Genomic DNA, 72,089 nt, shown 5'->3' on the forward strand with positions numbered 1-72,089 from the left:
TAAAAATAAAAACCCTAAACCTAAACCATAACAAACCCTAAACCCTAACAAACCCTAAACCCTAAACCCTAAACCCTAAACCCTTAAAAAAAAAAAAAAAAAAAAAAACCTAAAACCCTAAACCCTAACCCTAGACCCTAACAAACCCTAACCCTAACCCTAAACACTTTACCCAAAAAAAAAAATAACAATCATACACTTTCTAAAAATAAAAACCCTAACCCTAAACCATAACAAACCCTAAACCCTTTAAAAAAAAAAAAAAAAACCTAAAACCCTAAACCCTAAACCCTAATCGCTTAAAAAAAAAAAAACCTAAAACCCTAAACCCTAACCCTAGACCCTAACAAACCCTAACCCTAAACCCTAAACCCTAATCGCTTAAAAAAAAAAACCTAAAACCCTAAACCCTAACCCTAGACCCTAACAAACTCTAAACCCTAAACCCTTAAAAAAAAAAAAAAAAAAAAAAAAAAAAAAAAAAAAAAAAAAAAAAAAAAAAAAAAACTAAAACCATAAACGCTAACCCCAAACCATTAAAAAAAATTAAAACCCTACACTTTCTAAAAAAAACTTACCCTAACCCTAACCCTAAACACTTTACCCCAAAAAAGAAAAAAAAATCCTACACTTCCTAAAAATAAAAACCCTAACCCTAACCTTAAACACTTTACCTAAAAAAAAAAAAAAAAATCCTACACTTTCTAAAAAAAAATACCCTAACCCTAACCCTAAACACTTTACCCCAAAAAAATTAAAATCATACACTTTCTAAAAATAAAAACCCTAACCCTAAACCATAACAAACCCTAAACCCTAACAAACCCTAAACCCTAAACCCTAAACCCTTAAAAAAAAAAAAAAAAAAACCTAAAACCCTAAACCCTAAACCCTAATCGCTTAAAAAAAAAAAAAACCTAAAACCCTAAACCCTAACCCTAGACCCTAACAAACCCTAACCCTAAACCCTAAACCCTAACAAACCCTAAACCCTTAACTCTTAAAAAAAAAAAAAAAAAACCTAAAACCCTAAACTCTAAACCCTAAACCCTTAAATAAATAAATAAAAAAAAACAACCTAAAACCCTAAACCCTAAACCCTAATCGCTTAAAAAAAAAAACCTAAAACCCTAAACCCTAACCCTAGACCCTAACAAACCCTAACCCTAAACCCTAAACCCTTAACTCTTAAAAAAAAAAAAAAAAAAAAAAAAAAACCTAAAACCCTAATCGCTTAAAAAAAAAACCCTAAAACCCTAAACCCTAACACTAGACCCTAACAAACCCTAACCCTAAACCCTAACAAACCCTAAACCCTAAACTCTTAACCCTAAACCCTAAAAATCAATCCTACACTTTCTAAAAAAAAAACCCTAACACTAAAAACAAAAATCCTAACCTTAAACCCTTAACCCTAAAAAAAAAAAAACCCTAAGCCTAAACCATAACAAAAATCATAACCTTAAACCCTAAACCCTAAACCCTAATCCTAATCATAACCCTAAAAACCTAAAACCCTAAACCCTAAACCCTAATCCTAGATCCTTTAAAAAAAAAAAAAAAAAATTCCTACACTAAAAAAAAAAATACCCTAACTGTAAACTCTAACCCCTAAACCCTAAACCCTAAACCCTTAAAAATACAAAATCCTACACTTTCTAAACCCTAAAATACCCTAACACAAAAAACTAAAACCCCAACCTTAAACCCTAAACCCTTAAGAGAAAAAAAAAAAAAAAAAAAAAAAAAAAAAAAAAAAAAAAAAAAAAATTCTTACACTTTCTAAAAAAAACCTAAAACCCTAAACCCTAACCCTAATCCCTAAACCCCCTAAATAAAAAAAAAAAAAAAACAAATTCTGACACTTTCTAAAAAAAAACTAAAACCCTAACCCCTAACCCTAAACCCTTTAAAAGGGAAAAAAAAAGTCGTACACCCCATTTTGCCTGACATGCACAATTTTTTTACAAGTTTATACTGTAAGACGTATGATTTGTCTCGGTCTCTTAACCCTATACAGAGACATATGGACAAGTCTTGGATGTCAGCACCTAGGGGTACGACACGGTATAACGACGGGTGTAGGGCGTTTGTGGCATTTGCCATTAGTAACTGTACGGCGGTCGATGGCAAAATTTACTGTCCATGCAAGTATTGTCGAAATAACCAGCGTCACACTCCAGATTACGTTCTTGCCCACCTGACTGGAGGTAGGGGGATGAATCCGGGATACAATTTGTGGTATATGCACGGTGAGACTACGACTGGGTCCGCTATTCCTGGTCAGTGTTCGAGTTATCACAGTGGAACAGAGACCGTTGCTTGTAGCACTGAACATGGTGAAGTCACAGAACAGGAGGGTGTCGCCGGGGAACAGGATGATAACATGCACGCCATGTTGCATGACGCCTTCGGCGTGCACGATGTTCCTGAAGCCGTCAGTACTCTTCCGCAACTAGTTGACGAAGATACCTCTTGCGGAGACGCATTGAAGTACCAAGAGCTGTTAAAGACCGCCGAGAAGCCCCTTCACCCTGGTACAAAGCATAGTAAATTGAGTGCTACTGTACACATGTACAATTTGAAGTGCGTTGGAGGTATTAGTAACAAGATTTTTTCAGACATTCTCGAATTTATCAATCAGTTGTTGCCTCCTTGCGATGAGGCATTGCCAGATAACACGTATGAGGCCAAAAAGTTCCTAAGTTGCATGGGTCTGGGGTATGAGAAGATTCCAGCGTGCCGTAATGACTGTATGTTATTCTGGAAAGACAATAAAGAATTAGATTCATGTACCGTATGTGGAGGGTCTAAGTGGAGGGCTGATACACATGTAAATGATGATGGTGAGATCATATCAGCGAGAAAAAAACGCCCGGTGAAGATCTTGAGGTGGTTTCCACTCATCCCACGGTTGCAGAGGTTATTCATGTCTGAGCATACTGCGCCCTATATGAGATGGCATGCAGAAGGCCGCACTAGGGATGGCGTATTGAGGCACCCGGCCGACGGTGAGGCATGGAGATCGTTTGACATTTTACATCCAGATTTTATGGCAGAGAGTAGGAACGTTCGGCTTGGTTTGACAGCAGATGGATTTAATCCATTTGGGAACATGAGCACATCCCACAGCACATGGCCCGTAATGCTTGTGCCGTACAATTTGCCACCTTGGATGTGCATGAAGTAGTCGTCCTTCATCCTTTCCCTGGTTATCCCTGGACCGAGCTCACCAGGTATGGATATTGATGTTTACCTTCAGCCATTGATTGATGAGTTGCTGGAACTGTGGAATGTAGGGGTACGAACATTCGATGCTTCAAAGAAGGAAAATTTTATTATGCGATCCCAGTTGATGTGGACGATAAACGACTTGCCAGCGTATGCAGATTTATCTGGTTGGCCTAACAGGGGTGCGAAGGCATGCCCTTGCTGTATGCAATCGACGCGTTCTATACGCTTAAAGAACGGATGCAAATTTTGCTATATGGGGCACAGGAGATACCTACCGCCAGAACATCTGTGGCGGCTGAACAGGCGGACATTTGACAGTACTGAAGAATTTGACAGCGCGCCGATTGTGCCATGCGGAGACGAGGTTCTCCAACAGATGGACGGAGTTGCGTTTGGGGATGAAACCGCGGGTAAGAAGAAGAAACGGAAGAAGCGGAAGAAGGGTGCAGGGAGTTCCGATGTTATATGGAAGAAGAAAAGTATATTTTTCAGATTGCCGTATTGGAAAGACAATTTGCTTCGGCACAATCTTGATGTTATGCACATAGAGAAAAATGTCATGGACAATATACTTGGCACTATTTTGGATATAAAAGGGAAAACGAATGACAACTTGGCAGCTAGGCTGGACTTGCAGGAAATGGGGTTGAGACCTAAGTTGCATCCGTTCACGGCCGCCAATGGTAAAACGTATATTCCCGCTGCTTGTCACACCATGTCTAGAGAGGACAAAGAAAATTTTCTGAAGGTTCTTCGAAATGTGAGGGTCCCGGACGGATACGCCTCGAACATTTCACGATGTGTTTGGCTGAAGGACCGTACAATTTCCGGCTTGAAGAGCCATGATAGCCACATACTGATGCAACAGCTTCTCCCAATTGCACTGCGTAAGTCATTGCCTGATAAAGTTGAGGTCTTCATGTCCTCCATGGTAGCATCAGCACCATGTCTTGGTACTACGTCTTCACCTGCACACGTAGGTAGTACGCCGTCTGTTAGTAGTGCATCTGCAGGTATGATTTATATTGTGTGTAGGACAAAATTAATTTCAATTTGTTTTAATTACCCCTTTAATTTTGTAAGTAATATTATATACTTTAATTGTCTATATTATTTGCAGGTAATTCGACAACGGTTGGTACGTTGTCGCCTGTTGGACGACGGATGAGCCAGCACTCCATTGTCGCTACACCTTCGCCCACTACACCATTCCTTGCGCAGCAATCGCCGGTTGGCGAGAACACGCCTGGGACGATACCTCGTGATTTGCAGGGACGCCCTTCAGATTTGTAGATATTTTGTGTAATTAATTTTTATGTGTAAATATTTCCGTAGTTAACGAATACGTTATTAACTTATGATTTGTGTAATGTGATTTTGTGCTGTTTTTCGGTAAAATCAATATTACGTTATTTGTGGTCGGAAATAATAAAATTTGACATAACGAAAATTTATTAAACCAAATAATTTTAAATAACCAATAACAAAACTAAATTGAAAAAAAAATTCCAAATTGGATTTTTTATTTAATTATTTAATCGTATTTTTAATTTAATTTAAAAATATAATTAAATAATTAAATTAAAAATTTATTTAAATGAAAAATTCAATTTGGAATTTTTTTTTTAAAAAAAATAACCAATTTGACACGTGTATGTGATACACGTGTCAAATTGGTTTGACACGAATATTTAAAATACTCGTGTCAAACGGTTTGACACGTATATTTGTGATACACGTGTCAAATTGTGCACTTAATGTCGTGCACATTTGACACGCGTCTTACGAGTGTCAAAGTGCACGTGTCTACATGTTTGACACGTGTACAACACTGTACACGTGTCAAACTGCATGTGTCAAATTGTTTCTATTTTTGTAGTGGTGTTATAAATATATATACGCCCAGTGGCCTTCCTATCACATACCAAACATATCTTCATTTAATTCTCTACCCTTTTTAGCATTCAATTCCTTCACTCACCATCAAAACATGGCAGAAGGTGTTCTCTTCGACATTGCCTAGGGAATCATTGGTGGTTTGGGCCCTTTGGCTATCAAAGAGATCAAACTGCCGTGGGGTGTCAAAGATGAGGTTGAAAAGCTTAAGGACACGGTTTTTATGATCAAAGATGTGCTTCTGGATGCAAAGGAGCAACAGGTTAAGAAACATGCAGTTAGAAATTGGCTGAAAAAGCTAGAGGATGCCATGTATGAAGCAAACAACTTGCTAGATGATTTCTCCACTGAAGCTCTGCTGAGAAAAATGATGACTCATGATAAGATGGAAAAAAAGGCCAGGTACTCTGAGACTCTCAATCCGTTAGAACTAGGTTTTTTTTATCGTGAAAATTTGAACATATATTACTTTTTCTTAGATCTGTATCTCATCATCTCAAGGCAATATGAGAGGGTTTTTGTTCCTCTCTCTCTCTCTCTCTCTCTCTCTCTCTCTCTCTCAAATCTTTCCTTTCTTAGAAACATCATTAATGCACCATATGTTATTCGATCGAGTGACATCAGAGAATTTTCCAAAACCTTAACATCACGATTTGCATATAAAAGAATTACCTCTTAACTAATTAAAATAAGGCCAGACAACATCTAGCTACCTAAACTAGCAAAGTTTATAGACACATTAGCCTTAACTCTATAGTCTAATATAGGGGTGAAAATGCGGGTGGATAATAACTGCCTATATTCGCTACCCGCACCTTACCACTAATCGCTAACCGGATATGTGGACGCGGATGGGGTTAGCAAAAACTAGTATTCGCATATGAGGGTCCACATAACGGTTTTAGGGTCGCATTCCCTTTATATATAATATAAATATTTAATTAAATTCACTACAATGATGTCATTTTGAATTTGGTAAGTTTATGACTTTTATTTTTTTCTTTTCTTTTGGTAAGCCAAATCCCGATTACTCAATGAGTCAATTACCCTCTATGAAGGATAATCGCGAATTGTGTAACAAGTAAAATCTTAATTTATTTCAGCTTGCATATAATGATACCAACATTATCTAATTTTGCTTTTCAAAAAAAAAAATTTATCTAATTTGCATATAGATTTAGATAGTAATATAAAATGCCCATTACTTCATATATACCAAAATAGCAAATAATAACCATAATAACCATTCGGATGTGGATAGTAATCGTATGACACAGATGCAGATACCTAAAAATGATAACTGAATTATACAGATGCGTTATTGCTAATAATCGCATCCGCATTTTCACCACTAGTCTAGTCATACTAACCCTCGTTAGAAGTTGGCCCTAATCATTGACCCTTTCTGACTTTTTAGTTTTTCCCTTTATAAAAAAATATCTCTTTGCTGGAAGAGGAGGCTTAGGGTTAATTGCTAATTAAACCCCTTTTCTTGGGTTTACTCTAAAAATAAACATTTTACTTTAAATAAATATTTGCTCCATGAAAATGCCTTTTGTTTCTATTTAATGATTTGTAAAACCATTTTGACTTAGAAAATTATTTATCTTCCTATGTTTACTTAAGAAGATTGTCAAAAAACATTTAGAACTAATTCTCTGACTTTTAATTTGGAGAATTGCCAAGAATGACCCATGTACTTAGTTGGATCTTCTCCTAACTAGTTTCTCAATTCTAAAGCTATATACAACTTAAACAAACTTTTTAAAATAAAAAAAATAAAAAATAAAAAAATAATGCTAGATTTTTGCCTAATTAGCCTAAAACATCTTTTTAGGCCCATAATCTAATTACAATGGATCAAACACACTTCTCTAAACATGTCTAACAAATTTTCTGAAAGTAAATTCAAATCAGTATCTTTTCGTAGATTTTTTTTTTGGGGGGAAATTTACATTATTTAAAATTGATTTTCCTTTGTACATTATATATAGTTATAATTAAAATCAGTTCTAATTGTTTTTTTTTTTTTAGATATTTATATGAAATTTTCAGCATTGCAAGACTTGGGTGCCATGGCCGATCGTTCTAGTTAAATCATAGGATTTGTAAAATAATTTTTCATAAAAAAATACTTTACAATATCTGGAATAAATTTTGTAATTAAAAAGACGTACATGTCAATTTATTTAAGAACTAAGTATGGTTCGGTCGGGGTAAATTCTACCCTTGGCTGATCCTTACTTTTTTTTTTAGAGCGGAAGAATAAACTTCACATTAAGCTGGAGAAGTACAAAGGTGATTCTAAATAGAATCTAGAGATGCAAGACTTGGGTGCCATGGCCGATCGTTCTAGTTGAATCATAGGATTTGTAAAATAATTTTTCATAAAAAAATACTTTACAATATCTAGAATAAATTTTGTAATTAAAAAGATGTACATGTCAATTTATTTAAGAACTAAGTATGGTTCGGTTGGGGTAAATTCTACCCTTGGCCGATCCTTACTTTTTTTTTTTAGCGGAAGAATAAACTTCACATTAAGCTGGAGAAGTACAAAGGTGATTCTAAATAGAATCTAGAGATGCAAACGTTCTCTAACCAATAAAACTACAATACAAGCCGGTGGCTCAACCATCCAACGAAAAGATAAATTTTGGTCAACTGCCAATTTTGCTAAACAATGAGCAACCACATTTCCTTCCCTTGTAATGTGAACAAATTTGGCAGATGTCAAGTGATAAATGTCATGGGTAATACTTTCAGTAACATGGCCAGATTTAGAAAGATGAGGAAGAGGGGAACAAATCTCATCAATCACCTGAGCCGCATTTCCCTCAAAGATTACCTCACGAAACTCCATCTCCACACAAAATCTAATTGCCCAAAAAGCTGCCAAGGCTTCCGCTGATTTTGCCTCTATATTCTGAGGGTACACAATACATTTGGCAACAAAAAAAACACCATTACAGTTCCTGGTCACCAAACCAAAACCAACACAGCCTCTACTAGAGTTTAAACCGCATCCTAATTGATTTTGATGAAGTTTGGAGGAGTAGCTGACCACACTTGACACTTACAAACTGTAGATGCATTCGGCTCTTGCCCATTAGTGTTGTCACGGCACAAACAATTACGATAGTCTTGCAAGGAAATCATCACTGATTTAAGGACATCCGAAGGATGTTTAGAAAAACCTTCAAAAATGAGAACATTTCTTCTAAGCCAGATCTTACATGCAATATTAACAAAGAGTTCTATATCTTCTTTGGAGAATCTGTACATACATTCCCAAAAAGGCATTTAAAAGAATTACAAAGCATACTGCACTTCTGAAAGCAAGACTTAGAGTCCCCCCATACATCTTGGGCCACAGGGCAAAGCCAAATAGCATGAAATAAAGTCTCCTTCTCCAAGTTACAGCAAGGACAAATGTCTTCCTCAATCATTTTACGCTTCAAAAGATTGGACTTAGTGGGCAGAATGTCATGGCAGGCATGCCAAGTAAAGGTCTCTACTTGATTGGAACCTTTAAACTCCAAAGGAACTTCCAAATTAACTTCTCTTCCAATCCCCTAGAACATTGCCCCTTAAAAAGGTCATTAAGGCACAAAACCAAATGGTAAGCAATCTTGACCGAGAGCTTGCCATCTTTTGAATCCTTCCAAATTAGCCGATCAGGGGGAAGACATGGACTAAGAGGGATATTAAAGATCACATCAGCCTCTTCCTGAAAGAAATTCTCTCTAATAATGTCTTCCTTCCAGACACCTCGATTATGGTCAATGAACTCCCCCACCACGTCAAGCTAGCCCACAAGCCTCTAGGGAGATTGAACTTCATGAGTAATAGGGGTGGGCAACCAGTGATCCTTCCAAATGTTGATAGAAAATCCATTACCATCCCTCTATACTAGGCCTTGTTTCAACAAAGCCTTAGCACTACAAATACTCCTCCAAACAAAAGAAGATCGAGGCTCAGTCCTAAAGTCCAAGAAGCTAGAATGAGGATGATATTTAGCTCTAAGCAGTCTAGAGACAAGAGAATTCGGATTCTGAATGATGTGCCAGCCTTGCTTAGCAAGAAGGGCGGCTTGGTTAAAAATTATCAAGTCCCTAAAACCCAAACCACCAAAGGCCTTAGATATCCCCATATTCCTCCAACTCATCCAATGAATTTCAAAATTTCTAGACATGTGATTCCACCAAAAGTTTTGCATCAAATCATTTAATTCCTTGCATAAAGATGTGGGAATTTTAAAAACTCCCATAGAATAGGAAGGAATAGCCTGAACAATAGCTTTTATCAAAATTTCCTTTCCTGCTTGAGTGAGAAATTGATTCTTCCAATTTGAGAGCCTTTTGATCACCTTATCCTTGATGTAACTGAAAGTTTGAATTTTAGATTTGCCCACAAAAGAAGGAAGGCCAAGATAAACATCAATTCTATGAGCTTCAACTAGTCCCGACTCATGAAGGATCTCTTGCCTCCTTGATAAACATGTATTGCGACTAAAAAAACACCGAGGTTTTATTGACATTTAATTTCTAACCAGAGGCTTGCTCATACCTTTATAGTATTCTCATCAACCTTCTCCATTCAACAACATTTGACTTACAAAAGAGAATGCAGTCATGAGAATGCAGTCATTACCAAAGAAAATGTGGCTAATTTTTGGGCCTTTTGGGGAAGAGGGAACACCCATAACCTTTTCTCTCCGCTTTCCCAATCAAAGAGCTGAGGCCTTCTGCACAAATCAGGAACAAATAAGGGGAGATAGGGTCTCCCAGTCTAAGACCCCTGGAAGGCTAGATGTTACCAACCGGATTATCATTGATTAACACAGAGTATTTGACAAAGGTGACACAATTCATAACAAGATCAACCCATCGAGCATTAAAACCAATTCTAAGCATTACAGCCTTCAGATATCTCCACTTCACCCTATCATATGCTTTACTCATGTCAAGCTTCAACCCCATATACCCTTCCTTACTCCACAATCTGTATTGCATAGTACACAAAGTCTTAAAAGCTATAATGACATTATCAGAAATCTATCTATTAGGTAAAAAAGCACTTTGCACACAAGAAATGATTTGAGACAAAATAGGCTTTAAACGATTGGCTAACACCTTTGAAATCAATTATAAATTACATTGCAAAGATTGATTGGCCTGAAATGTGAGTTGTTTTGATTCCATCACCCAATCTGCCCGAATTGAAAAAAATGCAAGACAGCTTGGCATACCTCAGAATGAACAGCAGCCCAGTTGGCTTGGTAAAAGCAGGCAGAAAAGCCATCTGGGCCTGGGGCCTTTAAAGGAGACATACCCTGCATTGTTGTGGTGATTTTCTCAACTATAGGTTCAGCTAGCAGCCTTGAGTTCATCTCATCAGTCACCTTTTTTCCAACAGCATCCAAACAATCCTCCATGTCTACTACATTTCCAGCTTTGAAAATATTAGAGAAATAGGAAATGAAGGCAAGCTCAATTTGATTTTGAGTAGTGCACCACTGGTCATCCAGATTTTTAATCTTTTTAGCTCTTTGTTTTCTTTGAGATGCACAGGCATGAAAATACCTGGTGTTCCAATCCCCATTCTGCAACCAATTAGCTTTGGCTCTTTGCCTCCATTTAAGATCCTCCAATTCAAGAAACGCATGAAGTTCCTCTTGCATAGTCAATTCAACCTCTTCATTATCCAAGGACTCCGCAAGTTGGAGATGGTGTAACATAGACAGTTTTTCCTTTATAAAAATCTCCTCAGGTTCTTTTTGATTTCTAGCCCAAACCTTGAGGGTTTTTCTACAATTCTACAAGTTGACATCAAGCCTCTACCAACGGCATTCCTCCCTCTTCTTTGGTCTCCAAACTTGCTTTATAATCCCCCCATGATCCTTGTGCTTAGTCCATCCTGCCTAAAAAAGAAAAGCTCAACCTTTCTGGCAGTTTCTAGAATTTGCATTTGAGAAATTAACTTGAACCGGATGATGATTCGAGCAGCATCTAGTTAAAATATCCACTTGCACCACATTGAAAACTGAACTCCATTCCGGATTTGCCAAGGCTCTATCTAGCCATTCCTTGTTTGAATATTGTCCATGTCTACCATTCCACCACGTAAACTTCAAACCAACAAAGCCTAGATCAACTAAATTACAGTCTTCCAGAGCCTTCCTAAAAGAAGCCATTTGAGAAGAAGGCCTGGCTACCTTGCTAGATTTTTCAGAAAGTGAGATGATTTCATTGAAATCACCTACACAAAGCCATGGACATGGCTGGAATTTGGAGAGATATCGAAGGAGCTCCCAGGACTACTCTCTCTTAGTCACATCCGGATTCCTATAAAATCCCTAAAATTTCCACAAAAAATTATCTTGCTGCCTCTGAATCACTGCATTGATATGTGTTTTACTAAAGTTTTGAATATTCACCGAACAAGAATTATTCCACAATAGAATGAAACCACCACTTTTACTAACACAATCAATAGCAAAACAGTAGTCAAACCTTAAAGACAACTAAATCTTCTCTGCACGTTTTGGGTCAGCATGGTTTCCATGAGGAAAACCAAGTCTGGGCGCTTTTCCTTCACCAACCAGCAGAGGAACCGAACTGTCTGGGGGTTCCCAAGCCCCCGACAGTTCCAACTGATCACGATCATGGTGTTCGGCACGGCTGGGAACCAGCCACTGCCTGGGCTTCATCCGGTGAAAAATTATCTTCATAATCCAACTTACCTTTCTTGGAAAAAGCTGACCTACCTCTATCTCCCCCTTCTTCTTTTTTACATTTGTTACAAAACACTTCTAAGCTTTCCTCCTTGGGATGACTCTAGAGGAGAACTAGCCTTCTTCTTCCACGAACCTTTACCTCCCCTGTAGTGAGCAGCTTCTGGAAGCACATTGTTTCTTTTTTTAGAGTTCTCTGGATAGCACGAGCTGGGAGGAGACACTTATGGATAAGAATCCACCAAACCTTCTAAAGATCTGCCACATGTATCCTTATCCCCACATACAAAATTAACACAATAACTTAGGGCTTTTTATAATTGGGCCACCTCACCAGCATTTACTTCCTTCTCCTTAAATATACTGGAGCCCACCAAGTTATGGCCCATAACAAAAGGATCCAGAACACCGAAATTCAAGAGAGAACCCTCCTTGGAATTTGGGTTCTCATAATTACCCAAGTCCAAGTTAATTTCCTCACTTCCTTTTCTATTTATCCGCACTACAGTCTCTTGCCTTGTTTGAGAGTCCAGGCCCAGGCTATCAACCAGTCTTTGACCAACGTAAGCACCCAAAAACTCCTTCGTGTCACTATCTTTCATCCGCTCATCATCCTGTATGATCTGATGATCAGACATCGAATCCACGCGACTTGATTGTTGATTATCCCTACCATTAATGCACGTCTTCAAACCTCGCACTTGACTGGAAAACTCCATCTAAACCTAGGACTCCAGCTAAGATAACCTTTTTCTTCGCTACCAGAACCTTCCTCTAAAGGAAGCCCTTCATCGTCCTTCCGTTGGACATGGCTGAAATTCCTTCCCACCCCACTACCATGGGGCTGTCGCTGGTATGACATATCTCCTTGGTTTCTACAAATAGGATAAGCAACACGTAGCCATTGGCCATAGGCCTCTTGTTTGGTGTTGCTGGTGCTACCTACCCTCGACATCCTTGTTGCCCATGCAAGATTACCCCACACTTATAACAAAACCTTGTTAGTTTCTCACACTTGAACCCTATCCACAAAGATTGACCATTAACATGAAGAATTCTTCCATGTGCCAGAGGCTTCTTGAGGTAGAGCTTGATTTTCACTCGGAGGAATTCCCCTCAACCTGGGTCCTTGTCTACAATATCCACGTCTTCCACCTCCCCTACAGATGCCCCTATTTTATACCCTACATTCTTCCCCATACACACCAAAGGAAGGTTATACATCCGAACCCAGAAGCTTGCATACTTGAAGACCATTTCAAAGGGATGTGTGAAACCATCAAAGTCAGCCAAGATGATAAGAAAACCATCGAAAATTTCAGGGGCAACCTTCCAAGATTCTGAGCTTGTCACAAACTTCCTCAAACTCCATTACAAACAAGTTACCACCTATGATTTGGAAAGATACCTTACCTCCGGGACGCCAAATGCGAAGTAAAGGAGCACGAAGGTGCACCTTCGACATTATTCTATCTGCTAACAGTTTCCCTATCAGGCACTCTTTTCCTTTTTGCACCAAAGGTGCAATGTCCTCGCCATCCAAAGCAACACCCATTCTTTCATCATCATCATGGGTGAACTTACCCCACCTTTCCGACAACTCCTCCACCATGAATCAGACCACTGCAACGAGAGGAAAAACAGGACATGACAAGGATATACTTAAGACCAAAAGGACAGAAAAATCAGCTTCACTTTAGTGGTAATGGAGAGAGGGGGAGACCACGAAGGAAGACTAGAAAGTCTTGGCCGATCCTTACTTGTTTCCTCAACATGTACATAAGATTTTGAAATTTAAATCACAAAACCATTGGCCGGCTACATGATTAAATATGAAAATTAAAGATGACTTCTAATTTACCAAGTGTATACAATAGTGTGCAACAAAATATCGCAATGTGGAAATTAAAGAAACAGATATTTTGTTGACGAAGTGGAAACTCAATTAAGAGAAAAATCACTCCGGGGCAGCCAAACCCAGGATATCCATTATTCAGATGACAAAGCTAGTTACAAAGCAGTAACACTCACATACCTTTATGCAGTGGTTGTACCTTGAACTATGACGTGTAACCCAACACGAACGCCTCCTAACAAAGTCATTTACTTGAAGGGATCTTCAATGGAATCATTTGCCTTAGGGCCAACCCTTAAGATAGACTTCAGTTCAGCATAGCAACAGAACTTCACAATGGCTTGAGAGTGAGCGAATCAGCATAATAACTTTTAAAATAAACTCTCTAAGCATTACGGAATTCACTATAGAATTCTTACAAAATACATGCCTAAGAGTCTTTATTTATAGGCCACAGAAACCTAAATTGCGTCTGATGTGATTTTCCTAGGCGGCGTTCGGACAGTGGCTGAAGGTGTCCTGACGGATAACTGTGCGATCGGCTTTCCAAATTCACTTGAAATTCTTTCTTGAATAGAGCCGTGTCCGGATGGTGTTGCCCTAACGTTCAGATGGCTGCACTTCAAGTGCACGCAATTTCCATATTAAGGCTTGAGCGTCTAGACATGGAGACTGACATCCAGACGATTGGACTTTGTATGCACAACTTGCCTTATCAAGGATAGCGTTCGGATGGGAACACACATCGTTCGGACGATTGCAGTTGTCTTCCCATATCTGTATTTTGGAACGAAATCCTTTTCCTTGCCGAACACTGAAAGGCGTTAGGCCGTGTTGCTAAGACGTTCGAATGGATGCAACCTGGAGCAATTCGAAGCTTCTCAACACAGAGGAAGGTCCAGACGAAAAGTTCTCGTCGTTTGAACGGATGATGCTTTGACAATTGAGCGTTCGGATAGAATATCACGTTGTCTGGACGGATGCAAAGGATCCAATTGCTCTTACTTGGAATCTGCGCAGAATCTTCTAGAAACATAGCTTTGAAATGAAGACTGAAAATAACTGAATCTCTGATAAAATGCATCATCACATAGAAGTGATTTTGTCCAATAGAATGCATCCAATCATAAACTAAAAATTATATATCTAATCAAATTTGAAACTTTAATATTAAAATTATGCCTATCCATTCGGTTAAGGGCCTAATCGAATCACCAAGTGGTTTTTGATGATGTTAATGCCATGTTTTGCATGTAATCAAATCAAAATCTACATGAATCAATATGCCTTTATCCGCTTTAGATACCAAGTTATGATTTTATGTAAATCTATATCATGTGAAATCCAATTAGTGCACGTGGTAAACAACATTGATAATCAGACAACGTTTTGTGTCTCTAATGTTTATTATCATGCATATTAATTATCAACTAATTAAAAAGACAACAATTTCATGCAAAATCACATAATTGATATAAACTTACATAAGCTTAGTAAATAAAACACATAGTTTCATCAAAACTAAAACTAAGAAATTAAACTTTGCATAAAGAGCTCTAAGAAAATTGAAATACTCACACTTGGGAGGTAAGAGATTGAAGAGATTGAAAACTTGTTGCTTGAATTTTCTTGGCCATAAATCTTAGAAGAGAAGTATGAAATTTTCTAGAGAAAATATATAAGGGTTAGTTGAATTGGTGTTTGGGTTTTGATGTTTTTGCTCATTGTAGAATTTTGGAAAGAAATACATTTTAGCTCCCTCAATTACCACTACTTTTGCATTTATGTCCCCAAACTTTAAAAAGTTATATTTGGGCCCTTTTAAACTACCATCCCATCTTAAATGACACAAATTCCCTATAAATTGGTTTGTAAGAAATATTCTACAAACCATTCTCTAAAAGTGACATGTATAATTTAATATGTGAGTATCACATGTTTTAATAGCATGCGCTTCTCACATACTTTTATAATAACTTAATGATATGTATCACTTTTAGAGAATGGTTTGTAAGAGTTTCCTATAAACCAATTTGTTGGGAATTTATATCTCATGTGAAATAAGCCACTCCATTAGTAATTGGCGTCAAAATATATGGAAAAGTAGTCATGTGCGCTGCACGTGACTATTTTTGCATTTAACTTTCCAAAATACCCATAAAATTTTTTTTTTTAAAAAAAAAAAAAAACAAATAATAAGCAAATATTTTTTTTAAAAAAAAAAAAATTATTACAAAAATGAGATAAAAAAGAAAAAAAGAAAAAGAAGAGTTTTACAAAAAAAAAAAAAAAAAAAAAAAAAAAGGAAAGGGGAGGGTGGTTCAACCACGTTCTTTGGATTTTAGGGGTGGAGCTGTGGGTGTAGTTTGACCACCCCTAGTGTTTTGTTGCCCAAATTGTTTTTATTTTTTATTTTGTTTTTTTTTAAAAAGAATCAGTTTAAAAGTTTACTTTTTTTTTTTGTCATTTCATTTATTTTTTATATTTTTGGGGATATTTTGGTTATAAATATTTAAAAAGTAGTCACCTGCAGTGCACGTGTCTGCTTTTCCACCTATTTTAACACCAACTGCTAACGAAGTGACTTGTTTGACATGGAGAGGCTGTTTTAGAGACTCAAATGTCGCTTTTTAAAGTTTGGTAGTATAAATGCTAAAGTAGTAGGAGTAGTTTAGGGGCTAAAGTATATTTTTCCCTAAAATTTTGAAAGAATGAAAAAGTGAGGGGGATTAAAGGGGTTGGTCGAATATAGGGTACTTAAGGTTGGGGTTTTTCTTTTCTAATTGAAAAGTGATTCGGGTTTGAGTCATAGTTTCATTAGGATTTCATTTAGGGCTTAAAATTAAACTTTGGACAAAAACACCACTAGAGGGACGGTTAGGGTAAAATTTCTTTCAAAATAATTTCAAACATTTAATCACATGTAATTGAGAAAATGCTATATAATGCTCAAGTATTGACATTTCATCTATCAAAGCTGATGTGGCGTGGTCCCTCCGATAGCATTTGATGGATGGAAATGCGTTTTTTTCGTTAGAGGGTCATGCCACATCAGCTTGGGTGAATGAAAGGTGGATACTTGGGCAATAATATCTTTTATCCATGAAATTTACTTGGCAAAGTAGGATTGGGATTGAAATAAAATTCAAATCCCATGCAAAAAACCATGCAACATGCGACCGTGGAATCCATTTTCTAGTGTTCTCGAAAATTTTTTAGAATTAAAAAAAAAAATGTCACAATAATGAGTTTGATCCATGTAATGTGTGTGTGTCTATATATATATATATATATTAATAATAGAACTAGTAGTAATAATGTCACATTAATGAGTCTGATCCATGTAATTTTGATTAACCTACTCTTTAGTGTTGAATGTTACAGGTACGCATTTTCTTTTCCAAATCAAACCAGCTTTTATATGCTTTCAAAATGGGTCATAAGATTAAGGCGATAAGAGAGAGGTTAGATTCCATTAATGCAACCGCCAAGGATTTCCACTTAAAGTTGAGCCATGAAGAGATACCAATCTGGAATAAGAAGATGGATGACACTTATTCTTTTGTACGTGCAGAAGAAGTTATTGGTAGAGAGGATGATTAGAAGGAAGTTATAGAACGTCTAATGGAATCCAACGTTGAAGAGAATGTTTCGATCCTTCCAATTGTTGGTATCAGTGGATTAGGAAAGGCTGCACTAGCCCAACTTATATTCAATGATGACAAAATTAAAAAAACATTTTGAGCTAAAAATGTGGGTTTGTGTCTCCAATAACTTTGATGTTGAAATCATTGTTGGAAAAATCTTAGAATCTGCAACAGGCAAGAAAATAGAAAAGGTTGAAATGAATACATTGATCAATGCTCTTCGAAAATAAATTGATGGAAAGAAATAATTGTACTGGATGATGTGTGGAATGAGGATCCTAAAGAGTGGTTTGATTTGAAAGGCTGTAGCATATTAGTAACTACACATAGTGAAAAGGTTGCAAATATTACCTGCACAATTAAACCATATTTACTAAGGGGTTTAGATGAGCACAAATCATGGTCTTTATTTAAGCAGATGGCATTTGAGAAAGGACAAGAGTCGAAAAATTCAAGAATTGTAGCAATTGGGCAGGAGATTGTAAAAAAGTGTGTAGGTGTCCCTCTCGCTATAAGGACAATGGGAAGCTTATTGTACTTTAAAAATTCAGAAACAGAGTGGTTGACTTTTAAGAACAATGAACTCTCAAAAATATCTCAGAGAGAAAATGACATCTTACCAACTTTGAAGTTGAGTTATGATCAACTTCTTTCACATTTGAAGCACTGCTTGGCTTATTGTAGTTTGTTTCCAAAGGATTACGAGATTGATAAATCAACACTGATTAAGCTCTGGATGGCACAAGGGTTTATCAAGTTATCGAATCAAAACTGATACTTGGAAGATGTTGGTCATGAGTATTTTATGGATTTACTCTGGAGATCATTCTTTCAAGAAGTTAAAATGGATAAGTTTGATGACATAATTGGATGCAAAATACACGACCTCATGCATGATCTTGCCATATTAGTGGCATGATCGTTGATCAGCACATTAGATGATATGGAGATAAACATTGATAAGAAAACTCGTCAAGTATCAATTGCTTACCATATAAGCACTTCATATGAAGTTCCAACTTTATTGTGTAAAGCAACTAGGATGTGAACATTTCTTTACCTTGGCGAGAACTTTGAGGCTAATATTGGTTATGATGCAACCTTTTCAAGTTCCAAGTTCTTACGCATGTTGGATTTGCATCAGATTTATAGTTATTCAGAAATTGATAGGTTGCAAAATTTAAGCTCTATTGGGAAGCTGAAGCATTTAAGATATCTTGATCTTTCTGAAAACCAAAGAATGGAGAAACTGCCTGATTCTATAACCAGATTGCAAAATTTGCAAACACTAAAACTCTCCTATTATAGGTCATTAAAAGAATTGCCGAGAGACATTAAAAAATTAGTCAACCTCAGGTATCTTGAGATAAATGGAAGTGGTTTGACTTATATGCCAGTTGGATTGGGGCAACTAACTGACGTCATCCACATTTTTGGTCCACTCGGTTTCTCACTCCAGACATAGTGATAGTAGTGTTTTACAAGAACTACACAGATTATATATGCTAAGAGGAAGGTTAGAGATTGTAAATCTGGGACATGGGAAAGGTGTTGCGTTAGAATGTAAGGGTGCAAATCTAAAGGAGAAACAACATCTTCGTACTTTGTCAATACGATTGAGAAATTGAGATGATGCCAATAATTCTAATGAAGCGTCATTGGAAGGCTTCGAAAACCCAAATTTGAGAAACAGCTTTCCTTAGAATTCTATCAGGTTTCAAGGCTTCCAAGTTGGCTTTTGTTACTCACAAATCTTGTTGAATTTCGATTAGAGTATTCTTGGAACTGCCAGTATCTGCCAACGTTGAGTCAACTGCCTTCTCTCAAGTATCTTTTTCTTTTGTGGTTGGAGTCTCTGGAGTACATATCAGAAGATGGTGATAGCAATGAGTTCTCTTCTTCTTCAACGGCGCCAACACCATTTTTCCCATCGCTCAAGGAAATTAGTCTCTATCGTTGCCCTAATCTCAAAGGATGGCGGAGGAGGAGGAGGGATTCTTCTGTGGAGCTCAATAGTGATAGTGATAATTATGTTGAAATAACGGAGCATCATTTACTCCCTTCCTTTCCTCGTCTCTCACACTTAAGGATTTCACTTTGCCCAAAGTTGACTTCCATGCCAATGTTTCTGCACCTTGAAGAATGTGCCCTAGGCAATACTAGCTGGAAGCCATTACAATAGACAATGATGATGAATATGGAAGCACCGCAAAGCCCAACGTCAACAATAGCGTCCTCTTCATCCACTCCTCTCTCAAAATTGAAGTCTCTACAACTCTATTCCATTGAAGACTTAGAAACTTTGCCACTATAGAACCTCACTTCTCTTGAGTCTTTGCAGATATCTGATTGCTATAGATTAAAGTCTCTCTCCCCAAGCATACAACATCTCACTGCCCTTCGAAACCTAGATCTTGCGTCTTGTCGTGAGCTTGAGGTAGCCAATAATGAGGATGGGACGCAATGGCAAGGCCTTACGAGCCTCCTCTCCCTTTGCTTCTCAAGACTTCCAAAATTGTTGTCTATCCCCTTGGGGCTTCAACATGCTACCACTCTATAAAAGCTCGAGATTTTGGAAAGTGAAAGCTTGACGGCTATACAGAAGTAGATCCACAGCTACAAATCACTTCAAGTGCTTGAAATTCATGAATGCTTGAATTTGGCATCTCTGCCCGAAGGTGTGATGTCCCAAATATTATTTATCATTGTAAGAATAAAATTTAATGGATAAATGACTAAAATTAATTTGACTACTGGAAAATACAATAGGACGCCCAGAGAGTATTTTATGGTCCAAAGAAATAAATTATAAAAGAGGAAGAAATGAGAAAATGAATTGAAAAGTGAATAAATGAAGAAAACAATACAAAATATATAAATATATATAGTGCGTTCCGACCCTATATTGTGGGCGTCCGGACGGTCCTTCTTGGGCGCATGTCCACAAGTGGACGCCCGTCCGGACGAGAGCTAATGCCCGTCCGGACGGTACATGTTCTGCGTGAGGCATACACCTCCTTTTATGCGCATCCAGATGGCTTGTGATGCCAGTCTAGACGGGGTCCATTTTAAAGAGGGCATAACACCCATTTCTCTCTCGGCAGCTCCATTTTTCTTCTTATTTCTATACGGTTTTTCACCTAAAAACTGTGATATCTTGAAATCTAGCCGTCCAATCTTAGATCCGACTTCAGTAAAGTAATCCTCGAAGCCTGATCTACGTTTTGACCGAATGTTTTGAGGTCAATTGCTAAATTTGCATTTTTGGAGATTTTTGATAAATTTTGTAGAAATGAGTTTAACTTGGTATTTTCTCTAGCTTTTTTGTGGTTTGGAGTTGCTAGGAGTTTCCCAAGCATTTGGTCTTGGCTTGGTAAATTTTTTTGGTAAGTTTTTCATAGACCCTAGTTTTTGGGTAATTTGTTAAAGCGCTATTTTATTGTGATTAACCCTAAGTAATGCTCATGGGTTAGCAATATTGGGTTTCATAAAGTGATTAGGAATTATGGATAAATATTTAGGAATTTTAGGATTTTATGGGTAAATTAGCAATGTAGCTTTTAAGCGATTCAAAATGCTACCTAGTGTGATTATTTGGTTAGAATATTAAATAATGCAATGTATTGTTTTTTTAGCGGCACCTTACGGTTGAGCTTAGAATTGTTTGGAATTGGGATTACAAGCGATCTGAGGTGAGTATTCTACTCACTGAAAAAATATATATTTTTATATATATTATGGATTTGTAAAGTGTATATTGTTTTATGAATTCGAACCAACTATATGATGAATTATATGTTTTGGATAATTTGAATAGTTTGATTATGTTCAATTATATCAATGATGTTTAAAAATTGATGCATGAGTGAAGTGTGTTGAATTGATTTAAAGTGTTTGTGTGTGTGCTGCAGTTGAGATTTAAATTATGCAAATTGTTTGAGAACATGTCATGTTGAAACTGTTTATGTTTTATGGAGAAACTATGATTTTAATGATTTCAAAGTGTGTGATGAAATGTTGGATTTGTTTAGTTTTAAGAGAACATGATTTAGTAATAGCATGATTTTACAGCATGATACAGTAGTGAAACATATACTGGTCAAGCATACAGCATAGAGCATACATACAACAACAATACAACAATAATAGAATGCAGTAAACACAGTTAAATAGCAGTTATCAACATCGTGGGGGACCTAAGCCCTAATAAACCCAGTTTCATGCATATCATATATAGCATTGTTTTATGAGTGCGATGTTTATGCTATGAGTAGTTTTTACTAGACGTATTAGTATGCATTAGTGTCTTAAATGAAAAGAGCTTATGTATATTTCTATCAGATGGTTGCATGTGTTTAAGAAACATTGAACTTGAATGTACAAGGATTCATAATTACCCAGGTACGAGGAATGACATGTCTATGAGTAAGAAGGTTGACTGTTATTGTTCTTCAAGAAAGATGTGTTAGCATAATAGAGTTTACTTTAGTGTTCACATGATCTACTGATGTTCAAGGCATGAAATTGAAATACGATTAGAGATGGTGTTGTGAGTATTATGTTGAAGGATGATATCCTAGTATGGAAGAGTAAGATGCCATGTTTTCTTGCTTAAGACTTATGTGTAGATGTCATATCTGTAATGGAGTGATTGTATGCACATATGTCTGAGCCATCATTCAAAAATATTATTATAGAGGGGTCTATATGTAAAAAGTTTCAAGGAGGAATGACTGGAACTTCTGCATATTTTCATAGTTATATAGTATGTTTTAAATGTTTTATGGATAGTCAAGTAAAGATTGGGCCAAGATCGCTCACATTCGAGAGTTAGATTTACGGTAACTTCCTCAAGAGTGAGAAAATTCAAGCACCCATGCATGCATTTCGACTTATTCGGGTACATTACTCGTTATTTTATCTTAATCCTTTATAGAACTTGAAATACCCATCTTCTTCATCTTCATTTTCTTCATTTTTCTCTCTCAGTATGTCGTGGTTGTTAAATTTTAGATGCAGAAGTACTAGAACGCAGAAGAAACAGGGGACAGATTCAAAACTTATAAAAATTAAATGAAGAAAATGAAAATTATTATATCTGACTGCCTCAACTAAGAAAAAATTAAAACACCCATGGATCTTCGATTTATTCAGGTATTTAGGTCACCACTTTATCTAAATTCTTCAAAGAAATTTGAGTACCCACCTTCTTCACCTTCACCTCCTTCATTTTTTTATCTCTCAATATCCCTATTTTTGATACAGAAGTAGCAGAACCAATTGAAGTACAGAAGAAACAGGGGACAGAGGTTCAGAGCTTATAAAAAAAAAAAAAAAAAATCTAGGGCATTAGATTCGTGATTCTTCACATATTAGGAGCAATTGTTAGTAAATTATTAATTTTTTACGTTCTTTCTTCATTTCTAATGATATATAATTGTGTAAACAGAGTGAAAATTGGCACTTGGTGAAACTCGGAGCAAATATTAAGCGGAAGACCCAAGCTGGCAACAACACTCCGAGAACTACCTTAATGCACGGGTATTCATTTTGGTTCAACTCTTTGTTACATATAAGCTTCCAACATGTCACTTTATCGACAAATAATCAATTAAAAGATTTGGCAGTTGAATAATTCCATTATAAACATCAATGCCTATTTTTGTTTAATTAGCTTAGTTTGAAATAAAAGAGCAGTGATACATTGTATTGGCTAAGCCCTTTAGAGTTTAGATTTGCATGATTTTAGGGATGCGCTTCAGTTTATGCTCCAATTTTACTGGATATCTCTCACCATTAATTCAACTATCATTTTTCTTGTAACTTCTAGATGTTGGTCGCCTTGGTTTATGATGATAGGTTGATGCTAATGCTTATAGCATACACCAAATTCAAGGGCTTCCGATATTCCAACTGGTTTACTTTTTGCTATGTTGGAGCTCCTAACAGCACAATCTGTTTTTCATCTACAGGTATAATAAGCAATTGGTTTTCACTTTAACAGATGTTCCATTATGCTATTTACTGCTTACAATACTATTATTCTTTCTATAGATATTAACAACACCAAATGATGCCTTTGCTGCTCTATATATTTTAAAAAATATGAAATTTGTGGTATACGCTTCTCTTTATGCTCTCCTTGATGCAAAGAAAATTCCAGGAGAACTGAAATTTTAGATTTCAAATATCTTTAAACTAGATATTGGAGAAAGTAGAAATCCTCTCAACTCTCACTTGAAATGTGTACATATTTCTATAAACCAAACCAAAACAACAAGAAACATAATATATAGGTGGGAGCGGGCCAATATATATCACCGCTCATCCCATTAAAGCCTATATGGCGTGATCCTCATTTAATACATAAAAATTAGATTTTTGATTGGGAGAGTCAAGGAGACCACACTACATAGGCTTTGGGGGATGTGAATGATGAATAGAATTTAATTACTTGGGGCCAAAGGGCTCTCTTTTTTTTTTCCCCTTTTTTTTTCATTCATTTTTCATTTCTTAGCATTTTCTTAGGGATAAAAGAAAATTTTCATATCCAATCTACACGAACAATTATCCAAAATTGATGGAAGAACTCATTTGCTATCATTTTCAAATCTTAAAAATTTATTGACAAAATTAGAAATCCAAAGAATTAAATTATAAAACCTCAAATCACACAAGGTTATTTTGATCTTTTTCCCTTATTTTTATCTCATATATTTTTGAACTTCTTAAATTTTAATTATTATTTTTTAAACTAAAAATAGTTTTAAGTTTTTACTATCTCAGTATCTAGTATTTGTAAAATACAATAAATTAGAAAAAGAAAATTATTTTAAAGATCATATACCACAACGATAAACTCTGAATTATCTAATTAAGATTATAAATATTACAATGAAACTTACCTAAAAATAATTTCTTACCAAAGATTTATTATTTATTAGTCCTAGATTGTTATATATAAAATAATTAAATAAAATACTCCTCTATAGGATCACGTGACCTCCGACAAGCGACAAGTTCCTGTCCTGTTTGTGCTGTTTATGTATTAATCTAATAATCTATTATTTTATTCATTGCAATCGGCAAATCAGAATGGCGACAGGGAAAATCAGCCGCCGGCAAGACCGAGCCGAGACCCTTGTGGAAGCAGCGCTTGGAGTCCTCAACACGGCGGACCCATTCGAGAAAGCCCGGCTCGGCAACTCAGTCGCTTCTCTGTGGCTCCAGGGGGCCATCACTCAGCCATACGACCCGTCCCTGGACCTCCCCGTCCCAGATCGCCCCGCCAGGCTCTCCAACGTACGTGCACTTCAACTCCCCCAAATGCCTTCTTTGAATATCCTATCACTGATTATATAATAAATATATAATCATATTATAAGAATTCTGAAGCCCAAAAGCCACTGCCTCTCTGCTCGAACATTCCGTATATATAATATTTTAAGGATTTGGTGTTTTTATATTATTGTATCTAAGGATGTGAAAATGGGTATATCTTATGGCTATCTATCGATTCAGTCTTCCCATTGAAGCAAATTATGAAGATCTCTGGTTTTTGGGTTGGATATCTATATAATAGTCTTTCATGTAGATAAAATAGTCTTATGTTTTCCAGGCACCCAAATTATATATATATATATATATATAATTTCGGAAATTTCGTTCTCTCTAGATACACCATTTCACGCAATGGGGAGCCATCCTCCAAGCTTCTAAGTTACGATGACTACCAAACTTGCCAATAACTCCACCCTTCCTCGAAAACACAAAACTGATACCCACAATTCTCTAGCAATTCCGCAATGGAGCAAAAGATGATCGATGGGTTCCACATTGTTCCTGGGCATGTAACACCAATCTATCACTATTATGTGCCTCTTTCTTAGATTATACAAGGTTGGTATCCTCCCTAATGCTGCTATCCATACAAAGAAAGCCATTCTTGTAAGCACCTTATTTTTTTCATATGCTCTTCGAAGGGAAAGAAAAACAGCAGGGGGGCTTAGCGCATGATAGAACACTCTGACCTTGAATGTCTGTCGAGGGGAGCTGAAAGATATATGCCCATCTCCTCTGTTCAACATGATAGAGTACAAGAGGTTGAAGAAAGAGGGTGACCATCTCTAACTCCAAATCATGTACGGGTCTGGTAAAGGTGATATTCCATTGACAGATGTTCGCCACCACCATATGGCCTGCCACAGAGGCCTTCTTAAAGCTGTCAATCCTATATAACACCAGGAAAGCTTCTTTCAGGGTCTGATCTCCACACCAGACATCATACATTAAGCCTATCTCCCACCTCATATCTAACAAATCTAGAAAAATCTCTCTATTCCCTCCTAATGTTTTTCCACACCCCCACCCCATAGGACCCATGCATGATGCATTTAAAAGTATATAAATAAAAGTATCTCTCAACAAAAAGAGGCACATCAAGACCCGCTCTTTTAATGTAAAGGAGAGAAATGAATTGTCGACTCTTTAAGGATAGTGAGACTAATGTGCTGTTCCTTAAATTCTCATTTTTTAAATCTCTTTTGGATTGGGTTATTGTATATGTTCCCAATTTTCCGTCAGGGAATCTGGTAGATCTGATTTGTTTTCTTGTTTGTAGTAGCAGCTAAGGCCTCAACTCTCTTGTTTACTCTTCGCGTACGAGGGATCTGCCTTTTTTTTTTCTTCATAAAATTATTATTCATATAAAAAAAAAAAAAGGAATCTCTCAACAAAAAGTTTGGAAGTTTGAAAGTTTGCGACTTTCTTTTATATGATACTTTATCCTTTGTTCTCTTATTTGTTTTCATTTAAAAGCTTGTGGAGATCTCCATCATTATTCTTCTATGTTCCACTTCATTCTCTTTAAGATTGCTAGTGATCATAGGAAGTTTAAATTAAAACCAGTCAAGCTGAGATACAAAAATTTCGTTGTTTTTAAGGAGATTGAAACATTTTGCGGTTATCAAAACCCTAAAACCAGTAGTAGACATTGTCTTTTGACTTGTCCCATTAGGATACAACAGTTTAATTGTTTGTCGAATGACTTAAAGTAATTTTACAATAAAATAATAATTGGGTTCAAACCTCCACTAAAGATGCATCTTTCTTTCCTAAAATATTCTGAAGTATATTACTTTATGATCTATAAATGACTTGGTGTGTCTATACATTACATCGAGAGATGATACAAATGAGTATATTTATATTCTTATTGGACCTCTTCCAAATAATTAAGAACCATGACCATTTTGCAAAAATAATAAGTTCATTATTCACATGGTGGAAGGTTTTAAAGTTGATTGGGAGTTAATGTGGATTCAACCGCTAACTCTCAATTAAAAATTGAAACTCACACAACTTTTCATATAATTTTTACCATATTAAAAAATCTGATTAATAGACATTTATAACACTAAAATGTACTTGCATATTCCATGCCCATTTGCTACTTTATGCTAACTGTTCAATGAAATACATCAATGAATCTTTTGTGCAGGTTAAGTTGGTGTCACCGAGTCTCATGCCGAAGCTTGGAAAAGCAGGTAGCTTGCAGAGTAGGCAGGCCATTGTGCATAGTCTTGTGCACACTGAGAGCTGGGCTATTGACTTGTCTTGGGTACTTTTTCTTTAACTTGTCTCCTTATGAGGTTATATTAAGGGAGTTCTTTTATATAACACTTCTTTTTTGGAGTGTCCTTAAACTATTTTTGCATAACCCAGAAGTGTAGTACTACACAAATTATGTATAGGTAAACACATGGAGAAGCATCCAAGTTTGGATTTTGATAAAACATTTTGAGACACCAACTTACACAAAAATAATTAAATCTACTTTGGACCCAACAATACGAGATTAATCACTCACTTCTATTGTTATTATCCAATATGGAATTCTATGGTATCTGAAACTCTAATATATTCAAAACATAGCTTTTGAAAATACACTTGCAAACTCTTTTTCTTTTTTTTCCTTTTTCCTTCTCCTTCTCCTTCTTCATATTCATTTGGTTTTTACATGTCAGAACTGAATGTGAGGCAACCGTCCCTCATTTATTCATATACATGTTCATGTACATCATCTATTCTCTTGTAGATGCATAATTTCTTGTTGTATATATCTCTTGTGTTGTCTCTTATTTATCTGTCATGTAAATCTGTAATTTTATAGGATATAATAGCTCGCTTTGGTAAGCAAGCTGCAATGCCAAGAGATTTCTTCACCGATTTTGTTAAGGTGGCTCAGGATGAGGGCCGACACTTCACTCTCCTTGCAGAACGGCTAGAGGAGCTGGGTTCTTTTTATGGAGCATTACCAGCTCACGACGGCCTGTGGGACTCTGCTACTGGTACTTCCAATGATCTCTTAGCACGTCTGGCAGTTGAGCATTGTGTCCATGAGGTGTTTTTTCCTTACCAACTTTCTTAATTTAAAATGAATTCATTTGGAGCAACATGGTTTAAATTTTTCATTACAACATATATCACTTCTGAGTCATCACTTGGTTGAGTCAAGCTATATCTTTCGTTCAAAAGGATCTAGTTTCCACAAATTTAGTTTCTAATTAATGAACTTAGGCTATCAGTATTGCTATTTAAAGCATATGGAAATTGATTTTTTTTTTGTTCACACATACATCTGCTGGTAAAAACCCATCGTCCTGATTGCAGGCATTGAAGAAATGGAGCCATAGTTACAAATCATGCAACTTGGTTCAGGATTTTTGAGATGAATCAATCCTATCTACCATTTGTGGAGATGGCTCCATTTTCTTGAACGTCTCCAAATATTTATCCTATCACCGGGCTTGTACATAGTGTGGGCTCATTTAGTTTTAATGCAACACTGGAGTACACCCTTTCTCTATGTTGTTCAAATGTTCCATCAGTGAATGATGTTTTATAAATCATAACAAATTTGAGTTTGAACACAGGCAAGAGGACTTGATGTGCTTCCCACAACCATTTCTCGGTTTCGCAATGGAGGTGATAATGAGACAGCAAATTTACTAGAGAGAGTGGTTTACCCAGAAGAGATTACCCATTGTGCTGCTGGTGTTAAATGGTTTAAGTATCTTTGCCTGAGGGCTGAAAATCCCACTTGGGATCAGGGCAGCATGGCATCTCCAGGTGGGTCAGGAGAAAGTGACAAAACGCTAGAGGAAAATGAAGCAATTCAGAAGTTTCACTCGATAGTGAGGACATACTTCAGGGGACCATTGAAACCACCTTTCAATGAGGAAGCAAGAAAAGCTGCTGGGTTTGGCCCTCAGTGGTATGAACCACTTGCTGTCAAAGAAGTTAGCTCTAGAATGGAAACAGTATTGTAATTAGCAAAAATATTCTGATAAAGCTTGTTTAGGACACTGGAAGCACATCTTATATTTCTCCTGAATTCTTAAGAGGCAAATGTGTTTTTCCTTCTTTCTTTTTCCCCTTTATTTTAGATGAGGCTGCCCACAATGGGGTCATAGATTTAATCCTAAGAAGCTGTTTCTGAATGCATAGAATAATGCCTTTGAATCTGGGTTGTTTTGATACAATGTACGGTTTTAGGAAACGTTCTGTTTTTCTTGTTTAGTTTCTTATTTGTTTAGCTTGTGTGCAGTTATGCTGCTTGTTGCAATTTTGAACTCTCTTTACTTATATTTTGATGACCTGCACAATAGGTCGTGGCTGACAAAAAGACAAAAACATCTCAGGTCAAACCAATCAAGCCCCAGTTCATCAACTACTTTATTTATTTGCTTAAGCTTTTGTAACATTAAAGTGTACCATGTAACCCATATGTGGGGGGGCCTTAAAAGTATGCACGCTTAAGATCGTAATATATCACTATGCTATGCAACCAACATATGATGATTGAGATCAAGCTTTGGTCTCATTTAGGGAACTACAGAGACAGGCAATACAATGAACATTTCACCAACATCACCATCAACAAAACAATAAATAATGTCAGGCAAAAAAAATTATTAAATGCTAAACATACAAGAATTAATTCATTGATAAAGATGCTTATTTTCCTTAGTTTTTTTTATACATCATTATTTTGACAAATGGAGCATACAGCAACATTATGTTTGATGAAAAAAATCATAACCTTGTAACAGTTGTGTTTTCTTGTCCAAAAAACCTCAACGCAATTGTCTTAAACCTCAGAACATTAGAAACCTGAAAATCATGCAAAACCTCATGGCTTATGCACCTCAAAAATTTGGTTCTCTATGGGGAGGTTGGGTTCAAGGAACCAACAAAAAATACCGTAAGACGGTAGAATGGAGGGCTACTCCAGGAAGAAAATTACATGCTAATCTGAAAAATTCTGACTAAATTTTGAATTACATCCTCCACCATGGTTGATCTCAAGGTAGTCCCAGTAGGTTAATTCGGGGATTCTCTCATGTTATTACAAAAGAAGTCTTCGGATCTCACTAAAGTTTGAACTCAAAGCTGAGAGGAATGCACCTGCACGATAAAATAGTGTTAACCTGATAAGCAAGTAGTCATATAATATGAATGGGAATTGAACTATGTTATCATGGCCCTCCAGGTGGCCTTATGACTGCTTATATAGCAAATCACTTGAATGGGCAATGAACAAGACAATTAGATAGTGCATATTTCAAGTTTGAGCTTCACTGACGGCCAATCTCAGTAAGGGTTTAGATACTCTATGCACTGTCATTCAACAATGACATCATGTCACATTCAAGGAAGAACGTCATTTGTCACCAACGGCATCATGACACATTCAAGGAAGAACATGGCCCATCACCCAATGTAGGGGCAACTTGGTAGCCAACTCTCTGCTAAGGCCTCAGCTCATGATTGTTCAAAATTAACATGACTACAAAACCAGAAGGCTTGAGAAGAAAGTGAAATAGTTACTATTGTCCACTGTGTAAAACAGTGTTTGCAAGATTAATCATTTATGAGGCAGCATCCTAAACCAGAAGAGATGCTGATTGGTCTTGAACACCATTTGGAATATGAAAAGATTCATATCAAACTTTGTTGAAAAGTAAAGATTGTACGGTTTGTACCTCCAACTTTGCCATCAAAAACACGATGATCAGCGGATAATGTTAAGTTCATTTTAGTGACAACTGCAGGCCTCTCGACTCCTGGGTAAAAAATAAGACACGTCATCTAATTTGGTATTAGAAGCATAAACTATTAGTATAGAAAGCTAGAAATATTTTACCATCACTTCCAATTACTGGTTCAACAACTTTGTTGCCTCTACCAACAGCAAGGATACCGGCCTGAGAAGGAAATGAACAAATTTATACAAGAGACAACACAACGTGCAACATCAACTAAACGTAGAGCACTACAGTGTCAATTTTCTATCCTTGTTTAAAGCGATTTTCTATTATCTGTAAATGAAAAAAGATGACGGAAAAAAATAGATTTGGCAGTGTAAATTCCCATCAATCTTTCATTTAGATAGGCTACATTCAAAAAATGGTAGAGAGTTGTTTGCTACGAATTCAAAATGAAAATTTTGAGCTGAAAGCAACCCAAAATTATGTGCTCTTAAATATTTGAAAATGAAAAGAATAATATCAATTTTAACATAGAGATCAAATAATTTTACTAGTGGGTCTCTGTATTCTAGAGCTAATATCATCACTATTTAAGTTATTGACCAAACAAAGAAATAAGTAAAGTTAGATCATCTTAGAGAGAGAGAGAGAGAGAGAACCTGTGGGGGGTTTATTATTGCACAAAAATTGTCCACCGGAAACATTCCCAAGTTCGAAATGCTGCATAAAGATTAAGAAGGAAAGTTTAAAATTAATTCTTCTAACAAAATGAATATGTAATTCGGTTCTAGTATAAAAATAACAATTAAAACAAAAAAACTTGTGCTATAGGTTACAGTTGAAAACAATCAAGGAACATACAATATATTTACCTAAAACTTCCTCCTTGGAATTCATTTGGTAAAAGCTTGCCTACTCTTGCCTTCTCAGCTAATTCCTTCACCTGAAGCTCAAATATCAGCAGAGAATTGACAATGATTAACAAGAAAAGGAAGTGGATCTAGATTTTTTTATTTAAAAAAAGAAGAAAAAAAAAATTAAGTGGGTTTATAAGAACTCTCCATTTTTTAATCCAAAATCCATGTTTGAGTAACTACCATTTTTTTTTTCTGTAGATTCCATACTAATTTAATTTGATTAGATATCATAGCAATGAAGAGGACAGAATTAACTGATGCATGTTTCTGAAGGGTAACCACACAACACAAGCAGATGACTCTTTCCTTTGGGGAAACGAGAACAAATAATAATAAATAAAAAAATACAGGATCAAATCTAGTAAGGAACCCACAATGAAGTCATCAAACGAAAAACTACTCAAATTAGTAATAGAGTACCTCCGAGGATATTGCCGATATGGTCTTCTGATCTGCATTCCTCACTATTGGAGTCATTAATCCCTGAAGCAATATAATATGATGAGGCACTGTTTAAAATTTTCTAAACCACAAATATCAGTCTCATACCTTCTCCGTCGCCACTGCAATTGAAATGTCCACAGAATTGCATAGTACGACTTCTCCCTTCTCAACATTCCAGTAAGCTACCATGTATCGAGAGAGCAAAATTTCATTTATCAGAATAGTATAGACTAAATTTATGTTTGATAGTATACAACCAAAACGAAAAGGAGACAAAATATGCATGCATGTCTGTATGTATGCAAACAGACAACTCAGACAGCACTAAAAAGAAATGAACTCCCAAGCATGAACAATCTGACAGATAATAATACACAGGAAACATCAGTAAACAGGTATGCTGCAGAATTTCAATGTGGGCAATTTTTTAAGGAAATTTAGATGCTCCCAAACTTACCACAGCCATAAATAGTCAAACATATATCTACAATACAATTTCCCAGAAGGGGGCATGTTGCTAATACAAGCCAGTTGTGGAAATGAACGTCCATAGTAATCAAAGGACTAATGACAAGCTAAAGCTTTCTGGGATGATAGAAAAGACAGAAGTGACTAACTCCATGAAAATGACAATCACACCAAGAGCAAGAACTTCTACATTCAGATGCAACTAAAAAGTAATATTTTCATTGCTTATTCAAGACTACCTTCAGATCAAGCTGACATCCACTATTGACTATCTAATTAAGACAGTTCAGATGTAACTGAAGGTAATCATTTTCATTGTTCATTGACTACGTTCAGACCAAAAGCTGAAATACCCTATCCAAATAAAGTATACCATTTTTTTCTTCCATGAAAAGTTACTGACAAAAAATAAAGCAATGAAAGGCTGGAAATTCATGGCATATTAGATCATTTTAAGTATACGAATTTTTTTGGCCATTCACTCTGAGATCAACCAAACCAAACAATAGTTGGACGTAGAAAACTAGGATAGCAAAGCACAAAAATTAACAAGTACTAGTAGGGAAAAAAAAAAAAAAAAAACAGGATTTTTTACTGCCTTTTGGGCGAATAATCCAGAAAATACGTCTATGTGGGTTTGGGGGCACAGCATGTTTCCCGAAAGGACTTTGACATCAAACCTTTCTTGGATGCTCAATTTTGCTTCTATGTTAAATAAGTAAAATTTGATTTTCAGGATTGACTCTACTACCCACAACAATAAACTTCTCCCCACCAATTATACGTGTATAGAGTACTTTACTTAACCATATGATACGTGATATGTCTTTACCATTGGCTTCTGGTACATTTCTCAGTGCAACCGCTACAGCTTTGATGACAATGTCATTCACTGAAACTTTAACATCATGCTGCTCTGTAATTGAGGAAGTAAAATGAATGATTTGCCAGAGTATATATATATGCCCAAGAAACCAAAGTAATAGATCGAAGCTTATGACATACCTTTGAGTTCCTTCCTAAGAGAAAGAAGAGGATCCAATGCAACATCTAATAAACATCATAAATATTTTAGATATAAATAAATCTACATTAAAAACTGTATACTTTTCAACATAACAATATAGAGTAGACCACAGAGAATCAGAACCTGCTGATAAATATAAATGTGGAGTATTTTGTTTTGACTCAATCAACCTTTTAGCTATCACCTGCAAAGTAAAACAATCATGATCTTTCAGCACCACTCACTATCAACTGCAAGTTAAGAACACACACACACCAAAAAATAAAAAAAGAGAAACAGAAAAACAATGAAAGAAGGAAGGAAAGAAATAGGTGCCAAAAATAGTGTCTAAATGCTAGAGGTTGCAAAGCTCAATGTATTGCTATCATTAGCCCGCTATTTAGACTAAAATTCAATTTAAATGTTTTTTTTATAAGTAATTTAATTTCATTAAAAGCGCAGAGGGGCACAACTTTAATACACAGAAAGTATACAAGAGAAACCCCCTAATATGGAGGAAAAGATGAAGAAAAATTCAAATACTTGGAAATATTGGAAACGAGCAGACTATTGAACGCTGCTATCTATGTGTAGAGGGATTAGAACAACAAATTTTACAGCTCTAACAACGAAGTCTCTCGATCTTCAAAGCTCCTTGCATTCCACTCTCTCCAAATACACCACATTAAACACAAAGGAGCCAACCTTCAAACTTCTAGAGCATTACGATACTCAACTCCTTGCCTTACTCCTTGAGAATACAACAGCTCAAAGAAATAAGAGACCACTTCAACCTCCCAATCATGCACTGGTCTGGTAAAGAATATATTCCAATAAAAATATCTATTTTGGAACTGCATATAATTCGCCACCCATGCATATTTACAACATGCAATATTCAATAAGTCCGGATAAGAAATCTTCAAGGGTTGATCCTCACACTACAAGTCATGCCAAAACCTCACCTTTGATCCATCTCCCACCTCATACCTAACAAATTTAGATAAAACTTCCCACCTTCTCCTCATACATTTCTACACTCCCACTCTGAAGGGCCCCACAACCTCCTTAGAACGCCATCCTCCCCTTAAACTCCCATACTTAGGTTCCACCATTGATCTCCACAAAGCTTCCCTCTCCGTAGCATATCGTCAAAACCACTTTTCCAAAAGAGCTTGATTAAATTGAATCCGATTTTTTTTTTACCCCCAATCCTCCTGATTTGATTGAAGTACAAATTGTCGACCACTTCATAAATGGAACTTAAACTCGTCGCCAAGTCCACTCCATAAAAAATCCCTTTGAAGTTTTTCAAGTCTATTAGCCATGCCTACCCGAATAGGGAAGAGAGACAAATAATATCTCGGCAAATTAGAAAGAGTGCTTCTTATCAAAGTCAACCTACCTCCCTTAGATAGATAAAGCCTCTTCCATCTTGCCAAACAAGGTTCCATTTTCTCAACGATGCCATTCTGAATAGTAGAAGCCTTGTAAAAAGCTCCCAAAGTAAGACCCAAATTCTTAATCGGCAAAGAAGCCACTCTACACCCAAGAATACTAACCAAACCCTCTAAATCACCCACATCACCTAAAGGAACTATCTCTGATTTGGACAAATTAATCTTCAGCCCCAACACCACTTCAAAACATAAGAGACACCACAGATGAAGAAGGTTTTCACAATTAGCCTCACAAAAGATCAAAGTATCATCTACAAACAATAAATGCAACATTATAATCTCTTCATTATTCCTCGACCCCACCGAAAATCCTGATAAAAGTCTCTTGTCCACAGTAAAAGACATCATCCTACTCAGTGCCTTCATAACAACCACAAACAACAATGGAGACAATGGATCCCCTTGTCTTAATCCACGCCAGCTGCTAAAGAAGCCAAAAGGAGAACCATTAATGAGAATGGAAAACTGCACCATAGAAATGCAATACACTATCCAATCTCACCATCTCTTCCCAAAGCCACATCTCGTCAACAAATGTAAAAGAAACTCCCAATTAATATGATCATAAGCCTTCTCCAATCCAATCCGACTATCCAAACATTCATTAGCCACCAAGATAGAATCTAGGATTTGTCTACGTCTAATAAACGTATTTTGTGAACTTGAAACAATCTTTCCCAATACCGATTTCAAACTATTCACCAAGACTTTAGAAATAATTTTATACACATCACCCACTGAACTAATGGAACGGAAATCCTTAATCTCTACCGCCCCAACTTTCTTAGGGATTAGGGAAACAAAAGTAGCATTAAAGCTCTTCTGAAACTTCCCTCGGCTATGAAACTCCTTAAAACTTCCATGACATTCTCTTTTAATACCTCCCAACACTTCTAGAAAAAAAAAAGCCATAGAAAATCTACCAGGTCTGGGGCCTTATCCCCATTGAATTCTCTTACCACTCCCAACACTTCACTCTCCTCAAAGTCTCTTTCCAACCAATTTCTCTCCTCCATCCGCATCAATGGAAATGAACGAAAAGCCATCCAATTTTGGTTTCTAATTATATTGTTCACAATACAACTATGTAGAAATGCACAATATGCTCCTTTATTTCTGTAGAGTCAAAAGACAGTCATGTTGACAAATAAAGATTCAAAAGAGTTATTTCTTCTATGCGAATTTTCCACTGGAATATGCTCTTAACCAAAAGGCCCTTGAATTTTGCCTCCAACTCTCCTGTGATTTACCCAAAATGTGCGTGTATGTATTTGTGTTTCAAATTTGCATAGTTTATACATAACTTTTCCTTGTTTATCATATCAACTGAGGTCATGGAACCAAAATATCAAAAAATTCCACTAGACCGGTGGATCGGATTTGATTCTTAGAGCATTTCAAAGTGTTGGTCCTACTTGAAGAATTTGTATACAGTTCTTATCTTTAGCATTTTAGCATGAAGTGGTTGTTCTCAAGAATTGAACCCCCACACTTCTACTTGACAGACCGAGACTTCTACTATTGCACAAAAAAATAGCCCTCCATGATACTTAATAAACATAAATTACTAGCTTTTTTATTCATAAATACGCTAAACAAAAGCAAGCTTTTGTCAAAAAAGAAAAAAAAATCATAATAAGACTTTAAATGAAGTCAGAAAGGGTGTAGCCCAAGTGGATGGGAAGTACACAAGAGGCATGCAAAAACCCAATTTGTAATTTTTCGCAGAAAATATTAGTTTTCATGCGACAAAGCAGTTGAGTTTTTAATTCTTCCTCCTAAGACTTGGATTAGACTTCTTTCTTCAGGCGGTGTGTGTACCACTTTGATACAAATTCCCTCGCCTACATAAAATGGTACATGTCAAGACAAGTCAATGAAATCTATCCCACCTACTAAGAATCATTGATAGAATCCTCTTTCTTTATATTTTTCAATGTAAAACAAGATCATAGGATTGATTGTAGGAGACACGTTTTTTGTCAATATTGACCGTGGTTCTCTTAGACTTCCACCCTTGACCTTGGGGTGTGTCAGTTTAAACTAGATTATTTCTGCTGCTGGAGCAGTCAATAATCTTCTCTAGACCATCTTATCCATCTTATTCTTATAATGTCCCCCATAAGTTGCCACCTCTGACTTCTCATGAAAGCAATTTTAGTCATGTAGATTTTTGAATGTTTAGAAGTCTTGGCCCTACACATTTTCTTTTAATTTGACAAGTAACCATCAACTACACAAAAACATTGTTAAACCATCAGATATATATTGGGCATCAGTAATAATCTTGAATGCAGTATTGTAGTCTCTTTAACTATCTTCCAAGATCCACAAGACAGAAAAAGGCACCATAAACAGAAAGAACATTGCTCAAATCTAATTACCATTAACATACTTACAAAAAAAAAATCTAATTACCATTAACATACCTTGCGAATTTGACTATTGGGAAGATCTTCGAAAGAATCTGACTGCTTCAAGTGAGATCTAGTATCTGGTGAAACTATGGGAGAAGCTTTTAGCGTGGTTTGAGGTGATGCAGGTGCCTTCTCTTCAGATGAAGAGACTTTTGAAGATCCTTTTCCTGCCTTAATTGCAGCTAAAACATCCCCCTTCAGCAGCGTACCATGAGAACCGGATGCCTTTAATGTTGATGAATCCAATCCATATTCTGTAATTAGCAACTTTGCAGATGGACTGATCCTTGCAACACTTGTTTTTTGAGCTTTAGCTTCATTTCCATCATCATGATGTGTTGTTATTTCCTCTTTGATTCCGAAACCACTGCTAGCACTATTTTTTACTGTTTCAATATCAGCTGGATCCTCAACCTTGAAAACAATGGGCGAAGTGTTTTCATATGGTGTAAGTGGCTAGAATTCTAAAAAATAGTTTAGAGGATAAAATTTCCATAAAGTAACAGTGCTGGAAGAAACTATAACCACTAATCAATTAATAGCACCTTGTACATTAATTTTCTCTTTTAAGGCAACAAGATAAATTAAAACTTATATCGCGACAATCTCAGCCCTTACAGGTACAGACTGCAACAATTTGCACCCTTACAGGTGCCTTACTGCCAAGCTATAATACCATTAGCTGCAAGTTGCTAAGGTGAAAAGCAAGTTATACAACTGTACAAGCATTATCACACTTACTGTTACTGCAATAGGTTGTCCCACAGCTATATCCTTTGAACCTTCTGGTGCTAGTATCTTAGCCAAGTACCTACAGCCAACATTCCACTTCAAAATGTAAGCAAAAGTGTAAAAAGAAACCAATAAAGAGCTTCATTAATGACAATTCAGGAACTTTTTCATTAACAAGAAAGATCGTAAGAAAACCGGCACTACCATTAGAACCAAATGTTGTAAATTCAAGGTTGAAGCCATGATTATATATATTTCAACTTGATTAAAGTCACTATTATCGACACATAGAATCTGTGTTTAACAAAATTGTCAATGTTCTCCTCAAATTGAGTAGACATGCAAAGAAGTAATAAACATGTTGGTGATCTAGACTACAAGTAAATAAATACCATGTTAAGACAGGAGCTATGTCACTTTCATATTTAGTATCACCTCTACAACTACAAACCTAGCATAAGGAAAGAATATTACCCCTCTTCAAGACATTCAAATTCAAGGGTAGCTTTGTCTGTCTCTATCTCACATATTACGTCACCCACATCTATCTGTCAGTTTGAGTAAATGATCAAAAGACGTTTAATGCAATTATTCTCTATCCACCAAATGAGAAGCAAGAAGTAGTTACACTAGCAGATTTAAGACCTTATATCAAACACAACTGACCTTGTCTCCTTCTTTCTTTCGCCACTTCGCAATGTTTCCTTGATTCTTTGTATACATATAAAAGCAACATTAAGCATCCACCAGAGGAAGAAAACTTTGCACAATAATCTGAGCAGAAAACGATATACAATCTTCCTTACCATAGTTGGGGATAATGCTGGCATGTCAAGAACAACATGAGGAGGAAGCTCAGATGTACTTGTCTTAATCGAATTTTTCTCTTGCACCTTGTCCTTATGTTTCACACTCTGATTTGTTGATTTTTCCTCTCTGACCTCAGATCCACCTGCCATAGTAGCAGCGACATTTTGGATATCATCTGGATCCTCAACCTAGTAAACCCACAAAAATTAGTTTTTACAACAATTTAAGTATCTGAAAGGTAAATACTGAAACAAAGAAAGACATTGAAACATCAGTGTCACATATTAAGAATTGAGGTCAACACCATAAAAAAAAAAAAAATTAAAAAAAAAAAAAACTTCTAGAAGATATCTGATAAAAAACAGATTTTAAAAGATATCAGATAGTGTGAAAGCATAATACTTGAACAATCTTTAGCTTTAGCATATAAATTAAAAAAAAAAAAAAAAAAAAAAAAAAAATCTAATTGTAGTCTAAAACTAAAATAAGAAAGGAGGAGGGGGAGGGACAAAAGAATTTTGTCCTAACAGAATTCAAAATAATTATAATTTCCCCAAAATGTTTTCCAATATCTTTACAAAATGAAATATGTCCCCTACATTGAAATCAACAACAGATGGCTTTCCATGAAAACAAAAGGAACCATTGATAAAGTATTATCACAGGTTACCGTTATTGCAATTGGTTGTCCAACAGGTACATCCTTTGAACCTTCAGGTACCAAAATCTTAGCCAGAAATCTGCATAATTTAACCCATACAAGAACCAATGCATAAAGGATTTTAGGATGGATCAGATTTTGCTATCTTTAAGTAGTTCTAATCAACATATTGTAGTTGAAAAAAAAACAATAGAAGGATAAAAGGGATATAGCGGAAAGTGTTTGCAAAATAAACAAAGGGAAAGAAAACATTCTTCTTGTCAATGCCAAATGAAACATCCGATGTGAAGACTGGTACTAAACGATGTCTTTCTCCAATGAATGGTGTGCATCACACAATTAAGTATCATATTGATACGATAATTTTAGGGCTTATGTGGCAGCACACGTGGCAATTCTAAAGCCCAAGTCGGCAGAGAATAAGGAGTATATTCTCCATGGTTTATTTCCTTAAGTATTTAGTTTAATAAGGAATATATTTTCCATTAGTTATTTCCTTCTTTGTTTATTTTCCTGCATTGTGTTATGACGGCTAGACCTAATGGTTATGTCTTATGACCTAGCCGTCATCTATTTAAGTGTAACCCTACTCAATGAATAAACATGCTGAATATTATGAAAATTTAGACCTTTTTGGTTGTTTTGGAGATCAAGGCTCTCTCGAAGTAGCCATTGGAGATCACGGCTCTCTCGAAGTAGCCCATATCCTTTTCTTTTGTTTCTTTTTATTATTTGATTGCATCAAATGGTATCAGAGTGAAGGTTGATTGTTTTCTACAATAATCTCCGATCCACACCTTCACCATGTCTTCCCGATTTTTTTGGAATGAAGAAGAACGAGCAAGGTGGGAAAAGCTGCGGTCAGAATTCCTCACGTACAAAGAAGAAGCAAGCAAACGGATGGAGGAGATTAGGAAAAGAATTGAAACCTTTTCTCCACCACGCAGCTCTCCGGCAAGCCAAGCCTCACACATAATATCTACCTCATCAGTTGCCACCAGCACAAAAAAGAGGAAGAAAAGAGCGGTTGAAATAACAAAAATCCATCCACACCGGCGTTCCACCAAACCACCGTCAATCAGCCACAAGTCAGCCCACCTCAGCCGTAAATTTAGAAGGCTCCAGACCCAACCCTTCAAACGCGCCGTCATCAACTCACGCTGTGCCTCCATGCCTCTAGGAGTCACTCGTGTTCACTGTGGTGCGAGAGAGGTAAAGAAGAGAGTAAAAGGAACTCTTGCAGCGAAGTTCCATAACACTGGACAGACATGCGTTTGTGCAAATAGAATTCGTGTGCAAGAAGGTATTTACGAGAAATCAGTAAAAGCTTTTTCAAAAGCTGTCCAAAATCTCCAAGTTGGGAATGGCTTTACTGTGGGTGTGGTCCAAGGTCCTTTGATCAATGAAGCTGCAGTGAAAAGAGTGGAAGGGCAGGGGCTGATTTTTGCAAAACCAGAATTCTTCCTTGGGGACAAGGAAGATGTTAGGGGAGAGGGATGATACGTTCATAATTTTAGGGCTTATGTGGCAGCACACGTGGCAATTCTAAAGCCCAAGTCGGCAGAGAATAAGGAGTATATTCTCCATGGTTTATTTCCTTAAGTATTTAGTTTAATAAGGAATGTATTTTCCATTAGTTATTTCCTTCTTTGTTTATTTTCCTGCATTATGTTATGACGGCTAGACCTAATGGTTATGTCTTATGACCTAGCCGTCATCTATTTAAGTGTAACCCTACTCAATTAATAAACATGCTGAATATTATGAAAACTTAGACCTTTTTGGTTGTTTTGGAGATCAAGGCTCTCTCGAAGTAGCCATTGGAGATCACGGCTCTCTCGAAGTAGCCCATATCCTTTTCTTTTGTTTCTTTTTATTATTTGATTGCATCACATATATTGTGCAACATAGAAAATAAACATTACCCCTCTTCAAGACAATCAAACTCAAGAGTAGCTTTGTCAGTCTCGATTTCGCATAGTACATCACCCACCTCTATCTGTTAAGATTAAATCAACGGTCAGGATGACACAAATTCACTAATGAAATTAACAAATTGATCCCCACTACATCAAGAGGAAGGATTTATTTTTCAACAATTATATTTAAGAACATCAAGCTGAACATAACTTAGCTTTAAACTCTCAAAATTATATGAAACTTTTGGTATAACTGACCTTATCTCCTTCTTTCTTCCTCCATTTCGCAATATTACCTTGATTCTGCATGAAAGAGTGACAATTAGGATCACAAAACTTCTTGGAAGAAAGAAAGAAAAATACGATGAAAAGTATGGATAACATTTAAAATCAATTCCTTCTCGCATATTTTTGCATGTCTTACCATTGTAGGAGACAGAGCTGGCATATGGAGTATTGTATGTGGTGGATCTGCACTAACAGTCCACTTGATGATAAAAGTCATAATTAATGATAAAACACACGATTAAGTATGTACAGCAGATATATTTCATCATTTTATCAAAACCTGTAAAACCATAGTACAAGAAATAAAAACTAATTCGGTATATGTCGGTACCACAAATCTTCAACAAGATCTAAACAGCTAAGAACAAGATTCCATTTAATGAATGAAGGAACAAATTTTACCTACAAATAATGCATAAGGTGATACTTGAAGTTGCATTACCTGTTATATAAATCCTACGAGTCTCAAGAAATGACATAAAATAGAGCAAACAGTATTAAGGAGCTAGTTTGGCTATTAGGCGAAGAGAATTGCTTATGAAAAAGGTTCCAAAAAATCAGAAAAACTAGAAAAAAGCAAGCTATGATGTGGTGCTATCCATGTGTATAAAGCGTGGAACATAATCATTTTCAGCTCTACCACCGAAGTCTCTATATCTTCAAAGTTTCGTGCATTCCGCTTTTTCCAAATACACCATATTAAATACAACGAAGCCAATCTCCACTCTTCCAAAATGTTACCATGCCCCACCTGACCTCCCCCCAACTCACCAACTCTCTCACCCTTCTCGGCATAACCCATTCAACACCAAACAGATTGAAAAGTTAGCTCCTTAAATCTCTTGCTACTTCACAATGAAGAAGAAGGTGGTCAATGGACTCCCCACTTTTTTGAACATATAACACTACTCCACCACCATAAATGTCCTCTTCCTCAAGTAATCCAGTGTCAATATTTTTCCTAATGTCGCCATCCACACAAAATACGTTATTCTCGAAGGAGTCTTGACTCTCCAAATACTCTTTGGAAAAGGAGAACCGGTAGGTATGGTTAACACATGATAATATGACTTCCCTTCAAACTTTCACCTTTTGGAAGGGCTCCAACATATTTTATCCACGTCTCCTTGCCTTACTCTAAGAAAATACAACATCTCAAATAAAGAAAAGACCACATCCACCTTCCGATCCTGTACGGGTTTAGTAAAACTAGTATTCCATTGAATTTTCCCATCTCGGAACTGCATATGATCTGCCACCCACACATCCTTACAACGTGCATAATTGAACAATTCCAGATAAGATACCTTCAATGGTTGATCCCTACACCACACATCACAACTGACCTTTGACCCATCACCCACATCATAGCAAATTCTGAAATAGTTTCCCACACCCTCATATATTTCCACACTCCCACTCCAAATGGCCCTGTGACCTCCTTAGAATACCAACCTCACTTTAAATTATCATATAGTATCTATGACCAATCTCCACAAAGCCTCCCTTTTCGTAGAGCTCGTTTAAATTGAATTAGGTTTCTAACCCCCAAACCACCTGATTTCATCAGAGTGCAAATTCTTGACCAGTTCACTAAATGGAACTTAAACTCGTCCCAATTTCACCCCATAAAAAATCTCTCTAAAGTTTCTCAAACTTGTTATTCACACCCACTGGAATAAGGAAAGAGACAAATAATTAGTAGGCAAATTGGAAAAAGTACTCTTTATCAGAGTCAATCTACCTCCCATAAATAAATAAAGCTTCTTCCACCTAGGAAACCGACGTTCCATTTTTTCAAAGCCTTGTAAGAAGCGCTCAGTGATATTGTACAACCAAGAATACGGGCCAACCCTTCTACATCTCCCACATCACCAACAAGAACTATCTTTGATTTGGCCAAATTAATCTTCAATCCCGATACACCTTCAAAACATAAGAAAGACATCGCAAATGTCGTAGTTGTTCAGAATTTGCCTCACAGAAAATCAAAGTATCATCTGCAAAAAGCAAATGAGACACTAACAACTTTATATCATTCCCCCACCGGAAATCCAGACAAAAGTCCAATATCCATTGTAGCAGTCAACATCCTACTCAACGCCTCCATAACAACCTGTCAACCACAAACAATAGTGGCGAGAACGGATCCCCTATCTCAATCCCGAGAGCTACTAAAGAATTCAGATGGCAAACCATTAATAAGAATAGAAAATCGCACCATAGTAATACATTGCGCTAAACAATCCCTCCATTTCTCCCCAAAACCACATCTCTTCAGAAAATATAACAAGAACTCCCAATTTACATGATCATATGTTTTCTCCAAATTTAACTTACAAAACACTTCAAGTTCCCCAGATCTAATCCGACTATCCAAACATTATTAGCAACCATAACTAAATCTAAAATTTGTCTACCTCTCTGGTGAACGAATTCTGGGAACTTGAAATAATCTTTTCCAAAACCGATTTTAGCCTGTTCACCAAGACCTTGGAGATGATTTCTCTTTTTGATCAATAATTTATTTCATTGAAGAGCGCAGAGGGGCGCAACCCTAGTACACAGGATGTATACAAAGAAAGTCCCTCTTACATGCTAAACGAAGAACAAAAATCCAAAAATTCAAAAAAGTTAGAAAATTGAGAGATATTATACACCACAATCCACCCAAAAAGCGATTTGACCAGGTTGTTCTTGAGCTCTTCCCTTGTATTCTCACGATCTTCAAAACATCTAGCGTTCTTCTCTCTCCATACACTCCACATTAAGCACAGCAGACCTATCCTCCACACATCTAGAACTGAGCGTCTACCCACCTAGCCTCGCCAACAATCTAACATATGTACCACCTTTGCAGGCATCACCCAATGGACTACGAATATGGTAAAGATCGCACTCTATAATTCTCTTGCCACTTCGCAATGGAGTAAAAGATGATCAATAGTTTCCCCATTCCTTTTTTTTTTATTGGTAAGCAAAGAAATATATTAAAAAAAAAGCGTAAGGCGTCCCTCAGCATATATGAAGTATGCAAAGGAAACTAAACACGAGCAAGCAAAAAAAAAACAAAAGAGAAAAACCACAAACAGTCGAGAAACCAAGACCCAAATCCCAAACCCTAAACCTGCCAAAAACACCCCAGACTACATTACATCAATAGTCCTTTTGCCTTTCCCCACTCCTCCTACATGCAACACCATTCCACCACTATGACTCTTCTCTTTCTCAGATTATCCAATGTCAAAATCTTACCATGAGCTGCAGTCCACCCACAAAGCTAATAGGACGGAAGTCTTCAATGTCCACAGCACCAGCCTTCTTTGGGATAAAGCAGACAAAATTTGCATTAAAACTCTTCTCAAACTTTCCTCTACTATGAAACTCCTTAAATACTGCCAAGATGCCCTCTTTCATTACCTCCCAACACTTCTGGAAACATGCCATAAAGAAACCATCCAGCCCAAGAGCCTTGCCACCATTCATATCCCTCACCACCTCCCACACTTCCTGCTGCTCAAATCTCTTTACAACAAATTTTTCTCATCTGCATCAATGGATAGGAATGAAAGGCCACCCAATTTAGGTCGCTAACTAAACCATTCAGAATACAAACTTTTGTAGAATTGCATTATATGCTCCCTTATTTCTCTAGAGTCAGAAGACATGGACTCGTTGATAACTAAAGAGTCCACAGAGTTATTTCTTCAATGAGAATTTGCCGCCCGGTGAAACAAATTAGTGTTTTATCCCCCTCTCTCCAACCACACCCTTGATTTCTGCCTCCAGCTCATTTTTTCAAAAAGGATAACTCTCTCCAACTCACAGAGTTGCATGAAATGAGGTAGTCAACTACCTAAATAGTTCCACAATTAAGATAATATTGCTGGTATGTAAAAGTGATATAAAGTTATGTCAAAGTGTGACTTGAAGCAAATCACTTCATGTTGGACGCTGACCAACTTATCATCCCAAAGCCTATAAAAACATTTGGAACAGCTTAATTAGTTAGGGCTAAGCCAAGCTCAGCACGAATTAAGAAGGCATGGACCTGCTGCTTTGGATTGTATTTAGCTGGCCCAAAGCTTGACAATAATTCTGAAAGTTTATTTACTTTACTTCCTTGCTATCTTAAACAAGACAATTCTGGCTTTTTGCTAAAATCTAATTTCACCAACAATGCTAAAAATAAAATCATGACAATGAAAAACACAAGCAAGCCCCTTTTAATCCGCACTTTTAAGAATCCTGGAATTACAGGAAGATAAGCAGAGAATTGTAACCAAATGGAGGAGACGTATACCAGCAGAAGAGAAGTATTTGATACCACCAACTGACACCTGAAAATTTTGTAACATTATCAGAAAACACCCTCACTATGAAAAGCTTTTTACTAATACATTTCAAACACTAACCTTTAACTTCAAAGAATTATCATGAACACCCGTGAGCATAAATAAACATGCAGGCCTGAAATATATCATTGTCAGTGAATAAGAAAAAAAGAAGAAAGAAAAAGCTCGGACTGAAAGCTTTGTTGGTCTGAGAAGACAAACCCAGATAGACATTGATTTAAATTGGGATTTGCCCACAACATTCTTGTGGTTCTAGGCTGAATACGTTCAATATTATGTATGCTTACATATTATGATGAACAAAAAATTTATTTAGGGTCAAAATATTAACAGAACCTTGTTTACACAACAAGTGACGAGCTCGAACTAAAACAGGAACGTAAGAGCTGGTTCAACTTCATGCAAGTAATGTCACATGCATAAATACATCTATACAGAAGTATATATTAAGATGAACAAGAAATAACTGGGAATAACAAATTTAAAATAACCATGTTTATATTGCAATTGCCCACCTTGAGCTGTAATAGGAAACATGGTAATGTTACGGACCTCCGTAACGGGGGATAGACGATGGTGATTTGGATGGGGGGGGTGCGAGTGATAGTAGGGTATTTGAGGTACCCCGGACCTCCTAAGTTAGGGTTATTCGAGAAACACTAAAAAACTCCTAATCAACTACAAGAGCTGAATTATAATAATTTTCTTCTTGATATTATTTCATTCTTCAATACCCTATTTATAGGGTTACAAAGCTGGAATTACGGGACGATAATTAAATAAATATTACAAACCCTAAATAATAAATATTAATTCTAAAGGGAGACAAATCCCTTATTTTCCTATTAGAGATATTGCTTTATGAGCAATACTCCTTATTTACCTAATAATAATAATAATCTACGACTCTTACCTTATTTAAAATCTAACCTAATTATTCTATTAAAGAGGGCATAAATATACTTCCTATAATACCCTTATCACATACCCTAGGTACGTAACACTCCTACCCTCTTAAAATGGACCTTGTCCTCAAGGTCCTAAAAATATGCTCCAATTACTGCTGCTGATGTGGCGGTAAACTGAAAAAAATTGGCATAATATCCAAGCGCCACGTGATCCCTTTTCCCCCAAAGATCCTTATATCTCTCAGCAGCAATCTTAAAAATAGGGACAGAATAGGCAAAATGTTGTCCCCTGATTTCACGCTGCCCTTTGTCCCACAGAATCTCATCCCTTCCTTGGCATAAATTTCTTGCAATTTTCCTCCAGCTGTACGTCCCGGGCTTCCTGTTCTTCCACCAGAAATTTCAGGTGGCCTTCTTGCTCCGCCAGTGAAGCCCAAAATTGCTCCTTTGTCCATAGCTCGCCGGAAAAACTCCATGTTTTGGACGGCAAGGTCTGGGCTGCCGCTCTTTACGCGGAAATCGTCGTTCGGTGGGTAATTGCCGTCTGGTGGGCGTTTGGGTGGCCGCCGACGATCGGAAAAATAGTCCAGAGGAGGCTCTCGTTTCGTTGGAACCTTTGGGTCGCTACCCAGCCTCCCGGGCCTTGTTCCTTGTTGCCACTCAGGAGTCGACACTCTTAGCCACAGCCCAGCATGCGTCTCTGGCTCCCTCTCACCCCTGCACTTTCCTGCCTCTGGTTGGAAGATTTCAGCGATGCGAGCATCTTCCAACTGGGAGATAACGGTTGTGGGGCCACTTGAGGATCTGCAAAGCCGGGGTTTTGTGGTACATCTAAGATGGAGGTCCGGTGGTTTGTACCTCACTTTTGTCCTTCGTTTAAGCCAATGAAAAGCTCGATTCTTTCTGCCTACTACGCCAGGACTTAAAGGATCTCCCAAAGGTGTAGAATTGTGGATGAGTCTAAAGAACCTGCTATGTGAGTTGGCCTTGAGGTTGGCGGCATGGTTGCACCGTCGCCGGCGATAGTTGGACCGATGGTTGAGGTGGGTTTGTTTGGTGGGTTTTGGACAGGAGGTGCCTTTTTTGGTCCTTTTGGGTGGGACTTTGGGTGGTGGTGGTGGTGAGGCTTTACGTGGATTGAGGGGGCTATGGGTATTGGGCGAAGGTGCGGCTAACAGACGTGGATGGTGGCTGTGTTGAGTTTTTGCGGCGGTTTGAGGGCTTGCAACGGTGGGGGTGGCTGGACTTGGAAGCTTTTGGGGTGGTGTTTGTGCCAATGATGGGGGTTGGTCCTTCTTTTAAGAGGAGATGGGTTCTGGGTCCTTGCATGGTGGTGGGGGTTGGGTTTTCTTTTGTGGATTGTTTTTCTGGTGGGTTTTCTAATGGAGAAGATGAGTATCGTACCTGACTTGCTGCAATTTCATCTCTCCATCGCTTGAAAAATTGATCTTTCCACCGGAGAAATTCTGCCCATGAGTCTTCAGAGGATTTAGCAGACATGGTTGGCTTGATTAGTAATCGCAACGCGACTCTAATACCAAGTTGTTACGGACTTTCGTAACAGGGGATGGATGATGGTAATTTGGATGAGGGATGCGTGTGATAATAGGGTATTTGAGGTACCCTGGGCCTCCTAAAGTTAGGATTATTCGAGAAACCCTAAAAAACTCCCAAAGCTACTACTAGAGTTGTTTTATAATTTTTCTTCTTCATCTTATTTCATTCTTCAATACCCTATTTATAGGGTTACAAAGCTGGAATTACGGGACGATAATTAAATAAATATTACAAACCCTAAATAATAAATATTAATTCTAAAGGGAGACAAATCCCTTATTTTCCTATTAGAGATATTGCTTTATGAGCAATACTCCTTATTTACCTAATAATAATAATAATCTACGACTCTTACCTTATTTAAAATCTAACCTAATTATTCTATTAAAGAGGGCATAAATATACTTCCTATAATATCCTTATCACATACCCTAGGTACGTAACAGGTAAGGACTAGGACAAGTTTATGGTCAGTACTACTGCTGTGTTTAGGTTTGCACTAAATTATCTGTATGCTTGAATCAAACTGGTCTCGAGTTGATGATCCCTAACTTCCCTTAGTTTCAAGTATGGATGTAACTAAGTTTTTATGTCAATATGCCCAACCCAAAGCAAATGTCCCCTTTTCAGTAATAAAGACAAAATGGCACTAAATTCAGAGGAAGTAGGAGATCAAAGGGAACATCTCGTCCTCAAATTAATCAGCAAGCGCTTGAAGATAGTTACTATTCACAAGACATAAGTTGTTCCGTGAATCTATATATATTAATCTTAAAATTATGTGAATCAATTGTATCTGAATTTGCAAGTTGATGATAAATAGAAAGGTGGTGAATACAAACCTTAATAGAGATCCATGACAACCCACAAGAGAATTTCGCACACAGGGAGGGCTGTACCATCATGAGAAAAACAGCACATATAAGCTTAGTTTTGCAGCTCTAGACCCAGAACATATTGCATAAAAGAAAGGGACAGAGAGAGAGAGCTAATTGTATCCAATATCTAGAAAATATGAGTTATATATCAGAGTTAGACCAGAAATGATTACTTCATTTGTGAGAGCAACATGTAGGCCTAAAGGAAACCTGATTGTCATTAGACATTTAGATCTTACTTTCATACGTATGTATGTGCATGCAGGCCTGTCCACATGCACACACATATCAAAAGAAAAAGATCGTTATCATATGAATATCATCTTAAAGTCAAACAGAAATACTACACAAAAAAGTAAAGACTCTTAATCTGATTCAGATATTTGGAAACATTAATTTTTCTTTTTCAATCATATGATGGCCACCAAACAGGAGGAAGGAAATTTAGTGAATTACATACATGTACAATATAAACATGAGTAGAAAAAATTAACACAGGCTGTAAGAACCTCAAGAAAAAGCAAGATAAAAGACCAAATAAATCTGCGTACTTGGAACCCTACATACTAAATATCTACTCCATTTATTGTTCAGTACTATGTTTCTAATTGTTATCACTATTAAGCTGCTGGTTCAGTTTGATTTAGTACTTTTAAATTTTGGAATCAGAATCTTTGTGATTTCAAAGTTTTTTTTGATAAGTAAAATAAGTTTTATAAAAATAACGTAAGGCGCCCCAAAGTACACACAAGGGGTATACAAAGGAAGAAACAAAGCCAACCCCCAGAGAAAACAAGCCCAAAAAGAGCTAAAACCTAAAACCCAAAAGGATCACCCAAAAAGCAACCCACTAAACCCATAAGGAAAAAAAACCCAACACCAGAAGACAAAGTTCCTGGACATGACTTATCAAAAAAATACAAAAGTTCCTGGCATGGTTGTAGTAAGAGCCCGTGGATTCTATTCTAGTCTTCCTATGTTATTGGGTCTTTATATTTGGTTTTTAGTAGTTCCAGGATAGGTTCTATTAGTAACCATTGGAAAACCCTTTTATTTTAATAAGCATTCGAAATATCATTAAAAGCGTAAGGCGCCATATGTACACAAAAAGTATACAAGAAAAGCTGCCTAAGAAGAAAGGGCAAAAAGAACAAGAAATTCATGAAAACTAATCACTAAAGAAGAAATATAAGCAGCTGTCCAACGGTATAAGATGTTTAAGAAAAAACATTTCAACTCCTCCAAAGACCTCTAGCGGTCCTCAAAACACCTATCATTTCTCTCCCGCCATAAACACCACAAAAGGCACAAAAGTATCATCTTCCAAATAACGGCACTATGAGTGTTGCCGGCAGACCACCAACAAGCATACAAATCAACAACTCGTCTCGGCATAAAACAAGACAACCCGAAATGTTTGAAGAAGACATTCCAAATGGCACAAGCAACCTCACAATGAAAAAGAAGGTGATCTGCAGACTCTCCATTCTTTTTGCACATAACACACAAATCCATCACGACGACATTCCGCTAAAGGAGATTGTCAATGGTAAGGATCTTTCCTAAGGCCACCGATCACACAAAAAAGGCTGCCCTCAACGGGACCTTAGTTCTCCAAACACTCTTCCAGGGAAAACGAAAAACCATCAAGACAACCCAAGACATTGTAGAAAGATTTAACACTAAACATCCCTCTTTTGGAAGGGACCCACCATAGCTTGTCAATCCCTTCACGTCTTGATCTTACTGAATACAACAACCTATAAAACGAGACAAAGACATCCACCTCCCAATTTTGAGTCGATCTAACAAAACTCACGTTCCACTGAATGGCACCTCCTGAAAGTTCCATGTGAGCCTCAACATGAGCATCCTTTGCGCAAACAATACCAAATAAAATTGGGAAGGCATCCTTCAAGGTCATATCCCACACCACAAGTCATGCTAGAATTTAACCTTGGAACCATCACCCACTTCAAATCTGGTGTGACTACAAACCTTCCCCCAACCTTTCCTAATATTCTTCCATAAACCCACTCCATACGCCTTAACAGGCTCACTAGAACACCACCCTCCCATGAACTACCATATTTAGAATCCACCACCATCCTCTACCAAGCCTCCCTCTCCATCTCATAACGCCAAAGTCAGTTACTCAAGAGAGCATGATTGAACCTCAATTCAACTGGCAGCCTATATATGTTGATGTGGTTCTTCCAATTCAATGATAAACACGGTTGCAGAAATTTTGGAGCTTTATTTGAGAATTTTGTCATGCAATTCCAATCCAAGGTTTTAATGCCTACAATTCTTCTGTCCTCTTCTTCTTCCGATACTGCAACCAATTCCACCCACAACAAAAATTACCCAATTAAAATAGACCTGATAAAGTTCTCTCATGTGATGCTTTTTTGGGTCACCTCAGTCGCTTACAGCCCCAAAATAGCCCCCGAGGAATGTAGTTTTTCATATGTTATTATCTCAATTCCAAACCATACCCTTTTCTCTTAACCATAAAAACAGCCGTTTTAGCCGCTTCCATGAAAATGAACCTTTTAATTTGAACTATAACCCAACTTCCACTCTTAAAAACTTGAAAACACACTCTTTTACTGAGAGTTAGCACAATTAATGATTTATAGGCAGCTTTATTCTATTGATCAGCACATCCTAGTTCTGTTGGGTGTTGAGAAATCTGGCCTAACTCAATACTTGTTAGCTAATCAGTCGCAGCATCTCTTTCAAGTCTGCAACTGTCCCATTTACTACAGAAAAACTCTTAGATAGAAATCAACCTATGAATAGCATACCAGAAGATACCAACCACGTATGTTCTAGAAGAAAATGAGTGAAGTTTGAAATGGTGTTGTCCTGCTCACAAATCTCTACATACCAGGATGTAAAGCTTCAAAAGAGCTCTCATGATATGCTTAAGAGCTATGTACCAGAAGGCATTCTCTAACTAACACGGTAGTAGTTAGATAGTGCACATAATTCTGGTGTAGTGAACTCGTTAAGAAGTTATTCTTGTATCATAATAGAAGTTCATTTTCAATACCTTCTCCCATGGATATAGTTATAAGCCTCCCACTCCATTTCTGTTCTTTTCCTCTTCTTTATACGCCCATATCTACCGCTACTAATCCAAGGGTTACACTTTGATACAGAAGCCTTGTACACCGGTTCAATGATTCAGAGCATCCACATTGGGCTAGAAAAAATAGCCAAAAGGTTATTTTGGCTAGCTCTGTCGCAAAAAAACCTCGACATCCGTCTAGCCACTTTGGCTAGCTGCTACAGCTCAACAATAAGTAAAAAAAAAAAAAACTAATAAAAAAAATCAATTTGATTCTCTCTCCTCTTTGAGAATAGTGAAATAGATAAAGAAATAATTTTAGAATAGTAAAAATGGATAACTAAAATGCTAAGCCAGATGTATATGTTTTGGAGAAGTGGGTAGTTAAAAATAGAAAAATGTGCTATTTAACTAAACACTTGTTGAGCCAGATGTGAATGAGCTGTGTTTTCTCATGTCCTTCATCAAGTTCGTTAGAGCACAACTGGAACTGAAACAAGACAATTCAAGTAACCAGACTACATAAAATGTCTAAGAAATACCATATGTCAGTGGAACACCATTTGGTCCCTCTTGGACTATCTTTTCTGCCAATACTTTCCCTCTTCAAGTTTAAGTCGATTAAATCTATTTTCAGAACTAAAACTGTGAAATCAACGAAACCCAGTATTCTTTTATAGAAGTTGCACCAAACATCTCATATAATCAGCCAAAAAGAGCCACCAAGAACAAATTCCGACACATACCCACCAACCTCCAACATCCCAACTCTCACAATCCCCACCACCCCACAACAAATTCGATCAAATGCAAAGTCGTCAACTATGTTTCACCAATCTAAACAACAACAACCAAAAAAAAAAAAAAAAAAAAAAAAAAAAAAAAAAAAAAAGGAAAAAAAAAATTATATGTATAACATTTGAATTATGAGAGAACGATAGAAAAAAGTACCGAGAAAGAGATCTAGAAGAGGAGGACGAGACAAGACGGGCTCTCAGGAGGAGAGAGGGGGCGCGAGAGATCTCTCTCACCGGATGTCGAAGCCGTGAAAGCGCCATTTCCGATTACTTCTCTTCTTCTTCTTCTTTCTTCTTCTTTTCTTAACAGAGAGAACCAAACACGAAGAAAAATCTCTTTGAGCAAACAATATAATAATACAACACAAACATAACATAACATAAATTTGCGTTGATTGATTGACTATTAATCTATTACCGTATATGGGTTTTCCAATACGTTCTTGGTGATCAAAGAACTAACGTTTTCCTGTGTGTAAAGCAGGTCTCCAATGGCGAGCTCGTTCGAGTTTGCGACTGCGGAACGGTCCCAGCTGTCGCTCCCACTAGTCTACGACTATTTTATTTTATTTTCTGTAATTGATTAATTAAAATAGTAGCCCACCAAAGGTACTACTCTATGCCCTCCTACGCCTGATTCTTGCCCACCTAACCCACCTTTTTTTGGCCATGCGCTATTGTTCTTACTTCTTACAATAATTTTTCTCTTATTCATATTTTAATTTTAAGATAGATAAATAGTTTTCCTTTAAACATTGTTTAATTTTTTTTTTTTAACTCCATCTATCTAATTTCAGGGTCAGAATTAGAATTTTATGAGAGAGGGGATTAAACTAGAAAATAAAATTTTTAGAGATCATTTTGTGACATTTTTAAAATTTGAGAGGAGCCCGAAACACCCCAAGGCTATGGGTTCTACCCCAGTCTAAATTGCATGTTATTTCGCATGAATTTTTAAAAATGCAGTAAGAATTAAAAATATATATTATTATCACATGTATTTTATATATATATATATATATATATAGACTGAATTAAAAAAAAAAATTGTCCATCGGACAAAATTCCTTTGAAGGAAAATTTGATTTGGTTTTTTCTAAAAAAATTGCACTATTAATCTCGATGATTAGCCTAAATTACAAATTGTTCCCTTTGACATCAAAATTAGTTTATGTAATTGATTAATTAAAATAGTAGCCCTCCAAAGGTACTACTCTATGCCCTCCTACGCCTGATTCTTGCCCACCTAACCCACCTTGGCCTTGCGCTATTGTTCTTACAATAATTTTTCTCTTATTCATATTTTAATTTTAAGATAGATAAATAGTTTTCCTTTAAACATTGTTTAATTTCTTTTAACTCCATCTATCTAATTTCAGGGGCAGAATTAGAATTTTATAAGAGAGGGGATAAAACTAGAAAATATAATTTTTGGAGGGTCCATTTTGTGACATTTTTTAAATTTGAGAGGGGTCTGAAACCCTCCAAGCTATTGGGGTTCCACCCCGGTCTAAATTGCAAGTTATTATAACATGTATTTTTAATATGTATTAATTTAATAGACTGAATTCAAAAAAAAAAAAATCCGTCGGACAAAATTCTTTTCAAGGAAAACTTGGTTGGGTTTTTTAAAAAAATAAAAATAAAATTGCACTATTGGTTCTAGTGGTTGGCCTAAATTACAAATCGCTTCATCTAGTATCAAAATTAATTCAGAGATCCATGTGGTTGACTTAAGTTACAAATCGCTCCCTGGATTTAAATTCTGTTAGGCGCCATGTCAATGGTAATAAGATGACGACACGTGTCAATCATAATAAAAAAATATATATAAATCTATTAAAATATAAATAAATAAAACTTCAAAAACTATTTTTTTAAAAAATAAAGAAGAAGAAAAAGCCAACATACTCTGGCTCCATCCAAAAACCTGTACTGCCAATTATGTGTAAAAGGCTTATTTTTTGTAATAAATGTTTTGTTATTGTTAGGAAGGAAGAAGTTCTCTCATTAAGATCGACTGAGCACCATTAATTTTTACAGGAATTGATCAACTTTCTTGCTGTTGGGGATAAAATTAACCCCAAGGACACGTGGATCCTAATCTTGAATCGTCTTGGTGTTACATCTCGGACATTTGTTACGACCCAGTAGAAGAAGATCGTCTAGGTATAATGACGTCTCGGTCTTATCGAACCCTGTAACGGTATGAAATATCCCGAGATCTCCTAGTCTGATTGGAGCGAACATATCTCAGATATTTATGCCTCGGAGATTTGATAGAAGCTCTAAGACAATTCAGGAAGTTGAATCACAACCCGGTATACAAAGATTGCCTCGGTATGATAACATCTCGGATAAGATGGCCTCGGTATGATAACACATCGGATCTTCCACAACCCTGTTACGGTGCGGCAATATTCCGAGATCTCCTAGTCCTTTCGGAGCGAACATATCTCGGATATTATCACATCGGGGGTTGGTCGAAATGTGTTACAATTGTCTTAGAGTGAGATAAAGCTAGTATCCCGGAAGATCAGGGATAAGCCTCTATCCCATTATTAACGGGATAAGATGGCTTGTAACGTGGAAATTAAGATTAAAGAGGTACGAATGCAATTCAATTTGGACTCTGTAGCCTAATTCAAATTCCCTGAAGATAAGGTTAAGGTTTAACCAGACTAGGACTCAAACTCCTAGTTCAATTGGGCTTCAAGAATTCCAGTAGGACTGCAACTACCAGCCTATAAATAAGACCATCACACCAGGTATTAGATATATTCTCTCTGAGCTTTTGAGATTACAGATACTTTCCAGGAAATTGATTTGAACTGATTTAGGCATCGGAGTGGGCGTAGTCGGCACCCCCGACTAGTTGTTTGTTGTTTTACAGGAATCAAGGTTGTGCGTTTGAGGGAGGCAGCGAATCAATTGGCGACACGTCACCATACCGGAAACTGTACCAACAGTTTGGCGCCGTCTGTGGGAACGAAGAGTTGTTCTTACGAAAAATAAATCAGTGATGGTGACTACGAGACGTTCTAATCCGGTTCAAAACGAAACCCAAGAAGAAGCGCGACGCCCTAATCAAGATGATGTCCGCGGAGAAGCAGAGTCTGCCGGTACAGAGACCAGAATAACCCAGCTGAGCCAACAGCTGGCTCAGGCGCAGAAGAATGTGGCGGACTTGCTGGCTCAGAATGCTTTGCTGATAGCTGCTCAGACTCCACCACCATTGAATCACGATGCGGTTGAAGGAACAAATCCTAATGGAAACCCGGAAGAGTCAGGGGAGAGAGTCGAGCCGCGGATCAAGGACCGTGTGGAGCCTATTAATCCGGTTCCACCTCCACCAACAGACTCCGAAAGAAGGCTGCAACAGATGGTCCTGGACTTGGGCATAAAATATGATGCACTATCAAGAACTATGGATCAGAAGCGAGACGGGAAAAAATCTCTCGTGGACAACCTCTTTCAGCATAATGAGTCTATATTTACCGAAAAAGTATCAAACTTCGACCTGCCCAGAAGGTTTAAGGTACCCGATATCTCTGTTTTTTCAGGTAGTGAAGATCCGGTGGAGCATTTGGATAATTTCCAATCTCACGTGTCCTTGCACAAGACACCTGACGTTGTGGCGTGCCGAGCTTTTCCCCTCACCTTGTCAGGAAAGGCCCGAGACTGGCTCAGGAACCTTCCCCTAAGGTCGATTGATAATTTCGACGCCCTTGGAAGGAAATTCCTGGCCCAGTTTGTGTCCGAAAGAGCCAGAAGGAAACCCAGAGGGTATCTACTCTCAATACAGTAAGGACCAAACGAGTCTTTAAAAGATTATTTATAGAGATTCAACCAGGAAAAGTTGGAGACAGAAAGTGCACTGGACGACTTTTATTTATGGTGCAATTTTCCAAGGATTGAAGAAAAACGGACCGTTGATGGCGGACTTGGCGTTAAAACCACCGAAGGATCTTCATACTTTTTATGGTAAAAATTGACAGGTACATTAATCAGAAGGAAACACTCCGAACCCTTCTCAGTAGTTTCCAGCAGCAACAACAACCTTCCACCGAGAAGCCCAAGAAGAAGAAGAATCTCGAGCCCACACAGGATGCCGGTCCTGGGGAGTACAAGAAGGCGAAGAAGAATTTCGGAGATTACAAGTGGACTCCATTAAATGCCTCTCTCACCGAGGTGCTTATGGAACTAAAAAAAGATCCGAATTACCAGAGGCCGAGACCCATTCCAGGAGATCCGCCTCCACGCCTGGCTCACAAATACTGTGCCTTCCATGATTCGTATGGTCACCTGACCGAGCAGTGTGTATCACTGAGACAATTGATTGAGAAATTTATCGAGAATGGGAAGCTAGTCAGATTTCTCGTTAATGAGAGAAACCAACAGGAGCGGGACCAATATCCGCGACCTAGAAGAGAAGAAGATCGGAATGAAAGGAGAAACTATAGACCGAGGCAGGAAGAAAGAAGAGGTAGAAGCAGAGAACCAGCACCTCGGCCTCGAGGAGAAGAAAAAAGAGAAAGGAGCAGGAGTCGAGCTCGGGTGGAGCAGCAAGGCAACTTTCCTATCATCCACACCATCTCGGGAGGATTTGGAGGAGGAGGCGAGTCCAATTCGGCTCGGAAGGCATATGCCAGGCAGTTAGATGATTTTGAAGTATATTTGGTCCAAAAGCCCCCAAAGTTTCAGAAATATAACCCTCTAATTATAGGGTTCTCGGATGATGATTATGCTGGAGTCTCACTTCCGCACACAGACGCCCTTGTGGTCACCCTAACAATAGCAAATTATCAGACTCGACGGATCCTTGTTGACACAGGGAGCTCGGCTGATATTCTGTTTAAGTCAGCCTTTGATTACATGGGAGCCCCACGGGAGAAGGTGGTCCCGATCTCATGCCAATTACAGGGTTTCGCTGGAGAAAAGGTGCTACCTCTCGGTTCTATCGATCTCCCTGTGACGGCGGGGACTTATCCAAGGCAAAAGGTCATCATGGTGAAATTCTTGATAGTTGACAGAGTCTCGGCCTATAACACCATTATCGGAAGGACAACTCTCAACGACTTAAAAGCTGTGACCTCAACACCGCATCTCAGTATGAAGTTCCAGACAGAAGGAGTTGGAGTGGTTAAGGGAGACCAGAAGAAGGCTAGGCGTTGTTACAACTTATCCCTGAAAGACACCCCGAGGCAGCATAATCTGGGTGAGAAAGCTAAGGAGGACGGGAAATATCAGTCACCGATGGGGGAGCCTGTGGAAGGCTTGGAGGAGTTCGAAATAGGTGATCCGGGAAAGAAAGTTCGTATAGGCTCACAACTCCCCAACTCCAGAAGGAAGATCTAGTGGCGCTCTTAAGGCGCAATAGTGATGTATTCGCCTGGAGCCATGAAGATATGCCAGGGATTGATCCCTCGGTCATTGTCCATAAGCTGAATGTGGACCCCAATCATCGGCTAGTGAAGCAGAGAAGAAGAACTTTTGCCGTCGAACGAAATCAAGCTGTTGCAGAAGAGGTAGAGAAGTTATTGAAAGCCGGATTTATCCGGGAGGTGGATTACCCCGAGTGGTTGGCCAATGTGGTACTGGTGAAGAAGTCTAATGGCAAGTGGAGGATATGTGTAGATTTCACTTACTTGAATAAGGCATGCCCGAAGGATAGTTTTCCTTTGCCTCGGATTGACTTGTTGGTCGACTCAACGTCTGGACACGAGCTCCTAAGCTTTATGGATGCTTTCTCGGGATACAACCAGATCTACATGGAAGAAGCAGATCAAGAGAAAACTGCTTTCATCACAGACCGAGGACTCTACTGTTATAAGATGATGGCCTTCGGTTTAAAGAATGCGGGAGCCACTTATCAGCGATTGGTGAACAAGATGTTTCGGAATCAAATTGGCAGAAACGTTGAGGTATACGTAGATGATATGCTGGTTAAAAGTATTCGGGCAACCAAACACATAGAAGACCTTCGAGAAACTTTCCGGACTCTGAGAAAATACAAGATAAAGCTTAACCCTATGAAGTGTGCCTTCGGAGTTTCTTTAGAAAATTTTTTGGGATTCTTGGTATCACAGAGGGGCATCGAAGCAAACCCAGAGAAGGTCAAGGCTGTCCTCGAGATGGAGGAACCGAGAACAACAAAACAACTCCAACAGCTGACAGGAAGGATTGCGGCCCTAAACCGTTTCATATCACGGTCAATAGATAAGTGCCTTCCCTTCTTTAAAATTTTGAGAAAAGCATTTATATGGAGTGAGGAATGTGAGGAAGCTTTCGGGAAGTTGAAGGAATACTTAACGAACCCTCCCTTGTTGAGCCGCCCTATTGAAGGGAGATACTCTATCTTTATTTGGCAGTATCCCCCTCGGCGGTAAGCTCGGCACTAGTCAGAGAAGATTCAGGAATTCAGAAACCTGTTTACTTCACAAGTAAAGTACTTCATGGAGCAAAGGAAAGATATCCCCGGATCGAAAAATTGGCGTTCGCTTTGGTTATCTCAGCCAGGAGATTGAGGCCATACTTTCAGGCTCATGCTATTAGAGTCTTAACCTAGTATCCGATGAAGAAGGTTCTGCAAAAGCCTGACCTCTCGGGAAGGTTAGTTAACTGGGCAATGGAACTTGGACAATTTGATATCGAGTTTCATCCTCGAACGGCTATCAAAGGACAGGTTCTGGCAGATTTCTTGGTGGAATTTTACAACATTCCCGAAGCGGAAGAACTTCCAAAAGAATTCACCTGGGTCGTGTTTGTGGATGGCTCCTCAGCACATGGCAGAAGCGGGGTAGGTGTTCTCCTCAGGAATCCTGAAGGTCAAGAGTTCGGTTTTGCTGTAAAACTGGACTTTGTCACAACAAATAATGAAGCTGAATATGAAGCCGTAATAGCAGGTCTGGCATTGTCCAGAGAGATGGGAGCAACTAATGTTGAAATCCGAAGTGACTCTCAAGTAGTGGTGGGCCAAGTTCAAGGACAATTTGAAGCACAAGAAGATCGAATGGCCAGATATTTGGAACAGATGCGCCGATTCCAATCTTATTTCGAAAGGGTCGTCATCACGAAGATACCTCGGGATGAAAATATCCAAGCCGATGAATTCTCGGAGATTGCATCAGGAACAGATGAAGAGATTGAAGCATCTAGAAGGAAGATTATCGTTTTGACCAAGCCATCGATAACCCCGAGGACTAACGTCATGGAAGCAAATCCAACACAGGATGAACCAGAATGGGCTATAGAGATTATTCAGTTCTTGAGAAACGGGTTGCTGCCCGAAGACAAGGTTGCGGCTCGAAAGGTAAAGATACAAGCAACACGGTTTTGCCTCCTTGGAGAAGTACTATATAAAAGAGGATACTCCGAACCCCTGCTCAAATGCCTCTCTAAGACCGAGGCAGATTATGTTCTCAAGGAAATCCATGAAGGTGTGTGCAGAGGCCATTCGGGAGGAAGGATGCTGGCACAAAAAACCATCAGAGCAGGTTATTATTGGCCTACGATCAGAAAGGATTCAGCTCTTCTCGTCAAGACTTGTGACAAATGCCAGAGGTTCTCAAGAATTATGAAAGCAAGTCCCGAGAAGCTTACTCCCCTCACTTCTCCATGGCCATTTGCGAAATGGGGGATAGATATTGTCGGTCCAATGCCTGTAGGGAAAGGGGGTCGGAAGTTCTTAGTTGTAGCTGTAGACTATTTTACTAAATGGGCAGAAGCAGAAGCATTAGCAGTTATAACCACAACAAATATCACAAGTTTCCTTTGGAAGTCGGTGGTGTGCCGATTCGGGATCCCTCATGCTTTTGTCACAGACAATGGGAAGCAGTTTGACTGTGAACCATTCCGGAGGTGGTGTTCAGAACTTCGTATCCGAAACTATTATGCCTCGGTACTTTATCCAAAGGCGAATGGTCAAGTAGAGGCGACAAATAAGACCCTGGTAAGGACATTGAAGAAAAAGCTCGATAAGAAGAAAGGAGCATGGGTTGAATATGTTCCAGAGGTGCTCTGGTCGTACCGAACCACAAGAAGAACTCCAACAGCCGAGACGCCATTCTCACTTACATACGGGGCCGAGGCTGTGATACCAGTCGAAGTGGGATCCCCGAGCTTTCGTGTAGCTTACTACAATCCTGGGCTTAACGACGAAAAGGCCAAGGTATATCTAGATCTTTTGCAAGAGAAAATAGATGACGCTCAAGTTACATGGGCAACGTATCAGAATCGAATAGCTCGGTATTTTAATAAACAGGTGGTCCTTAAAAAGTTCCAGCTCGGAGATTAGGTACTTAGGAAAGTGAGCTTAATGATGAAAGATCTAACGGAAGGCAAAATGGGACCCAAATGGGAAGGCCCCTATAAGGTAGTAGGATGCCATCAGAAAGGGGCTTATCACCTAATGACCGAGACAGGGAAGATACTCCCGAGATCATGGAACGCTGAGCACTTGAAGAAATATTATATGTAATTCTTTGTTTTTTCTCCGCAATTTTATATTCAATAAAGAAGATCTCTTTCCAATTCATATCAACAATTGTAGAAGTCTAAGAAATAGCCCGACCTCCCCCCTCGAACGACTCGAAAGAGTTATGGGGGGATACCTAGAAAAGAATCCACCTGCATCTTTTCCTCGGACAACCCGAAAGGGTTATGGAAAGGATGCAGTGGGAGAAACCCCTCATTTAGGGGTTACTAAAAGTATAACGCTAAGAATGCTCGATTCCTTTCCTCGAACTACCCGAAAGGGTTATGGGAAGGATATCAAGGCAAGAAACTTCTCAGTTAGTCCAACACCAAAAGCAAGGAAGAACAGATAGCCCCCAGGTATCGATTGATCTCTACTAAGAATAAAGCAGTAGTTCGAGATAGAATGGAAGCACTTCTTCATCAAACTTCTCCAAAGATGATCAAGCTACATCAACATCCACCCGACTCCTCCCCTCGAACGACTCGAAAGAGTTATGATGGGGATGCTTGGGGAAGAATCCGTTCGAATCCTTTCCTCAAACAACCCGAAAGGGTCATGGTAAGGATTCAATGGGAAGAAACCCCTCGGTTGGGGGTTTCCGAAAGGATGAGGACTAGAATCCGCCCGATTCCTTTCCTCAAACAACCCGAAAGGGTCATGGAAATGATACAAAGGGTTGAAACGTCCCCGTTGGGGGTTTCCAAAGGATAAGATTAAGGATATCCAGAAAAGAATCCGCTCAAATCCTTTCCTCGGACAACCCGAAAGGGTCATGGAAAGGATACAAAGGGTTGAAACCTCCCGGTTGGGGGTTTCCGAAGGATAAGGTTATGGATATCCCGATTAGAATCCGCCCGAATCCTTTCCTCGAAAAACCCAAAAGGGTCATGGAAAGGATAAAAAGGGTTGAAACCTCCCGGTTGGGGGTTTCCGAAGGATAAGGTTAAGGATATCCCAAATCCTTTCCTCGAACGACCCGAAAGGGTTATTGAAAGGATACCAAGACAAGAAACCCCTCGGTTGGGGGTCTCCATATGCTATGAGTATGGATCATCTAAATTCAGAAGATGAGGAAATTGAAAGGTTAAGATTCCAATTCAGTAATTTCATTTCTGTAATATATAAAGTCTTTTACAGGTTACAAAGATTTTAAAAAGAAAGAAGGAAAAAATTCAGGCCCGAGAACAACCCTTAGCCTGCAGTTTCTTCAAGAGGATCCTCTCCGGGATCCGGTGTGTCGGCACCCCAACTCGGAACGTCTGACATGAATTCTTTACCGAATTCTTCCATTTCTTGGACTGCTTCGTCAGGAAATCCTACCAGTTGTGGCCCAACAGTTTCGGGGTTGAACATATATTTAGGGTTCGTCACCAAAGTTTGAAAGTTTTCGAACCCCCAGTTGAATCCGCGAGCCCAGCTATGGTCTCGAAGGAATGACACATAGCTTAGCTGCTTCAGATAGAGCTTCAGTTTTGCCTGGCCCGCGTCATATCTAGTTCTGAGCCTGATCAAAAGACTCCCCAAACGGTCCTGTGCCTTAACAGCTTTGTCCCTTTCAGCCTCAAGTCTTTCCACTTCAGCCTTCAGCTTCTCATTTTTAGCTTCGGCATTTTCGGCATTCTTGCACGCTTCGGAGCACTCGTTCTGCACGGCCGACATGCGAGAGGCTAGTTGATCTATACGATCAAGTTCAGCAGAAAGACTCGCAACAGAGCGAGTATACCGCTCATTTGCCTCAAGTACTTCCTTTTTTAAACGAGCATTGGCAGAACGCTCCTCGGATATAATCAGATCTTGGGAAGCAAGCTCTTCATCTCTAGATTGAAGGAGAGCTTTCAAAGTTGATGAGTGCCAAAAAGTGTATATTTGGACCCCTTAATTTACATTAGTTAAACCTTTAGCTTTGTTACTTTCTGATGTTTTAGTGAGTTTTAGTGTTTTTGCGTTTTGCAGGGCAATAAGAGAAAAATGACAATTTTCAAGGCAAAAATACATAGAAAAGCTGGATTTTCAGAAGTCCTGAAAAAGTAGATCGATCGAAAAGTAGATCGATCGAATATTAAGTAGATCGATCGATTTTAAAATCGATCGATCGAATTTTTGCGGGATAGAAACCCTAGCTAACTCTATAAATACTTCTTTTTCTCATTTTATCAATATGAGGAGCCGCGTCAGAGACCGTTTGGGCGCCCCCAGGGGCCGATTTTGCTCTAGTTTAGGGTTCTTGGGTGATTTTCACCTAGAACATCCTTCCTTTGTAAGTTTTCTTTGATTTTAATACATTCTTGTAGTTTATTTATGCTTTCCTTAGTTATGTGTAACTGAAATTTCGTCTAGGGTTGAGGATGAAACCTCACCATTGAATAGAAACTAAGTTTCATTGCTTGTTTATGCTATTTGAGTTTATGGGCTTTGATTTCTCATTGTTCTACTCCGATTTTTGAGATTATTATTGGATATCTCTTGTGATTTCCAGATACAAGTGATGATTTGATATGGTTTCATTAAATTGATGGCTTGGGTTTTCATTTATGTTGGATATTCATTGTGTTTCATTCTATGGATACATTTGATGATTTAGTTAAAACTTGATATCTTTTGTGATTTGTGCAATAATGGATTCATTGAATGATTTAAACAATTTTTTAAGCAAAAGTAGAGCATACCTAAGATTTGTATGAGATAATTCGAAATATGTGTGATGAGCATGAGACTATGTTGTTCTGATTTGGTGGGTGTGGATTCCAAAACCCTAAACCCCTTTATTTTCATTAATTTTGTTTATGTTTTATTTTATCAAAAACCCCTCAATTTGGAACTAGGTTAAAATAAGATTAGTTTAAATAGAAATTAATTTTCGCAACACAATTTCCTGTGGGATCGGTCTCGCACTTGCAAAACGCTATATTGCAAACGATTCGTGCACTTGCGAGTATTTAAAATTTGCACAACAAAAGTTGCCACTTCCTTCTCTAGGCTCGAAAGTCGAGCTTGCACTTTGGGAGTTGGAGCAGCAGGCTGCACTTGACGATTTTCATATCTTTGCCAAAGGGCTGTCATCTTCACCAGAAGCTATAAAGACGAAGGTAGGCAAATTTAGAATAAAGTGCTAAAAATTGGTTAAAACAAAGGTTTACTTTCAGAAACTCACCTCGTAATGGGAAATAAGAATGCCTTGAGCAATTTTCTCGGGGGAGGAAACTCCTGCATTTCCCAGGAACCCTTCGGGAATTAGATTTTTTATGGCCTCCATTGGATGACCAAGAAGGCCTCTGCCCAAGACTTCAAAGCTCGCTAAAACTCTAGAAGAAGAGCTAGGGCCTACAAAAGGAGTGGCTTCCGTATTCGGAGCTGCCTCAGACTCATTAGGACTTAATTCAGAAGTGCTGGCCTCGGTATGGGATTTGTCCCTATCAGAAGCATCAGGATGCAGATCTGCCTCGGGAGTGGAGGCCTCGGTATTGACCCAATATCCTTCAGGTTCTCCGAGATGTTGGCTCGCTTCCGATTGATCCACGCTTCTTACTTCAAGACCAGCACCCGGTGTATCCTGAACACCCATTTGCTGAGAACTTCCTGGCTCTTCGGTATTTACCTTCTCGGGTGTTCCCGTTTGGGGCTCAGTTTGGTCAGGAGCTGTGCATGGTTCTTGGGGGGTGGCATGCCCCATTTCGCAATCACAGCTGGGGGGTGGTGGAGTTCCTGGACGTTTTGATGAAGGAGTCCGAGGAGTGCCTTCTTCCACAAAGTCTCCGACGAAAGCTTCATCTCGGGGGGTGCTAACATCCTCATTCCTCTCTTCAACAGATTCTTCACCCGAATGGGCAGACTCTTGTCGTACCTCCTCGGCATCAGAAGGCCTTATGACCGGCTTACCCCACATCCGCTCAGCCTCTGAAATTATTTCGACCAGACGATCTCGGACACCGAATTTCTTTTTCCTCGCCGGGTGCTTCACCCGACGTGCGACTTACACGTTATGGGCCTCAGGTATCGGTTCGCCCTCTTCTTCAGATCTCTTTGGCGCCGGACATGTTACTGTGGAGGCTCCGGCATTGGTTTCCTCAAGAAAAGTATCTGGGCCCTGGTACGATGCCTCAGAGCTAGACTCGTCTCTTAAGACAAAATGGGGCGTAGAGCCAGTTTCTTGTGTAGGGGAGACTTCCGGAACGAAACCCCGAAATCTCGTTGATCCCTCTTCGGTGTTGGTTCCAGCCATGGGCACCCTCGGAGGAGTTCTCTTCACACCTGAGGCGGCTAGAGGAATGTTCCGCTTCTTTCTCAAAGGAACATCCTCAGGAACCTCTTCGGCTCTGCTAAAAGGTCTCTTCTTAGTGACAGGCCTCGGAGATGGAGGCGCATCACTTTTTCTCTTGACAGCTCCTCGTTTGGTGATCGTCTTCTTGTCCCATGGAATATTGTATCCAAGAAATTGCCTCAAATTCTCCTCGGTCACAAGATTGTCAAAATCAACTTCCTCAAATTTCTCAGCCTTGACCCTAATTGCAGACCAATCGCTTATCTTCTTGACATCTTCCCGGTCGGATATGCTAATTGAAGGGGTTTCACTTCGGTCAGGCCTCAACAATTGCCAAGTCTGAGGCATCCTACGGTTCTTGAGAAAAAGAGTACCTTCGGGGCATTCCCATTCCCCAGAGACTCGAAAAAACTGTTGCTCCCAGAACTTGTTGTTTGTCAACCCACTCTTAAGTTTGATGAATATAAGGGGGTGACAGACACACAATTCGATCATTCCCTAAAAGTTTGCCTCGGTCTATAAATGTGAAAGAATTGAAGAATCTTCATCTTCTTCTTCAATACAAGCCTCCAAAGGATGTACGAAGCGAACAGATATCTCCAAGCGTTGGGCATGATCTGACTAGGAGCAACCATCAGAAAGAGGACAAAGTCCCGAGCAATCTTCGGAAAGGGTAACCGGAGTCCGGCCAGAAATATCCTTTCAAACAAAGTGATGTCGCCGCCATCAATAAGCCGAGCCCCAGGGGTTTGATAAAACATCCTCACTGTCGGAGGAATGTCGTAGTTCAGACGCAGAACACTCTCATGCCTTTCAAAGAGGGCGGTTACCACCCTGCTCTCCAGGAGAGAAAGGTCAACGTAGCCATCAGACCTTTTGGTTCGAGCCTGAGAGGTAGGAGGAATATTCGAGGTGGCCTTCTTGGGAGCCATTTTAGAGAGAGAAAGGAGGAGTAGAAGTTTCAGAGAAAGAAAAGAAACTCAGGAAGATGACGACAATGGAGGATAAAGAAAGAATGTGAGAATATGTCAAAGGATGAATAGTGAAAGTAGTCCAAACATTAAATACTCCCCCACGCGTCCGAAATATAAAGAGGCGCCATCATTTCAGTATCTTCGAAAACCGAAGGGGCATACGTTTCAGATCCAGAAATTAAATAACCTTGAGAATATTGTCGAGAATATCGCGTCATGATTATAAAGGAATAGCACAGCGTCAGGGCTTACGTCATTAGCAGAAAAAGAAGCGGTAAGATTCAAATATTCAAACTGTTGAAAAGACGCGCCATTTACGACAAAAGCAATAGCAGGTACAGGTTGGCAGGCGATAAATAATTCCCTTAATTTCAATTTATTTTTGAAATTAAAGAATTAGGGGGGTAACTGTTGATGTGTGTTTTAATGAGTACTCACAAGCGTATGAATCGTTTGCAATATAATGTGTGCAATTGCGAAGTCGAATCCACAGGGAAATGGTCAAATGTTGGTGTCTTGTTTAATCAACCTCATTTTAACCTAGTTCCAAAAGTTTGAGGATTGATTCAAGAGTAAACGACTAAATAAAAGAGATGAAACTAAATATGCAAATTAAAAGGAACTAAGGCTAAGGAATCTACCAAACTAAATCCAACAACTCACACTCTTGGTTTACACTTGAACACCCAAAGAACATTAAGCTTTGGATGTCATTCAAGTGTCTTAACCACAAACTCTAGAACCATTAAATGAATCCAACTCAAAGATAAATCACAAAGAGTACCCATTTGAAATCAAATCATCCAATGTATCCATTCAATGAACAAATCACAATGGATATCATCATTCAAATCGATAAAACAATGTATCCATCGGTTGAAACACATTAAATGTCCTATATCTACTAACAACCACATTCATTGCAAAAGATAAAGCATTAAAATGAATGGAACTTGAACAACAAATATGATATATCATCAAATGTGCAAGTAGTATAACAAGAGTGTGAGTGTCATCAATGGAAAGGTTTCATCCTCAACCTTAGTTGAGGTTACTAGCCTTCCATGACTAAAAACACCACAAGAAAATGAAGACCAAACATGGAAATAAAAGAAAAGCTTTACAAAGAGAAAGTGTCTAAGAACAAAAGCTACTGAAATACACTATGAAATGAACGAAATTAAACCTAGCTACTGTTCTCTGAACTCTCCAACAAGGAGGCATGGCTATGGCTTTTATAGAAGGAAATTAGGGCTAGAAACCCATGTAAAATGACTCCTCTAGCCCCCTCTAGGGTTCCTCTCTTACTAGAGACAACCAAGAACACGAAACCAATGTGTTCTGCTGCGAAAATCAAAGGGAGAACTGCTTTTTGTCATGGAGAAGCTCCTGATTGGGTGTTCTGGTGCGCTTTTACAAAAGTAAGTTCTGAAAAATTTCGATCGATCGATTAATATTCGATCGATCGACTTCGGGCAAAATTCGATCGATCGAATTTAAGTTCGATCGATCGAGTTCTTCAGAACTTCCGAATTTTTCAAGCAATTCCACATGAATTTTGCCATTCCTCACTTATTGACCTACAAAACATAAAAACACAAAAACTAACCAAAGTATCAGAAAATAACAATGCTAAAGGTCTAACTAATGTAAATCAAGGGGTCCAAATACACAATATTTGGCACTCATCAACTGTTGGGGATAAAATTAACCCCAAGGACACGTGGATCCTAATCTTGAATCGTCTCGGTGTTACATCTCGGACATTGGTTACGACCCAGTAGAAGAAGATCGTCTATGTATAATGACGTCTAGGTCTTATCGAACCCGGTAACGATATGAAATATCCTGAGATCTCCTAGTCTGATCGGAGCGAACATATCTTGGATATTTATGCCTCGGAGATTTGATAGAAGCTCCGAGACCATTCGGAAAGTTGAATCACAACCCAGTATACAAAGATTGCCTCGGTATGATAACATCTCGGATAAGATGGCCTCGGTATGATAACACCTCGGATCTTCCACAACCCTGTTGCGGTGCGGCAATATTTCAAGATCTCCTAGTCCTTTCGGAGCGAACATGTCTCAGATATTATCACCTCGGGGGTTGGTCGAAGTGTGTTACAATTGTCTTAGAGTGAGATAAGGCCAGTATCCCTGAAGATCAGGGATAGGCCAAGATCAGGGATAAGCCTCTATCCCATTATTAACGGGATAAAATGGCTAGTAACGTGAAAATTAAGATTAAAGAGGTATGAATGCAATTCAATTTGGACTCTGTAGCCTTATTCAAATTCCCTGAAGATAAGGTTAAGGTTCAACCAGACTAGGACTCAAACTCCTAGTTCAATTGGGCTTCAAGAATTCCAGTAGGACTGCAACTACTAGCCTATAAATAAGACCATCACACCAGGTATTAGATATATTCTCTCTGAGCTTTTGAGATTACAGATACTTTCCAGGAAATTGATTTGAACTGATTTAGGCATCGGAGTGGGCGTAGTCGGCACCCCCGACTAGTTGTTTGTTGTTTTACAGGAATCAAGGTTGTGCGTTTGAGGGAGGCAGCGAATCAATTGGCGACACGTCACCATACTGGAAACTGTACCAACACTTGCTAATTCAAATTGCTTTTCTCTTTCTTCTTCTTCTTCTTCTTCTTCTTCTTCTTTTTTTTTTTTTTTTTTTTTTTTTTTTTTTTTTAAAGTAAGGTTATTTAGTAAATTGTTACATAATTGCTAAACAACTTGATGATGTAAGTAGTGAAAAAGAAAAAACTAAAAGTTAATTTTTACTGTCACGTTATCTCAATTATATAACAATTATATATTGACAAAAATTTCTTACAAACCAATTTATAAGAAATTTTATACAACCTACATATAAAAGTAACATGTGTTCTGTAAACATGTGAGAAACATATATTTTTTTTTTATTAATGCTATTAAAAAGGCATATGAGAAGCAAATACTAAATAGCATTACTCTTTTCCTTTAATTCATAAATAATAAAATTGAAATACTTTTCTTTTGTATAAATTTAAAGTAAAAACAAAAAAAAAAAAAAAATTATTTTCATTTCCTCCTCCAACCTACTATATAAAAATGTCAAGTACCCCGCACCCCCTTTATATGAAAAGTACATGCTTTTTTAAATAAATTAAAAAGGTATCAAACTGTCCAAGGACCAATGGGCCTCAACACCAAAAAAATAATGCAAGCTACTAAGATCCTTAACTGCAAAGTCATGACTAGATCAAAGAATCAAGAGCATGAGATGAAGTCCGAGTGATAGTAATATATATTGTCCACATAAATGATAAAAAAGAGATGAAACTTTTGTTGCCTAAAAACATAAAGAGATGTATTGACCTCATAACTATAGAAACCCAGCTTAAAACTAGGCCTATGAAGCTTGCTTTAAACAATATATTCTATATAGACCTTGTGTAATTTGCAAACATGAGTTGGAATTAGGGATGAACAAAGCCCATAGGTACTTCATAAAGACCTCTGACAGATAACATTTTTGGAAAAAAACAAAACACATATTTTTTTTCAAATTACCACGTAATTGTTAATTTTCTCCCCAAAATACCAATTGTGACAATGTTCTTCTTAAACTACTAAAAAAAGGCCAATGCCCCTTCCAATACCAACAAAATACAAAATAACCCTAAATTTTTCTCAATAACACAAAAAATGTCCTTATAAATTAAATAAAAAAAAATTAAAAAAAAAAAAGGAGAAAAAGGGTGAAAAAACTGGTTTTTTTTTTCTTCATTTTATTTTTTAATTTTTTGTTCTTAGATTTTTTTTTATAATTCTAAGTTTTTTTTATATATAATTTATCAATGGTATTTTTGTCATTAGTGGGTACATTAACATTTTTTAGTAGTTTAAGGGTGATATTGACACAATTTATAATTGGGGCATGATATACGGGGGACGAGAAACCGTCCCCTAGCAGCCTATTTTTAATAAAAAAAAATTGATTTTAATCAAAAAGTTGTCTTTGATGTGACATCAAAGACAACTTTTTAATTAAAATTAAATTTTTTAATGTAAAGAGTACCGTCCCCCACAAATCATTTTCCTTTATAATTTGATAGAACATTAACAATTAGATGATAGTTTTAAGGAAAGTATGGATGTAAAATTTTCATGCAATAATGCATTTTTAATATCTAATTGTTTGATGGGTCAAGCATGAGGAATGGAAATACAAAGAACCGCCTGATTTTTGGTGGGCTTCAATCACAGGGCCAAATGGGTCACGATATTTAATCTTGGGCGGTATTAAAGCGTTTGGCGAGAAGACGGATCCAGTGGGTCAAACCCAAGACCAAGTCCAAGTCTCAGTACGGATTAGAGCATCAAATTCAGATGAAATGTTAGATTTTTTTTCTTATAATTATTTTACAATATTAACGTGGAATATAATTAACTCTTAGATTAATCTTTGTTAAAAAATAATATATCAAAATAAAAGGTTAAACAAAAGAAAAGACACAGAATAATTATTTCTTAATACATGCATTTCAATGTTCAGCTTAATCACCTACCAACACGTAATCCAACTTCTTTTTCTTTTTTTTAGATTTTGAAAATTATCTATGATTAAATTTGTACTAAATTTCTCAAGCAATTTCTGTTTCCATCTTTATCCGTTTTCTTCTTCCCTTTTATGAAGCTTTTTCCTTTTGTTACTGCTTGGTTAAAGGTTTCTCTAACCCTTTTCCACCTCTCACCGGGCTCTATCCTTCGTCTTGTAAGACTTATCCTGCCCAAAATCACAAGCATAGCGTTATAGCTTCACCTCTATGTCGGTCTCCTTTTCCACCAAGGACTCTGCTTCCTCCACCATAGTGGTAGCCGAATTCGTCAAAGGTTTGAGATTAGATTTCTTTAAATTTAGATTTACGTACTTTCCTTCGATAGGCCCAGCCGGCAACACGCCACTCCACTGCATCCACCGACATTCCAGCTTCCCGTCACTGCTGGCCTTTGCTGATTTCAACATCCACACACCTGTACGTGGATCTCACATGGCGGCAAGCTCCCTTGTGTCTTCGTCCTCCGCCTTGCCTGCTGCTGAAGCTGTTAATATTTTGAGTTTTTATTATTATTATTATTATTCTTTTTATTTTTTTTATTTTTTTATTTTTTATATTTCTATCTTTATGTTATTTGGGTACTTTTGTATTCGGATTTGTGTTGGTACCTTTATACTATTTAGTCCCTGCATCGAACTATGACAGTGC

At 37.8% G+C, this 72,089-nt stretch overlaps 2 protein-coding genes across 4 annotated transcripts; one reads left to right on the forward strand and one right to left on the reverse strand.

Moving 5' to 3' along the window:
• Positions 1-24,434: 24,434 nt before the first annotated feature.
• On the forward strand, positions 24,435-28,937 carry LOC133879307 (uncharacterized). Of its 2 annotated transcripts, XM_062317836.1 has the most exons (5): positions 25,048-25,267; positions 25,351-25,628; positions 26,868-26,987; positions 27,540-27,770; positions 28,303-28,937. In XM_062317836.1, the coding sequence occupies exons 2-5, from the start codon at positions 25,545-25,547 to the stop codon at positions 28,696-28,698; spliced, it is 831 nt and encodes a 276-aa protein (XP_062173820.1). In that variant the 5' UTR covers positions 25,048-25,267; positions 25,351-25,544; the 3' UTR covers positions 28,699-28,937. The 2 variants fall into 2 exon arrangements, with proteins under 2 accessions (XP_062173819.1, XP_062173820.1); XM_062317835.1 differs by lacking the exons at positions 25,048-25,267; positions 25,351-25,628 and adding an exon at positions 24,435-24,670.
• A 411-nt stretch (positions 28,938-29,348) lies between these two features.
• Positions 29,349-53,682, reverse strand: LOC133879306 (dihydrolipoyllysine-residue acetyltransferase component 1 of pyruvate dehydrogenase complex, mitochondrial-like). 2 transcript variants are annotated; one of them, XM_062317833.1, is made up of 24 exons: positions 53,532-53,682; positions 53,268-53,415; positions 49,205-49,255; positions 45,958-46,012; positions 45,846-45,882; positions 41,679-41,725; positions 41,513-41,557; positions 41,261-41,334; positions 39,345-39,414; positions 38,671-38,862; positions 38,531-38,575; positions 38,339-38,412; positions 37,874-37,943; positions 37,145-37,546; positions 33,400-33,460; positions 33,255-33,299; positions 33,082-33,165; positions 31,887-31,963; positions 31,758-31,820; positions 31,293-31,363; positions 31,080-31,140; positions 30,576-30,636; positions 30,415-30,495; positions 29,349-29,836 (listed from the first exon to the last, which is right to left on the reverse strand). In XM_062317833.1, the coding sequence occupies exons 2-24, from the start codon at positions 53,372-53,374 to the stop codon at positions 29,778-29,780; spliced, it is 1,932 nt and encodes a 643-aa protein (XP_062173817.1). In that variant the 5' UTR covers positions 53,375-53,415; positions 53,532-53,682; the 3' UTR covers positions 29,349-29,777. The 2 variants fall into 2 exon arrangements, with proteins under 2 accessions (XP_062173817.1, XP_062173818.1); XM_062317834.1 differs by having other exon boundaries at positions 53,268-53,410; positions 53,532-53,669.
• Between the last annotated feature and the right edge of the window lie 18,407 nt (positions 53,683-72,089).

Source organism: Alnus glutinosa, chromosome 10, assembly GCF_958979055.1.
Source record: "Alnus glutinosa chromosome 10, dhAlnGlut1.1, whole genome shotgun sequence".
NCBI classification, from domain to species: domain Eukaryota; kingdom Viridiplantae; phylum Streptophyta; class Magnoliopsida; order Fagales; family Betulaceae; genus Alnus; species Alnus glutinosa.

What these genes read in the sequence shown, in the direction of transcription:
- LOC133879307 (XM_062317835.1), top strand. Translation starts at nt 24,464, where the DNA reads ATGGCGACAGGGAAAATCAGCCGCCGGCAAGACCGAGCCGAGACCCTT. An exon ending in GCCCCGCCAGGCTCTCCAAC is followed by an intron (nt 24,671 to 26,867) that starts GTACGTGCACTT and finishes TCTTTTGTGCAG; the next exon opens with GTTAAGTTGGTGTCACCGAG. An exon ending in GGGCTATTGACTTGTCTTGG is followed by an intron (nt 26,988 to 27,539) that starts GTACTTTTTCTT and finishes GTAATTTTATAG; the next exon opens with GATATAATAGCTCGCTTTGG.
- LOC133879306 (XM_062317833.1), bottom strand. Translation starts at nt 53,374, where the DNA reads ATGGCGCTTTCACGGCTTCGACATCCGGTGAGAGAGATCTCTCGCGCC. An exon ending in TGTCATGGATCTCTATTAAG is followed by an intron (nt 46,013 to 49,204) that starts GTTTGTATTCAC and finishes GATATATTTCAG; the next exon opens with GCCTGCATGTTTATTTATGC. An exon ending in ACCAGTAATTGGAAGTGATG is followed by an intron (nt 30,496 to 30,575) that starts GTAAAATATTTC and finishes TTTTTTACCCAG; the next exon opens with GAGTCGAGAGGCCTGCAGTT.